This window comes from Pelodiscus sinensis, chromosome 1, assembly GCF_052426305.1.
Source record: "Pelodiscus sinensis isolate ZL-2025 chromosome 1, ASM5242630v1, whole genome shotgun sequence".
In the NCBI taxonomy this organism is placed as follows: Eukaryota; Metazoa; Chordata; order Testudines; family Trionychidae; genus Pelodiscus; species Pelodiscus sinensis.
The window spans coordinates 228,200,999-228,262,166 of record NC_143052.1 but is presented as its reverse complement, the minus strand read 5'-3'; the positions used below and the strand labels follow the sequence as shown (position 1 = coordinate 228,262,166).

The 61,168-nt window shown below is 43.4% G+C and overlaps 1 protein-coding gene across 3 annotated transcripts; it reads right to left on the bottom strand.

The window, feature by feature from the left end:
- Window positions 1-8,496: 8,496 nt before the first annotated feature.
- Window positions 8,497-40,985, bottom strand: LOC112543526 (P2Y purinoceptor 8-like). 3 transcript variants are annotated; one of them, XM_075915771.2, is made up of 3 exons: window positions 40,862-40,985; window positions 31,430-31,520; window positions 8,497-13,939 (listed from the first exon to the last, which is right to left on the bottom strand). In XM_075915771.2, exon 3 carries the CDS (start codon window positions 13,834-13,836, stop codon window positions 12,835-12,837), a length of 1,002 nt encoding a protein of 333 aa, XP_075771886.2. In that variant the 5' UTR covers window positions 13,837-13,939; window positions 31,430-31,520; window positions 40,862-40,985; the 3' UTR covers window positions 8,497-12,834. The 3 variants fall into 3 exon arrangements, with proteins under 3 accessions (XP_075771886.2, XP_025033612.3, XP_075771890.2); XM_025177827.3 differs by lacking the exon at window positions 31,430-31,520 and having other exon boundaries at window positions 40,862-40,968; XM_075915775.2 differs by lacking the exon at window positions 40,862-40,985 and having other exon boundaries at window positions 31,430-35,232.
- Window positions 40,986-61,168: the final 20,183 nt, after the last annotated feature.

Here is a 61,168-nt window from a genome sequence, read left to right as displayed (position 1 = left end):
ATGAGGAACTCTCTCCTGAAAGCAGTGACTCTGAAAAGATTCAGTGGTTGTGATGACTAATAAACTGAACACGAGCTTCTAGTGCAGTAGGGTCATCAGTTGGTTGATCACAATTAACTAGTCAATCCTGAAGAATTTCCCAGTCGATTGTGATTGGTAAGTTCCTTGCCTGTCTCAGCTCCATGACACCCAAAGGCAACCAGCATAGTCTCATGGCCCTGTGTGTGCGCAAGGAGCAACGGGGTGACTGGAGTCTTGGCATGCTGCTGCTGACTTCAAGCACCATCCCCTGCAGCTCCCATTGTACAGGAACGGGGAAGTGTGGCCAATGGGAGCTGAAAGGGCAGTTCCAGCAGAGGGAGGCACCATGCAGGGCCATGCACCCCACCCACAGGGCCCGATGGGTTCATTGACCCCTTCCAAAAACAGAGTAGGGCTTGAGCAAGCAAGAAGTCTGCTTCAACCTCACTACATGGCTGATTTGGAGTGACCATGTGAAATGCCACTTGGTAAGAGGTCACACATCAACCCCAAGTCTCCTCCCAGAGCCAGCATTCTTTCCCCCTCCTACACCTTGAACTCCCTCCTGTACCTCAACCCTCTGCCTCAACCCTGACACCCCCACCCTCAGGGTATGTCTAGACTACAGGCTTCTGTCAACAAAGAGTGTCTAAACTACATCCAGTTCTGTCAACAAAGCAAGCCGCTTAGTTGACATGACAATGTAGACGCAAAAGACTGTGTAGATGCAATAACGCCTTTTGTCGACAGGACTCTGTCGACAAAAGGCATTATTCCTCATAGAATGAGGTTTACAGCTGTCGACAAAACTCCTGAGTTCTGTCAAAGTTATGTCGACAGAACTCAGTGGCAGTGTAGACACAGGTATAGTTTTGTCGACAAAACCCTGTAGTCTAGACACACCCTTTGTGTCTGGTAGAGTATGTCTACACTACCCCCCTAGTTAGAACTAGGGGGGTAATGTAGTCATTCAGAGTTGCAAATGAAGCCCGGGATTTGAATTTCCCGGGCTTCATTTGCATGATGCCGGCCGGCGCCATTTTTAAATGCCGGCTAGTTCGGACCCCGTGCTGCACGGCTACACGCGGCACAGACTAGCTGGTTCGGATTAGGCTTCCTATTCCGAACTAGCTGTCCGCCTCCTAATCCGAAGTAAGGTGCTCTTCAGCATGAGGAAGGATTTCAGAAGCCATCCTTCTGACTCCACTTTCAAAAGTTGTATTATGTTCTTCGGGCAAATTTTTAGTAAATTAATCTGTTATATATTTTAATCAAAGAGGACTAAAACTAATATAGGATGGAAATCAGTGATGGGGATTCCCTCCTCCGTGTATAATTCATTGACCTCTTCTTTCACACATTGCCCCTTGAATAGTCCCAAACACCTCTTAGGGCTTTTTCACCTTTCTTTGCAGCACTGGTCGTGGGTCACTTGCAGGTTTAAGCTAGTGAAAATGGGGAATTCTCTGTAATTGAGTTTTTAAACAATGATTTGAGGGCTTCAGTGACTCAGCCAGAGATTAGGGGCCTGTCTATTAAAGGAGTGGGTGGTGAGGTTCTGTGGGCTGCACTGTGCAGGAAGTCAGATTAGATCAGTGGTTCTCAATCTTTGGTCCATGAGTGGACAATCAGCATGCAGCTGCATCCCATGGTGACATCCTCAGGACCTTAGAAGTAGTATTGCATCTCACAGTGGTAAATAGGTTGTGAACCACTGAACTAGATGATCACAATGGTCCTACCAGCCTTGAAGTCTCTGAGTCCATGTAGTCTGATGGATGAGAAGGAGCCCTCCCACTCCTCTCCTCACCAAGTTTTTTTTCAGAGGTAACCACCAGGCCCATTTTCCTTTTGCAGCTCTTTGGAAGATGAAGACTTGCCTGACCTCGATTGCATCTGAAGCAGTTCTTATTCTGGCCCGACCTGCACACTGACCACTCAGAGCCTTTGGATCTGCAAGATGAATGGGGGTATTTTCACACTGTACTGTGCTCTAAATTAGGGCATCTCAGACTCAGGCTGTATCAAGAAGTTCATGTGCAGCAACAGGGAAACCAATATCCAAATCCCTCCCCCCAGAAGAAAGATGGTTTGGAAAAGAACAAGACCAAGAGGAGACTAGAGGACACACAGGAAAATTAAGCTGTTAATGGAAAATGAGAGTGATGATCCCATTCACATTTTAAAGTAAAGGAAATGTAGGCGACTCTACTTCTGCCTTAGACTCTCCTCATAGGAGAGTCATACACTTTAACCAGTTCACTTTAAATTCACCTTCAATTGATTCAGTGTTAACTTTCCTGAGGGTTCTTATGTAGACAGGTCTCCAGATGATAAAGAGAGGGAAGGACAAAGACCACTTGACTTCCCCCATCTCAGAAAAAAATTCAACATAGGTGGAGGAGCCTGGATTTTTGGTGTGGGGGAGCGGAGAGGGGAGGCATTGTCTATGCGAAAAAAGGAGTGGGGGACCTGTGAGCAGGCCTCTGGGATGGCTAGTTGAGTGATACAGGTTAAAAGGATTCTTACTTCATCTAAATTAGTTTTCCTGTCCTTAATGCCTTTCTGAAGAAAAAGGCCTGATCCAAAGCCCTCTGAAATGAACGGAAATCTGTGCAGTGACTTGAATAGACTTTGAAAAGGCTCTGAATTAGAATACCTGGTGAAGATGCGTTTATAGAATCATAGGGTGGGAAGAAATCCCACGAGGTCATTGAGTCCAACCCCCTGCTAAAAGCATGTATGAATAATGGTGATAACACTTAGCACATAAGCTGCACAACACTAACGGATCAGAGTTTTCATTGTGTAAACCTCAGTATTCTCATAACTGCTTTTGAAATTCCTTTTGAGAGCTGATGTCTATTTGCTGAGTAATTGCTAGCCTGAGTTACTAGTGCTAAGTAGATTTCAGTTTGATAACTGACTTGTAGTAGCAAGTTTAATAGCAGTTCTCTTTCCATATTTGGAAATGTGCAACTTATGGGGCTGATTCTCATGTATATGACACCTCTTACAGCAGACTGGAAGTGTGAGAAAGTTGTCTTGTGGACACAAATGCAATAAAATGAATCTCAAACTGGGTAGCAGTTTTATTCATAATAATATACAGTTCTCATCTTTTGTGCAGGGTGTATTTCAGCTCCATCCTGGAGAATATTCACTCTGTAGAATTAGCAGCATATCCCAACTGATAGACATACTGAGCCTGACTGATGCAGGAAATTGCAAACTTCACTTCTGTGATCTGGGGATTGTTGCGTTGTAAGGGGGATTCACTCCCACAGGACAACGGGCATCCTTGCCCTCATATCCTCAGAGATTTATGCCAGGGGATGCTGGCTTTTAAGTTTCCCACTGGTTATAGATTAGCCAGGGCTTTTTGTCCAACCAGAAAAAACAACATACTTTTTTTTTTCAGACTGAGCTGCCTCCTGTCTCTGAAATCTGAATTGGTCTCTTTGTACATTTTTATTATAAGTCTTTAATGACATGATCTGGTACTATTTGATCTCATTCAGGACATAGAATGAATTTGCTCTGGGCATAAAACAAGGCTGTGTAGTAACAGAGACAGTTGTCTATAGACACCCTTCCTCATTTGGTGCTAAAGTTGGAAGATGTGTGTTATTGTAGGACTGGGACAGGTGAATCTAGGCCTTCACCAGAGTAATGTGTCCCCTTAACAACTACAGGGGAAGAACCACAAAGCCATAGTTGAGTATTGAAACAATGAAGGAGAGAACATAAATGGGAGTTAGGTCAAAGGTTAAAAATGAGATATCCAGAAGGGGACACCGAGCAGAAAACTCTGGATAGCAATCCTGCTCCTCAAAGACATCCAGGCTGTCAGTGGGCACTGCCCAGATGAACTCTGTCTGAAGCATAATTGGATGCAGTATGAGAAATAGACTTCTGCAGGTGACATGGGCCTGCCGCTTGGCGTTGGGGTGGGACATGAGGACAAGGAAGTAAATGGCGTGAAGAATGAGCACATACAGCTGTTCTCTGGTCACGCTTGGGTGTCATGCAGTTGCCCAGGAGGCATGTCAGGGTGGCCAGGGAGACTTACGAATAGGGCCCCAATGATGGGGATGAGTGTGAGGACTAAGTTGGGGGCACCCTCCCACAGGACAATCTCAAGAAAAGTGAGTGAAACAGGAGGCATGGTTCCTTTCACCTCCTGGAACACATGATACGAAACACATCAGATGGGCATCCCCAGGAGCTGGCTGAGCATTGCAGGGTCCAACCAATCACAGTCCAGGAGATCTCCAGAATTGTGGCATCAGCCAATACCATCCTCTAGTGCACTGAGAGGGACTTTGCCACCAGCACACAAGGCTGTGAGTTATATATGAGGAATCTGTGAGGAGGGTCTCTCCATTGGGGTCACTGTATACCTGGTCACTGAAACTAGATTCAGGGTTCTGTGGAGGCCTCTCAAACTGGTAAAAGATGAACAACATAGAGGAGTCTCACAAGAGACCCCTTTGTTGAAGATAAAAGAGCTACTAGTTGTCCTAGAGCTGGCTGAGGAAGACAGGTGCGAGGAATAGCCACTGGAGGGAAGCTAGAAATGATAAAGAGAAAGGTGGGGTAGATGAAATGGAGGCTGACTTTTCATCTTCACTAGCCTACATATGTGGGGACAGTGTATAATCAAAAAACGTGGGGTGGGAGGAGGCGAATTAAAGAAAGAAAGTGGGAGTCAGAGCAGGTAGTTTTGGGAATACCAACTGCTCTAGGAGTGAGTGTCAGATATAGGTGTGAGGAGCTGTAGTGGGGGAGAGAAAAACAAAATTGTAGGTGTCTGGGACAAGGGTTGGTGGTGGAGGCAAGGAGTAAACAGTAATGGAAAAGGGACTAGCCAGGGACTAAGCAGTGAAGGTGGGAGACCTGGGCTGGACAGGGAATAGTACCAAAAAGTGTTTGGGGAAATAAGGAGGTGGAGGTATCAAACAGCAAAGGGAGGGGAACTCTAGGGAGGGCAGAAAAGGCAACTAACAAAACTGAGGGGGGCAGCAAACTGCAAGGAGAGGAGGACCATGCCAGATGGGTGGGGAACAGCAAACACAAGCAGAAGGGTGATCATGTGTGGGGAGTGGGCCAGAAGGAGGAAGCCCACCCGCCCAATGCAAACAGAATGGTGGGGAAGAGTCTGAGGGATCAAGTGCTCTTGTGATAAGGTGTCTCTGCAGCAGTAACCTAAGGACTGGTGGGTGGAGGCATTCCAGAGCAGATGGTCAGTTGCAGGAATGGATGGAGGGGAAGGCTCCACATGGCTGCCCCTGCTCCCCCTCCCAGCTCCCAAAAACACCCACAGAGTGTCACGTGGATGAAGGAATGGTCCAGGGAGTTGCAGGAAAGAAAGGGAGTTTCATAGGTAGGACCCTACTGAATTCACAACGATGAAAAATGTGTCATAGATCATGAAATCTGGTCTCCTCTGTGAAATCTGGTCTTCTGTATACTTTTATCCTATGTTATAAAAGTTCCTATAGTACAAGGTAAAAGTATACAAAAGTACATGGTGTCTCTCAAATGGGGGGGGGGGGTCTGGATCTGAAAGGGGTCTGCAAAGCAACGGTAGGGGGGCTACAGTATTACTACCCTTATTTCTATCTTGTTGCAGGTGGCAGTGCTGCCTTCACAGCTGGGTATCCAGCCAGCAGTCACTGTCCTCCAGCAACCCAGCTTTGAAGGCATTGCAGAAGTAAGGTGACATTACCACAACCCCTACAATAGCTGTGTGATCCCCTTTAGAGTAGGGACCCTTAGTCTGAGAAACACCAAATCTGAAGGGCTTTACATGTTTATATTTTATTTTAAAATACATATTCATGTTTATAATTATGTTTGAAATTTAAGATTTAAATATTTGAAACCATAAAATTCAAATTTTTAAAAATTTGATTACCATGACATTTATGACAATGGACTGAAATTGTTAGGGCCCTATTTATAGGTAAGACAGTTGAGTACTGTTCTGGAGAATTGGATTCTATCCCTACTTTGGCCACAGAGTTCCTATGAGATTTCAGAGAATTCACTGACACCAAGTTTTTCGCAGATGATTACTAATCAGACACCTCATTTACTTGAGATTTGCTGAATGTCAGATTGCTCACATTTGCAATGTGAAGTCAGTGTGAAGTACTCTCTACTGTCAAGAACAGCTGGTTAACATTTTTCCAAAGAAAGTTTTCTATTGCAAAATGATGATTTGAGGAAAAATGAAATATTTCGTGGGAATGTGTTCATTATGTCAATAGGCTCAGTGTCTTGTAACTCAAACTGGCTGCCTTGTCTCCGGAAGGCACCTGAGTTCAGCAAATATTACTGGGCTTGGATTCAGTTTCACACTTTCAAGTCTTACTCACTCCTGGTTTATCTGACCATACCCAAAGAACTGTACATAGCACTAACTATTTTTAACCTGTGATTCTTCTTGTTGTAGTGTCTGAGCACTTCTGATGAGCCACAGACAGGTGTGACTTGAGGATATAGCTTTGGTGTCATAAATTTCTTTTGAAAAGATTTTTCCTCTTCCCTCTTTCAATAAACGACCTACTTGTTTCTTGCTATTCATTTAGTGAAAAAGTGAGTCAGGAAGGAAGTACCCCACCCAGTCTCAGTCTATCAAGCACCATCTCTTAAAGGTGTCGCTGTCACTTGTTAGATTGCAAGTGGCCATGTAAAAAATACATGTGCAGTATCTTAATACAAATTGTAGCACAAAGATACAATGAAGCTTTTCATTTTTTTTCAAAGAACTATCAAACACATTTACTGATTAATCTTCGCAACATCCTTCATAGGTACTAAAAAAATAATTATCCTTATTTTACTGATGGGGAAAGAGAGACAGAGAGACTTAGTTGATTCACCTAATAGCACCGAGGCACTTGGATTAGAACCCTCTCTCCCAGGTGCAGTCTCTAAGCGCTAGGTGACAGTTCTTTTTTTTATAATTATTCCCTGAGATCATAAAGTAACAACTGGACTTGAGGGCCAAATTATCAAATGGGCCTCAACCTGTGGATGGAATCTGCTTTCAGCCTCGCTGGTGTAAAACTAGAATCATATCTTTGTGTGGAATTATTCCATATTTACTGCAATGTAAATGAGAGCAAAACCTAGGTGTTGGGCTACATATTTTTATGGATCCAGAAGTTTGTGTGCAGAAGTGTGCATTCAGATTTCTAAATTTGCACTTCCTAGTCAGATAGTTAAGTGTCTACTCAATGAGAGCCTAGTTCATAGGCGGGTTGATGGCCTGGGAGTGTAATTGTGCAGGAAACAGGGTAGGAATGAGCACAAGGGCTGAGGGGGAACAGAAAGGCTTTTGCAGAAGACACTGGGTCAGGAAAAAGACATGACTAATATATCGAACTTTAAGTAAACAGCTTCGTTTTTGAAGAAATAAAATCAAAGCCCAGGAGGAAAAGGACTGAAATCCTGTGAATGGAAAGTATTCTTTGGTGGACAGACCAGTGCCTTTGCCGATAGGTTTACACTGCTGCATAAGTCCCTTTTTTATGCAATTTATATGGACTACCAGCAAGCCTGATGGAATGGGCTGTGGAGCAGAATGCAGCTGAGGGGATAGACTACAATCTATAGAGAAGTGGGGGGAGCGTGAGGCATGTAACCTATCTCAGAGCAGAGAGGCTGCATAGGAAGAGCTCAGGAACCCTTGCATGACAGGTGCCTACCTCAGCTGCAGAGCTTCTAAGGGTGAGAAGTCTCACTTGCACATCTGCTTCCTTTGAGTTGTAGCGGTACTCTAGCTGTGGGCCACTGTTGAGGACTCCCCTGGGACCAAGCTGTGTCTGACAAGAGAGCCTCCCTTCCCCCGGAACCCGAGCTGCTGCTGTTGCTACTGCATAACCCCAAGAGAGCGGGAACTTAGGATATGTCTACACGGCAATTAAACACCCACAGCTGTGGGTCCAACTGCTATGTAGGCCTGTAGTCATCAACCAGTAGATAGCGATCAACTGGTCGAGCGCGGGGGCACAGCCAGTCGATGACGAGGAGGTGTTCCTAGCCCCTCCTTACTCTCCCTCCCCCCCCCCCCACCGCCAATGAGGAGCCCGCACTGGCGCTACAACCTCCTGCCTCCCACAAAAACAGAGCTAGCTCCATCTTCCTGTGGTGGGGAGGGGAGGAGTCCCATGGCTCTGTGCCAGATCCAGCTTCTCAAAGCACATGCGCTGTTGTGGGGAGGGGAGGAGCAGTGCGTGCTTCCTGAGGAGCTGGATCTGGTGTGGAGCCTTGGGACTTCTCCCCACACACCACAGGAAGAAGGAAGGCAGCACGGGGAAGGAAGGGAAGACAAGAAAGCACATGCTCCTTCCCTGCCCACAACAGCGCGTGCACTTTCTTGTCTTCCCTTCCTTCCCCATGCTCCAGGAAGGCAGGAGGGTGGGGGTGGGGGGGCGGGAAGAAGGGGACAGTTAAGATGGCGGCTGGAGCAGCTGAATTTCTTAAAAGATCTGGAGCAGCTGGATTTCTTAAAGGAGCCGTACATGCGCCTCATCCAGCACTGCCCACAGATCCTGCCCCAGAGATTCTCATCCCTTGAGACCCCCAGGTACTATCCAAGCTATCCCTGCCCCCTTCCCCCGGCCAGACCTTCTGCCAGCACCCTGATCCTGCTTCCTGGCCAGAGACCCACCAGCACACTGCTCCTGGCCAGACACATCCACCCAGCTTGCTTCTGTACCCTGATTTCCACCCAGATTCTGCACCTCCATCCCTGTCCCGCTCACTGGCAGCCCTGACCCACACACTGGATTCCTCATTTTAGCTCCACCTCAGAGCGTAGAGGGGCCCACAAAATCCACTAACCCAGGAACCCCAGAAGAATTCATCTGGCCTGAGCCATGAATCTCTATCCTACCCTCCCCTGCCCATGGGGCTGGAGTGCCAAAGGAATGAGGTGTCTTAGCTAAGACCACATCAGTGAGGCTTGGTGGGTTCTGAAGGGGTTGATTTTTTGATCTCACTTGTGTGGTCCCCGACTGATTTTTCTGTGGGTCAGTGACCCCTGACCCAAAACAGGTTCCTGCCTCTCCCATAAATAAAGACAGTGCTGAAACGTTTTGTGTTGGACATAATATTTTATTTAAAAATGAAGTCTGGTCAACAAGCCCCCACTTGCAGCCAAGCCCTCATCTGGCTGCAGCATCATAATACTCCTGCACCTCCGATGGACCCCCACCCTGGCCCATCGTACACCAGAACACCCTGCCCTGAGCCCCTCACATCCCCAAACTCCTACCCCCCTTATCTCCAGTTTTCTGCCGCAATACTCTTGCACCATCCACACACCACAAACTGGTGTCCTGAGCCCATCATATACCCAACCCCCCCTGCCTTGAGTCCCTCATGCACCCCAACCCAAACTCCTGTACTCCCACCTCCCAAGCCTGTGGCTTGCTCAGAACCGCAACCCTCCACCTGACCTCAACATTCTCCAGCCTGGAGCCCCCTCCCTGAGCCAGAATCCCCTTCTCCACCTCCTCCTGCACCCACATTCCCTCCCAGAGCTTGCACTTCTCACCCCTTCCCACACCCAAATCCCTCATTCCCACCCCAGAGCCCACACCTGCTATCTCAACCTAGTAAGAGTGAGTAAGGGCTGGGGACAGCAAATGATGGAGAGGAGGGGAATAGAGAGGGTGGGGCCTCAAGGAAAGGGGTGAGATGTTGGAGAAGGGATGGGGTAGATCTTGGCTTGCCCTGACATTTAAAAAGTGATCTTGAGTGTAAAAAGGTTGGAGACCACTGGTGTAGACATACCCTTACAGCCAATCCATGACAGTAGCTGGGGTATGGGTTTGGGTTTAGGCTGTACTACACCCATCTCTGAAAGGGGAAAGGCTTGTAGCAGTAAGATGCAGGTGGTAGATTCTCTGCTTTGCCTGGGCTTGCCACAAAAGTCAGGTGTGATACACTGCATGGGGGCCTTGTCTATAAATGGCCTGTCAAGACAGTGTCAATCAAAAAGGAGAACCTTATGCTTCTAGAGCAATGGTTCTCAGCTCGTTTCAGTCCACGGACCACCAGGCCAATCAAAAAATTTTCGTGGACCACCTCCTTTTTGAGACATGATAAAAAAGAGCAGACAATGAACATTTTGGTTTGAAATTTATTTCTTACTAACAGATTTTTTGATTCTTTTTTCTCTGACAAGCTTTTCAATGTTTGGAGTGGTACTTGATAATGCACAATGAATATCACTTTCCACTGCAAGCCGATTCCTCTGTTTGGACTTAACGTGCAACAAACACGAAAATCCAGTCTCACACATATAAGCTGATGCAAATGGCAAAAGAAATCTGCCTGCTTGTGCTGACAGATTTGGGTAACTCTCAGTCATGCTGGCCCAAAATTTCTCTATGGTAGACTGCTGGTACATGTCTTGAGCTACAAAATCATTTTTCAGATCCAAGAATTCCTCCTGCAGATCCTCTGGAACACTATTAACATCTGTTGTAAATGCATTCCTGATGAAAGATAATTCATCCCTTGTCCTGTCCACCTCCAGAAAGTATTGTTGGAATTCGTCTTGTAGCTTCTGTAAATGATCAAGAATGTGCGTCCGAATGGCTTCCTTTTCCCCAAGCACGGCAGCCACATATGGAAATTGAACCAAATTATTGCCTTCGACTCTTACGATCCAGAGTTCCAATTTGTCAAGAAAAGCCTTGATAATGCTTTGGTGAGAGAACAGATTTGCACCTTTTCCTTGCAGCTGAAGGTTCAGTTTGTTCAAGATTCCAAAAATATCAACAAGATACACAAGTTATAAATTTGACGGCATCAGCACATTTTGGAATTCCTCTTTCACTTGAGCCTGGAGAAATAAATCCAAAATAAATTGAAAAACTCTGTTAAGTATGTTCCCTGCTGACAACCATCGTACAGAAGTGTAGAACAACAACACATCAAAGTTGGAACCCATGTCCAGGCAAAATCTTTTGAAAAGTCTGGTGTTCAGAGCCGATGATTTGATGTGATTCACCACTTTCATCCACTCTTTGAAAACGGTGTTCAGTTGACCAGGCAATGTTTTTGATGCCAAAGCTTCCCTATGAATGAAGCAATGAACTCCAGTTACCATTGGAGTGTGTTGTTTCACCAGCATTTGGAAGCCCGACCTTGAGCCCAGCATGGCAGGTGCACCATCAGCGGTGACACCCACAAGATTTACCCAATCCAGACCATGTACTTCAAATAAATTGTTAACAATTTCCATCACAACCTGAGCCTTTGTGGTGGTATCAAGAGTCTTACAAAAAAGAAACTCGTCTTTGAAGTCTCCCTCAACCATGTATAGGGCGAACACCAATAGCTGAGAGCACAATGTGGTGTCGGTCTATTCATCCAGTTGTATGGTAAGCAATTGAGTCTTCTTTATTTTATCCACAACTTGTTCACTGATGTTCTGCGATATCTCATTTATCTGTCTCGATACTGTTTAGTTAAAGACAGATATATCATTCAGCTTCCTTGCTGCTTCCTCGCCAAGAACAAGCCGCATCATCTTTTTTGCACAGGGGAGCACAAGTTGCTCTACAATGGTATGAGGCTTCTTAGCCTGTGCAACCTTGTATGCAACAATGTAGGAAGCGCGCGCTGCATTGCTTCTCTAATTGTAGAATGCACTTGTTGAGTCGAGACGCTGCTATTTCAGACCTGATAACCGCCACTCAAAATAATCATCATCCTTTTGCAACAAGTTGGGGTGACACTTTTCGAGATGGAATTTCAGCTTAGGTGGCTTCATTGAGTCATTCCCCAAGACTTTGAAACAAATAACACATTGTGGCAAATCCATACCTTCTTTTTCTTGACAAGTGAAGCCTAATGTGATGTAGTCCTCCAAATACTTGAGCTTGACATTTCTTCCTGTTGTTGCCACTATAAACAAACCATACCACACCTGTAAAACTGCACATGTAGCACAGGACGAATGACACAGCAACCGCTCAGCACGACGGCAGCAGCTACACTGATGCTCAGAGCCTCAGATGGAAGTTCCTGGCAACACAACGTGGTTGCATCCTAGGTGACGCTATGGATGATGTGCCATGTGCTTGTGAACATGGTGTAAAACAGCCTAACAGTGGCACCTGCTCACACCGTGTGACTTTGGACAATGTTCCTGTGGACCACCGAAAAGTCACCATGGACCACCAATAGTCCATGGACCACCAGTTGAGAACCACAGTTCTAGAGTGAATATGCTATTAAATACCAATAATGAGGACATCAAATGTGCATGAATAGATTAAACCCTGTATTTCTGCTTTCCCCTGTTACAAATGCTAATCACCAGTTTTTGCTTACTTCTGTGTCAAGGGATGTGTATCATTTTAGCTCAGATACTCCTCTTCTCCTCAGAAATGCGGTGTGTTCATTTTATTTCTGTCAATTATTTAAATTAGAAGTGCTGAACTGGGAAACAGGTTTTAGAAATTGTTCCAGAGACATATTCGAAGGGAATGCATGTACCTGGCAGTGAAATATTTTTTGTATTCCTAATTTATAGTAATTGATGTTCCATAATGCACTGCTTTTAGCAAGCTAAAAGGTGTGTCTTTTCCCATGCATGCTGAGTCTTCCTGAGTGCTCAGTTTGTGTCCAAAATAAGCTTCAATAAATTGTGGTAATATATTGCCTGGTGTATTTTTCTTTATCTTTTGATATTGTATGTTCTTAAATAAAACAACTTCTAAACTTTCTGGACGATGGTTTGAAGCATTGACTAACAAAATCTGTTCCAGGTCAAATACATTTTTAATGATTTAGTGCATGTTCTCTGGCTGTTAATGGCAAATCTTGCTCTGAAAAGACAGTGGGACTTTCACTGAATATATCAGGTATGCATCTGCAGAGCTTCTTCTGTATCTTTCGTCGAAACTCTTTGGAACCAAAAAAATAAACAAGTGGATCGAAGCAGCAATTAAGGCTATTCAAAGCCAGAGACAGCTTATATTCCACATAAACAGTCTTATTTTGGGTAGTATAGACAAAATGGATGATTGATATCACAATATTGGGCACATAACACAGTACAAAGACTGTAAGCAACACAACTATCAAATAAATTGTCTGATTCTTAATTTCTTTTAATTGATCAGGAGGGGCATTAAGAAGAGCTCGAATGACTGAGGTGTAGCAGAATGCCATAACTAGCAAAGGTAGGAGAAAGCATAGGAGAACTTGAGAGCCAAAATAAGCAATGAAATCATTTCTTGAAGGAAACATATTTTTGGGTAATACATCAAAGCAAGTAGTTATCTGCAACTCCTGTACCTGGAAGGTTAGCTCTGTCTTCATGAGTGGGAAGTGCAGCAGTAAAACAAATATCCAAATGATGATGCATGTCAAGAGAGCTGTTCTAATGGGTCTAATGGCCCTGTGCTGGAGCGGGTGAACAATTCCTAGGTAGCGTTCTATGCTGATGCTTGTCATGGTTAAAACAGAACAGTGCATGTTTGCATAGAATAGCACAGTCACAATGCGGCACAGAACCTGTCCAAAGGGCCAGTCGTTTCCCCGTAAGTGGTAGACAACTTGAAAAGGGAGGAGCATGCTGTACAGCAAGTCCGTGATTGTCAGATTAATGGAAAACATGATGATGGGAGTCCAAGGTCTTGAGTAACGGCAAAGGAACCACAAGGAGATAGAATTCAGGGGAATACTGATGACGAAGATGAACAAATAAAGGGCAGGCAAAGTGGTCTGCAGCATTTGGTTCTTAAGCATTTCTATTGTGCTGTTTTCAAGTCTTCCCATGATAGTGAGATAGATTCAGTAATCTCTTCTGGGTTGGACAAATGTGAAAGCTTCATACACCTTTTCTCAGGAAAGAAGAATCTCAAGGTGGTAGAGATTAGACCTGGTTAAAAAAATGCATGTTTTGGTGAATATTTTTTAAGAGCAATTTAACCTAAAAACATGATACAGCTCTTAGTTTAGTCATTCCCACCACTTTATATTGTATCCCCTCTGCCCTTTGGACCAAAGAATATATTTTCTAAAGTACTTCGTGAGTTTTGTTTCTAGTTGCAATAGCAATATACAAAATCCAATCACCTGAGCATACATCACTAAGAATAGCTTCTGTATTTTAAACAGACTTACATCTTTCCCCTCGAAAGATGTTTTAGCATGCTCATTCTTAATTCATTTATTATCTTCTCTACCACCTCCCTTACTCAATACCCTCCTCTTCCTTATGCACCACCTGAATATTTTTAAGAGAGAGGTGTGGCACTGGCAAAGGAGGTACCAACACAAGCCAAGACACAGGGCCTCAATGAACATTGACAAATTAATAGCTAGAAAGCAGTCTGGCTCTCTTTGGGTTAGTATTGTTAAAATAGATATTAGTATTATAAGAATGAATTTACTGTTTGGAGTTATGAAACGCTTCTAGGGTGCTGCAAGTATTAATCCTACTTAAAATATCTGTAACCTGTAGTATAAAACCTCTGGCACCATGTAACTCACAAAACAGGAAAAGAAGCATTAAATAAGGTAAAGTGTTTGTCTCATGGCCCATTGAAAGCAAAAAAGGCACTGTGTAGCATCAAAGCACAGAGGCATGGTTGATTTCATTCATTACTCCTTCTAGGAAGGGGAGATATGGACATGAACTCATCCTAGCAACTTAGATTCTTGGGTGAAGGGGATAAAAATCCCTGACAAGGAGAAACGGTTTCTCTGTATGCTGTCTGGACCCTGCAGGGCAACAATACCTAGCCATAAGCAAGAAATCCTTGTGCTTCTTGGCATGGGTCATCCCTAAAGGACATACACAGCTGTTTACAGAAGTTTATATTCAATTTTTAAAATCTAGGTCTGTAAGAGTATGTCTACACAGCAAAGTTATTTCGAAATAACAGCCCTTCTTTCAAAATAACTTTCCTAGCATCTACACAGCCAACCCGCTATTTGGAAATAAATTCAAAATAGCGGAGTGCTTATTTCGAATTTGGCAAACCTCATTCTATGAATAATGCCAAATTAGAAATAGCTATTTTGAAATAAATTATGTGTAGACACTCATTTCAAAACTAGCCAATTAGCCAGTCATAAAACAGGATTTTCAGGTCTCTCCTCCATGTCCTATTCCTTTTCTATCTCAGTCTTCTCTCCTGAGCCTCCGGTCTCTCGCTCCGTCTCTCTCTTTCTTTCACCTCCTCCTACTGCCTCCCTCCCCTTCTCTCTCAGCTCCCCCTCCTGCCTCTCATTCTCTCTTCTCCTCCTCCTCCTGCATGGGGAGTGCAGAGCCCAAATGGCTGTTTGCGCCACTTACTCCCGCACAGCAGCCTGGCTGAGCAGCTGCCTATAAGCTCCAGCTGTCCCCCTGCACCATTTCCCTTCACCCCAGCACTGATCCTGCAGCCTCTCAGTAGTCCTTCCCCTCCCCCTCCCCCTCATTCCTCTGCTCTCCCCCTGGCCACGGTCTGTTCACGGCCGAGGGAGGGGGTGGGGGCTTGGATCCACCGTCATGCCGCACATCACTGCCCCATGCCCTTTGCCTCCCACCGTTGCGCTTGGCTGACTTCTGTGCTGCTCAGCTGGGCCTCTGCACGGGAGCAAGCGGCGCATGTGGCCGTTTGGGCCCCGCTCTCCCCATGCAGCATGGGGGTGCTGCATGTGGAGCATGGACCCCAAACAGCCGCTTGCACCACTTGCTTCCACTCGGCAGCCCGGCTGAGTGGTGCAGAAGTCAGCCAAGCGCCACGGTGGGAGGCAACAGCGCCACCCAGAGGGAACAGCCAGCATTTCAGTGTTACAGAGTCACAGACATTGGGCTACTATATATATGATAGGGGGCCTCCAGCCTTCTTAGCATGCCCTGGTAGCCACTCTGGCCTCAACCAAGAACACTCCTTTCCCTCCCTGGAGCCCTTGAAGGGGTAGTCTCTGGCCACAGTGCCTGTGCCAGCTCCAAGCCTGCTGGCCCAGAGCCAGCACTCACTGCCCCAACCCAGTAGCCCCAAAACATGAGCCAGCAAGACACTGGCAGCCAGCCCTCCACCGCTCCCCAGGAGCAGTCTGCCAGCTCCCAGGAGCCTGACAGGGCACGGAGAAGGTGGGCACCTTCCTGGTCAAGGGTGGAAATCATGGATCTTATTCAGGTTTGGGGGGGATGCACCCAACGTCCATGATCTCCACACTAGACAAAGGAATGCAGTCGTCTGTGGTAGGATAGCTGCCAGCCTGGCCACCAAAGGCCACATGCGGACCCAGGAGCAGGTTTGCATGAAAATCAAGTTGGTCTGGTGAGACCCCCAATCCTGAGCCCTGAGCTTCCCCTTCCCCTTCTTCCCCTTGCTTCCCCCTTCCAGCTCCCTCCTCCCAGGTTTTCTCTTCCCCTCTCCCGCCTCCTTTCCCCAGTCTCACCAGAGTTTCATCCCTCCCCCCCCCCCAATTCTGTTAAATAAAGAGAGTTTGTGTTCATGAAAATACGTGTATTTTATTTGACATCAGGAAGAGGGGTTCGGGAGGTGTATGTGGAAGGACGTGAGGGAGGAATGAGGCACAAGCCCCCAGTGGGGCAGATCAGGGAGGTTCTTAGTGTTCCTCAGGGTGGAAACTCTCCCGCAGGGCCTCATGGATTCTGATAGCCCCCCGATGAACCTCCCAGATGGCAGCCTGCAAAAAGTGCAGCCAGGCTCATAGCAACGCATCTAAGAGAAGCACCAGAGTGCCCAGGCGAGCTCTGGCTCCATGTTCCAGAGTGCTGTGGTGTCCTGAGTGAGGGCAACCAGAGCACACAGAGACAAAATGCTTTGCTGTCCCTCATCAAGGTAGACAAGCAAGCAGGGAAACCTGAGAACTGGCTGTCCGGGGGGGGGGGGGGGGTCCCTTTAAGCACAGACCTCAGATAGCCTCAGGCAGCAGCCCCACACAGTAAGTCCTGACCTGGTGCCCTGCTGGAACTGGTTCCGGCCAGCCTTAAATGCGATTCAGAGTCTATTCAGTATGGACATGCTATTTCAAAATAGTAAAAAGCTATTTCGAAATGCATTTTGTGTGTAGACACGTTATTTTGAAATAAGCTATTTTGAAATAACACTGAAGTGTAGACATACCCTAAGTCATTTCTGTTTGACCTTCTACATAACTCTCATTTCTTTTCTTAGTTAGTAACTCCATAATTAGGATAGACTGCAAGTGTTGTCTTTGGTTTGAGATTTGAGTACAATTGAAAGAAAACTATTGGTCCTTTGGAACTGGAAGTACTCTGAATATGGTGTAAATTAACCCTGCATCACCCAGCTTGCCTGAGTGGCAAGACAGACTGGAATGACCAAGGGGACTTTCAGTGACTCTGTGGTAACACTGTTATGCTTTATAAGGCCACACTTATTACTAGGTTGATGTCTGCCTTGCTTTGTGACAGTCTGCTTTGAGGTTGACACCCATTGTTGTGACCCACTCCAGACATTGTGAAAGGAGGTTTCTTATCTTAAGAACATAAGAACAGCCATGCTGGGTCAGACCAAAGGTCCATCCAGGTCAGTACCCTGTCTGCCGACAGTGGCCAATACCAGGTTCCCCAGAGGGAGTTAACCAAACAGGTGATGATCAAGTGAACAGGTAATGATCAAGTGATCACCTTATGATATTTATATGATTTTAGGTTATCTTTCATATCATGGGTGTTTGGCTGGGGATGCTTTATGTATTTTGGGGACTTAACTTCAACAGACTTGTGCTCAAAGTTAAATATTTGTTTAAGTGCCAGTTTGAACATTCATTCCTGTAGTGGGGTCTAAATTTGTGGTGATTCAAACCCAAAGGGGCTGAGTGCTTGTAACTCCCATGTTGCTGTTGTCATTGACACTGTACAATGTAGAATCTAGAGTTGTGTCAATAATGCATATGTCTTGGTTTGCTAGCAATTCAGAAAAAATGAAAAACTATTGTTTTGGATTAAGCCAAAATGATTTTAAATTTTATTCAGTGAATCAAAAAATTAAAAGAAGTTGTTTTTTTCACAAATTGAACTATTTTATTTTATTTTATTTGTGAACATTTAAAAACCTTTTTCATTGGTTTAAAAATAAAGGAAATTTTGAACTGCAGTTAATTTCAAACTAGAAAGGCAAAACATTTTGATTTCTTTATCATTTTTTTTTTTTAGAGGGAGAAGATTATTTTCAACCAAAACAATTTTGTGAAATCAACATGAATTCAGGGAATATTTTAATATCACCAGATATACATTTTTCACTATGGCTACGTCTACACTGGCCCCTTTTCCGAAAGGGGCATGTTAATTTTACAGGTCGTAATAGGGAAATCCGCGGGTGATTTAAATATCCCCCGCGGCATTTAAATAAAAATGTCCACCGCTTTTTTCCGGCTTTTAGAAAAGCCGGAAAAGAGCGTCTACACTGGCCCCGATCCTCCAGAAAAAAAGCCCTTTTCCGGAGGATCTTATTCCTACTTTGAATAAGATCCTCCGGAAAAGGGCTTTTTTTCCGGAGGATCGGGGCCAGTGTAGATGCTCTTTTCCGGCTTTTCTAAAAGCCGGAAAAAAGCGGCGGACATTTTTATTTAAATGCCGCGGGGGATATTTAAATCCCCCGCGGATTTCCCTATTATGACCTGTAAAATTAACATGCCCCTTTCGGAAAAGGGGCCAGTGTAGACGTAGCCCCAATATTCCAGGTGAAATATTTTGCCCAGTTCTTGTAGAAACATGACCAATGGTGTGATCCTAAGAAGTGGCATTTATCCTTGACTTATACGGAAATAAATGGATATGACATCATTGGTATTACAGAAACCTGGTGGGATGGGACGCATGATTGGAATGTTGGTGTGGAAGGGTACGGCTTGCTTAGGAAGGACAGACAGGGAAAAAAGGGAGGAGGGGTTGCCTTGTATATTAAAAATGTACACACTTGGACTGAAGTGGAGATGAACGTAGGAGATAGCTGTGTAGAGAGTCTCTGGGTTAAGCTAAAAGGGGTAAAAAATGAGGGTGATGTCATGCTAGGAGTCTACTACAGGCCAGCTAGCCAGGTGGAAGAGGTGGATGAGGCCTTTTTTAAACAATTAACAAAACTATCCAAAGCCCAAGATTTGGTGGTGATGGGGGACTTCAACTATCCAGACATATGTTGGGAAACTAACACAGCGAGGCACAGGCTATCCAATAAGTTTCTGGACTGCATTGGAGACAATTTTCTGTTTCAAAAGGTTGAAAAAGCTACCAGAGGAGAAGCTGTTCTGGATTTGATTTTAACAAATAGGGAGGAACTAGTTGAGAACTTGAAAGTGGAAGACAGTATGGAGGACATGAACATGAAATAATAGAGTTCATGATCTTAAGGAAAGGTAGAAGGGAGACCAGCACAATTGAGGTAATGGATTTCAGGAAGGCAGATTTTGATAAGCTCAGAGAACTTGTAGGTAAGGTCCCATGGGAAGCAAGACTGAAGGGAAAAACAACTGAGGAGAGTTGGAAGTATTTCAAAGGGACATTGTTTAGGGCCCAAAAGCAAACAATTCCGCTGTGTAGGAAAGATAGAAAATACGGCAAAAGACCAGCTTGGCTTAACAAGGAGATCTTGCATGATCTCAAAATAAAAAAGGAGTCCTATAAAAATGGAAACTAGGACAAATAACAAAGGATGAATATAGGCAAGCAACACGGGAATGCAGGGGCAAGATTAGAAAGGCAAAGGCACAAAATGAGATCAAACTAGCTACAGGCATAAAGGGAAACAAGTAGACCTTTTATAAATACATTAGAAGCAAGAGGAAGACCAAGGACAGGGTAGGTCCACTGCTCAGTGAGGAGGGAGAAGCAGTAACAGGAAACTTGGAAATGGCGGAGATGCTCAATGACTTCTTTGTTTCGGTCTTCACTGAGAAGTCTGGAGGTGTGCCTAACGTAGTGAATACAAGCAGAGAGAGGGTAAGTTTAGAAGATAGGATACACAAAGAACAAGTTAAAAATCACTTAGGAAAGTTAGATGTCAGCAAGTCACCGGGTCCTGATGAAATGCATCCCAGGATACTCAAGGAGCTGATAGAGGAGGTATCTGAGCCTTTAGCTATGATTTTTGAAAAATCATGGCAGACAGGGGAGATTCCAGAAGACTGGAAAAGGGCAAATATTGTGCCCATCTATAAAAAGGGGAATAAGAACAACCCAGGAAACTACAGACCGGTCAGTTTAACGTCTGTCCCAGGGAAGATAATGGAGCAGATAATTAAGGAAATCATATGCAAACACTTGGAAGGTAATAAAGTGATAGGGAATAGCCAGCATGTGTTTGTAAAGAACAAGTCATGCCAAACTAATCTGATAGCTTTCTTTGATAGGATAACGAGCCTTGTGGATAAGGGAGAAGCGGTGGATGTCATATACCTAGACTTTAGTAAGGCATTTGATACGGTCTCGCATGATATTCTTATTGATAAACTAGGCAAATATAACTTAGATAGGGCCACGATAAGGTGGGTGCATAATTGGCTGGATAACCGTAGTCAGAGAGTTGTTGTTAACGGTGCTAAATCCTGATGGAAAGGGATAACAAGTGGAGTTCCGCAAGGGTCTGTTTTGGGACCCGTACTGTTCAATATCTTCATCAGTGATGTAGATATTGGGATAGAGAGTACGCTTATTAAGTTTGCAGATGATACCAAACTGGGTGGGGTTGCAACTTCTTTGGAGGATAGGGACATAATTCAAAATGACCTTAGCAAGTTAGAGAAATGGTCAGAGGTAAACAGGATGAAGTTTAATAAAGAGAAATGCAAAGTGCTCCACTTAGGAAGGAACAATCAGTTCCATACATACAAGATGGGAAGCGACTGTCTAGGAAGGAGCATGGCGGAAAGGGATCTAGGGGTCATAGTGGACCACAAGTTGAATATGAGTCAACAGTGTGATGCTGCTGCAAAAAAAGCAAATATGATTCTAGGTTGTATCAACAGGTGTGTTGTAAGCAAAACTCGTGAAGTCATTCTGCCGCTCTACTCTGCACTAGTTAGGCCTCAGCTAGAGTACTGTGTCCAGTTCTGGGTGCCACATTTCAAGAAAGATGTGGAGAAATTGGAAAGGGTACAGAGAAGAGTGACAAGAATGATTAAAGGTCTAGAGAACATGACCTATGAAGCCAGGCTTCATGAACTGGGCTTGTTTAGTTTGGAAAAAAGAAGATTAAGGGGGGACATGATAGTGGTTTTCAAATATCTAAAAGGGTGTCACAAGGAGGAAGGAGAAAATTTGTTCCTCTTGGTTTCTGAGGACAGGACAAGGAGTAATGGGCTTAAAGTGCAGCAAGGGAGGTTTAGATTGGACATTAGGAAAAAATTCCTAAGTGTCAGGGTGGTCAAATATTGGAATAAATTGCCAAGGGAGGTGGTGGAATCTCCCTCTCTGGAGATATTTAAGAACAGGTTAGACAGACATCTGTCAGGGATGGTGTAGACGGAGCTTGGTCCTGCCTTGAGGGGGGGGGGGGGGGCCTGGACTCGATGACCTCTCGAGGTCCCTTCCAGTCCTATGATTCTATGATTCTATGAAAGTGTGCAACACTTGCAGGGTCAGGCACTTTTGTAGCTCCTCTGCCTAGTGATAATGGATTCTAGAGTCCTGAAGGTCAATTTCCTGTAGGAAAGTGTCATAGAGGCTGGGTATATTTTGTGTGCAGATGGTTTATTAAACACTAGCTACATCTATCCTGGAATGGAGCTGAGCAAACAGCCTGCAGGTAATCCCATCTTTAAGAATCTCAGGCCAAAACCAAATTCCTTCTTTCCAGAGAGCAACTGCTCTTCAAGAATTGATCCTGATTACAGAGGTTAAGAGAGAAAGAAAATGTCCCTGCCATTTGCCACAAATCCCTCATGAAGAAACTACATTGTTAAAGTAGCACAGTATAACATTCCTTTGAAATAACCATGTTCCAGTTTTATATAAAATAATTTGTGAAGTTGCAAAACAGCACCACCTAGTGACTTCTGCGATAACGATACAAAACTGGATCTTAAAATATCTTTTTAGTAAATGTAATTTTGAGAAATTCACAGCTTTTAAAAGCTGTTGCAATTGTCATGTGACCCCTGTGCAATTATCTTCAAATGTGGTAGTCCAGGTTTCAGTGGTCAAATGACAATATGACTGATTCTGAAGTCGGAAACAGGAACAGTTCTTGTTTGTAGAACTCTTGCTACAGTTTGAACCTCTCTAGTCTGGTGCTCTCTGGTCTGGCAACATCTGTGGTCCAGCATGATTTCAGTTAGCTGGATGTCCACTTATCATGGGTGTTTCCTTTGGTCCCATGAAGTTTGTTTCCAGCCACCAATCCTGGATCTGGGTTTTCTGTACTGTTTGTCCCTAAATGTCTTCTAAGAGTCCAGTAAGCAGCGGGAGTGTTGGTAATGCTGCTAGACAATATTGACCTCCCATGGACTGACAAATGCTCTGGTTCAGTACTAGTCAGATACCAAGGATGCCAGACTAGAAATGCTCAACCTGTATTATTTTGGAATCTGGAAACAGATTGAAAGTTATAGTGCTTAAATATATCCTTAGTAAATGTAGAGTGAGCAATGAATGCTGAAAAATTTGGGGAAAAAACTCTGCAAGTGTGTATTATTCTTTAGTGAAGTTATCGAACAGTTTACATCAGATGAGAACTTTCTTTTTGGATCTTTTTGGGTCCTGTTCTTCTTTCAGATGACATGAATTGAATTCGAATAGAACAGAGTACAGGTTGGACCTCCCTGGTCTGGCACTCTTGGGACCTAAGCGGACACAGATCAGGGAGTCTGTCAGACCAGGTGAAGTCAGTGCTCTCCTCCAGGCTTCCCTGTTGCCATCTCATCTTCCTTGGACTCCCAAAGCTAGGGCACCCCACCCTGACAATGCTGGCCAGCTGGGATTCCCCACCCTGCTGCCACCAGGTTTCCACAGGGTTCTCCTTAGAATCATAGAGCTGGAAGAGACCTTAGAAGGCCATCAAGTCCAGCCCCCTGCTCTAGGCAGGACCAATCCCAACTAAATCAACCCACCCAGGGCTTTGTCAAGCCGGGACTTAAACACCTCTAGGGATGGAGACTCCACTACTTCCCTAGGTAACCCATTCCAGTGGCTGCTCTGCCACCACAAGCTTTACTGCCTTCAGGGGTTCCCCAGGGTTCTCCAGTTGGGGCCACCTGGCTGCCCCCTGGCCTCACCGCTGCTGGGGGTTCCCTTGCCAGGGTTGGTTCTCCCTGGCCACTGCCTAGCCCCTCTGCCACCAATGGTTCCCACTCCCTGAATTGATGCCGCTGAAATCAGTCAATCAGTGTTTGAGTGAACCACTCTGTCATTACCAGGAGGTAGTTTTGGAATGGTATTTTGAACAGTAGTAACCTTGGCACTCAGGGTGTTCATATGTTTGCATGTAGGTGGAGAGGCTTCTCAATTCCCTCATATTCTTAAGTATTTTATACCTACCCTGGAATATTTTTCTAAATAAAAATTTCTGTATAAAATTTATTTAATATTTTGCCTTGTTATGTTTATCCCATTGGTGAAATGCCTCCTGAATTAACCCCAGTTTTGTAGAGCACTATATCTTTGTCAATGCTATACATTGGTTCTGCAGCCTTTAATTCTGTCCTCTTTCCTAATGGGAATTATTGTCATTGAATCAGGCCAAACCACTGTGGGCCATGAGCCCTCAGGAGACACCAAGGGCTTGTTTTCATTGCAGCACTTATCTCAAGGCACCTACACTCAGGGTTACCTCATGTCAGTTTGCCAAGCTTGAATGAGAGCATGATGAAACAGACTTTGAGCTACACAGTGCACATGTTAGAGCAAAATATTGGGTCTGAATTACTGTTACCTGTAGCAGCTTGTATTTTAAAAAGACTAGGGGATGAGGGCAATAAAATGGTGACCAGGTAAAACCAGTCAGCTGCATGGGTAGCTGAAGATAATATTGCCAGTCTCCAACATTCAGAAACATCTGAGTTAGAGGTAAAAAACTATGAGGTTATCATAAGAAATAATAAGCTTCCCTCCCCCCCATAGTACATTTTGTGTTTTTACTTGCCTTATGGGTTTTCAGCCTTTAGGATTCTTATTTTTTACTGTTTCTCCACAACTCTGGGGGTTAGAAACTTTAAAACATGACAGCTGCAATTTTCTAAAAAATTATTTGACTCTAGGAGCTAGCTCTTCAAGAAAAATGCCAAATGTCATTAAAATTGCCATAAATGAATCATAAACTTAAGAAACACTTTTTTGGATGTGATTCTGTTGAGATTATATCCATAGAGAAAAGCACTGGAATATGAAAACAATTCTATTTACTATGGAAGAGAAACTTGACTTGGAAGAATCAGACATTATAAACATAACAACTAATAAGATGGCAGATCCTCAAACAGTTACACATGTGGCAGAGTGAGTGCACTAAGGTAGTGCACATATGAGGTATGCAACTTTAAGAGAATGTCACTCTATACCTATAGCACATAATTGTGGGCCACCAAGTAACTTGTTTAGAATTAGCAAAAATCTATTCTGTAATTGTAGCTAAATTAGTCCCCATCATATTGTATGTATAGTTGGAATTATTTTTCCAAATGTGCATTACTGTACATTTATCAACATTAAATTCCATTTGCCATGTTGTTGCCAAATCACTTAGTTTGGTGAGATCTTTTTGAAGCTCTTTACAGTCTGCTTTGGTCTTAACTATCTTGAACAGTTCGATATCACCTGCAAATTTTGCCACCTCACAGTTTACCCCTTTCTCCAGATCATTTATAAATAAGTTGAATAGGATTGGTCCCACTACGGACACTTGGGGGACCCCACTAGTTACCTCTCTCCACTGTGAAAACTTACAATTTATTCCTACCCTTTGTTTCCTGTCTTTTAGCCAGTTATCAATCCATGAAAGGACCTTTCCTCTTATCCAATAACAAGTTACTTTCTTAAGAGCCTTTAATGAGGGACCTTGTCAAAGGCGTTCTAGAAATCTCAGTACACTATATCCACTCAATCCTCCTTGTCCACATTTGTTGACCCCTTCAAACAACTCTAGTAGATTAGTAAGACATGATTTCCCTTTACAGAAACCATGCTGACTTTCCCCCAACAAATTATGTTCATGTCTGACAATTTTATTCTTTACTATAGTTTCAACTTATCTGCTTGGTACTGACTTTAGACTTACCAGTCTGTAATTGCCAGGATCACCTTTAGAACCCTTTTTAAATATTGGTGTCACGTTAGCTATCTTCCAGTAATTAGGTATGGAAACTGATTTAAAGAATAGGTTACAAACCACAGTTAATAGTTACACAGTTTCATAGTTGAATTCTTTCAGAATTCTTGGATGAATGCCATCTGGTCCCAGTGATCTGTTACTGTTAAATTTATCAATTTGTTCCAAAAACCTCCTCTAATGCCACCTAAATCTGGGGCAATTCCTCAGATTTATCACCTAAAAAGAATGGCTTAGGTTCAGGAATTTCCCTAATATCCTCAGCCATGAATATGGAAGCAAATAATTCATTTAGCTTCTCTGCAATGAGTTTATTGTCTTTGAGTGCTCCTTTAGCATCTTGATTATCCAAGGGCCCCATTGGTTGTTTAGCAGGTTTCCAGCTTCAGATATACTTAAAAACATTTTGCTATTACTTTTTGAGTTTTTTTGCTAGCTGTTCTTCAAATTCCTTTTTGGCTTTTCTTATTATATTTTTTACAGTTAATTTTACAAAGTTTATGGTCCTTTCTATTTTGCTCACTAGGATCTGATTTCTACTTTTTAAAAGATGTATTTTTATCTGTCATGGCTTCTTTTACTTGGTTAAGCCACAGTGGTACTTTTTTAGTTCTTTTACTGTGTTTTTTAATTTTGGGGTATACATTTAAGTTGGGCCTTTATTATGGTGTCTTTGAAAAGTTTCCATGCAGCTTGCAGGGATTTTACTTTTGTCACTTGTACCTTTTAATTTCTGTTTATCTAACCTCCCCATTTAGTTCTCCTTTCTAAAATTAAATGCCAAAGCGTTAGACGGCTGAGCTGTTTTTCTCTCCACAGGGGTGTTAAATTTTATTACATTATGGTTATTATTTCTAACCAGTTCAGTTATATTTACCTCTTGTATCAGATCCTGTGCTTCACTTAGGACTAAATCAAGAATTGCCTCTCCCCTTGTGGGTTGCACAAGCAGCTGCTCCAAGAAACTGTTATTTAAGGTATCAAGAAATTTTATCTCTACATCCTGTCCTGAGGTGACATGAAGCCAGTCATTATGGGTATGTCTAGACTACATGGCTCCGTCGACAGAGTCATGTAAACTAGTTTACCCAGCATAGTCAATGAAGTGGGGATTTAAATAATCCCTGCTTCATTAACATAAACATGGCCACTGTGCTGTGCTGATGATCAGCTGATCCAGCACAGCTCAGCAGTCAAGATGTGGATCTGTCGGCTGGGGAAGCCTTTGCCGACCAATCCCTTATGACTTGTGAAACGAGGTTTACAGGATCGGTCGGCAAAGGCTTCCCCAGCCGACAGATCCGCGTCTAGTCTGCCGTGCTGTACTGGATCAGCTGATTGTCGGCACAGCGCGGTGGCCATGTTTATTTTAATGAAGTGGGGATTATTCAAATCCCCGCTTCATTGACTATGCCAGGTAAACTAGTTTACAGGGCTCTGTCGATGGAGCCATGTAGTCTAGACATACCTTATGGGGATAGTTGAAATCCCCCACTATTATTGAGTCTTTTATTTTGATAGCCTCTCTAAACTCCCTTAGTATTTCATAGTCAGTATCACTATCCTGATCAATAGTGATAGAAATGTAGCCATGTTAGTCTGGTCTAGCTGAAACAAAAAAACAGGACTATGTAGCACTTTAAAAACTAACAAGACGGTTTATTAGGTGATGAGCTTTCATGGGCCAGACCCACTTCCTCAGATCAAATAGTGGAAGAAAATTGGCATGACCATATATATACCAAAGGATACAATCAAAAAAAATGAACACATATAAAAAAGACAAATAAAATTTCAGAACAGAAGGGGCATGAGTGGGGGAGGTAAATGTCTGTGAGCTAATGATATTAGAGGTGATAATTGGGGAAGCTATATTTGTATTGGGTAAGGTAATTAGAGTCTTTGTTAAGACCTAGGTGTAACGTGTCAAATTTAAGCATGAATGACAGTTCAGAGGATTCTCTTTCAAGTCTGAAAGTGAACAATCCATTAAGATCAACATACTGTACTGACTACCGTGAGAGACTCTGCCTCACACTATCCAAGAAATTAAGGAACCACCTGATAAGTATCTTCTACAAGAAACAGAAAAACATCAAGAATGACATCTCTAACTTAGAGATTCTCATCTCAACACAAACATCCACACTGACTAACACTTTACAAGACTTTTGTTCCACCAGACAAGAAATCTACTATACACACTTCTATTCCCTACAACAAAGAAAAGACAATAAACTTTCTAAACTGCTCCACACCACAGGCTACAACAACAACTACCTCAACCCACCGGATAATATTGTTAACCTCTCCAGTTACAAACTCAACCCAGCAGAAGAGTCTGTCTTATCCTGGGGTCTCTCTTTCTGCCCCACCTCCCTCACAAACTGGATACAACTGGTGACCTTGAGGCTTTTGTTCGCCACCTCCACCTCCGAGAATATTTCCAAACCACCAACGAACATCAATCTGACCTACCAGATCCGCCCTATCAACACCAAAGGAAACATAATTCTATATGGACTCCCCCTGACAGTCGGAATTACAATTTGGATTTTTATATACAAAGCTTCCGCAACAATGCACAGACTGACATTATTCACAAACGACAACAAGCGACACACAATCTCAGCCGCGCTGAACACTATGCTATCCAGAGTCTCAAAAACAACGGGGACATTATAATCAGACCAGCTGACAAAGGGGGTGCTGTGATCATTATGTATAAGGCCGACTATAACCAGGAGGCAACCAGACAACTCTCCAACACCACATTTTACAAACCTCTCTCCTCTGATCCCACATCGAAATGCCAAAAGAAACTATACTGTCTCCTTAAAGGCCTCCCTACAGCTACTCGGGAACAAATCCACACAGAAACACCTCTGAACCCAGACCAGGATTGTTCTATCTGCTTCCCAAAATTCATAAACCTGGACAACCCAGATGTCCCATCATCTCAGGTATCGGCACGCTCACTACTGGTTTATCCAGCTATGTAGACTCTCTTCTCAAACCCTACGCAACCAACACCCCCAGTTATCTCCGAGATACTACTGACTTCCTAAGGAAACTACAAAACATTGATAACCTCCCCAATAACACCATCTTTGCTGCCATGGATGTAGAAGCTCTATACACCAACATCCCACATGAAGACAGATTACAAACAATTAGAAACACTATCCCAGAGGATACCACTGCCAATTTGACAGCAGACCTATGTAACTTTGTTCTCACCCACAATTATTTCCAGTTTGAGAACAACTTATACCTCCAGATCAGCGGCACAGCCATGGGTACCCGCATGGCCCCACAGTACGCTAACGTCTTTATGGCTGACTTAGAACGTTTCCTCAGCTCCTGTCCCCTCTTATTCCTTCTCTACTTACGCTACTTCAATGACATCTTTATGATCTGGACGCATGTCCAGGAAACACCGGAGACATTCCACAGAGATTTTAACAACCTTCACCCCACCATCAATCTCAGCTTGGACCATTCTACATGAGAGATACACTTCCTCTACATGAGTCCAAAGTTGTCACAAGCTGTGCAGAACTTGTCCACACTGACTTGCATCTCTGCTTCAGAGCCAGCATACAAGGCGCAATAATCGGCATATAAGAAGTCTTTCAGAACAGTCTCTTTCACTTTGGTGATAGCCTGAAGTCTCCTCAGGTTGAAAAGATTCCCGTCCACTCGGTACTTAAGGCTGATTCCGGCAACGCTGTCCTGGAAGGCATCATTCAGCATAGCAGTAAACATGATGCTGAACAGTGTAGGTGCGAGTACACAGCCCTGTTTGACGCCATTGGTGACTGGGAATGCCTTAGAAGATTCTCCACCGTCTAGCACTCTGGCCATCATGCCATCATGAAACTGGCGCACCATCTGAATGAATTTGGGGGGGCAGCCAAACTTTGACATGATCCTCCACAGACCTTGTTGGCTGACAGTGTCGAAGGCTTTCGTGAGGTCAACAAAGGTTGTGTAAAGTTCATGATTCTGCTCCTGACACTTCTCCTGAAGTTGGTGCGTGGCAAAGATCATGTCAATAGTCCCGCGGCCCTTACGAAAGCCACATTGTGACTCCGGCAGGAAGCCACACTCCAGATGAGTGACCAAATGATTTAACATCACTCTTGCAAGGATTTTACCTGCGATGGAAAGCAGCGAAATTCCCCGATGATTGTCACATACCTGACGATTGCTTTTCCTCTTATAGAGGTGTACAATGGATGCATCCTTAAGTTCCTGAGGAATGGATCCTTGCTCCCAAAAAACTACCCACCCGGAGAAATAAAAAAACAAATTGAAAGAGCCAGACGAATACCTAGAAACCATCTACTTCAAGACAGACCCAAGAAAACCAACAATAGAACACCACTTGTCATCACCTACAGCCCCCAACTTAAACCTGTCCAACACATTATCAATAAACTACAACCTATACTGGAACAGGATACTAAACTCCAAGAGGCTCTGGGAGACAGACCCATAGTCTCCTATAGACAACCACCTAACCTCAAGATGATTCTTACCAACAACTACAGGACATACCCACACTAATACCAACCCTGGAACTTTCCCTTGCAACAAACCCCGTTGCCAACTTTGTCCACATATTCACTCTGCTGATACCATTATTGGACCTAACCAATTGAGTTATAAGATCAAGAACACATATTCCTGCTCATCCAGAAATATAATTTATGCTATCATGTGCCGAAAGTGTCCGTCTCCTATGTACATTGGACAAACGTCTCTGACACGTCACCAAAGAATCAATGCCCACAAAACAGATATTAGACAGGATCACAAAGAAAAAACAGTTTCTTGCCATTTCAACCAGAAAGGGCATTGTCTCAACAACTTGATTACCTGCATCCTGCTTCAAAGACATTTTAACACCAGACTTGAAAGAGAATCCTCTGAACTGTCATTCATGCTTAAATTTGACACTTTACACCTAGGTCTTAACAAAGACACTAATTACCTTACCCATTACAAAGATAGCTTCCCCAATTATCACCTCTAATATCATTAGCTCACAGACATTTACCTCCCCCTTTCATCCTCCTTCTGTTCTGAAATTTGATTTGTCCTTTTCATATGTGTTCACTATTTTTGATTGTATCTTTTTGGTATATATGGTCATGCCAATTTTCTTCCACTATTTGATCTGAGGAAGTGGGTCTGGCCCACAAAAGCTTATCACCTAATAAACCATCTTGTTAGTCTTTAAAGTGCTACATAGTCCTGTTTATCCTGATCAAGTTGTCGATAATTCATCCCTACTGCTAAATTCTTATTATTTGAGCATGGATTTACTATCCATAGAGGTTGTATGGAACATTTTGACTCATTTAAGATTTTTACTTCATTTGATTTTACATTTTTTTCACTTATAGTACCACTCCCCCACCCGCACTCCCCCATCATGAATAGGAGATTGGGCAGAATCTACCTTGGACTCATGGAATTAATGGAGTGGTATCTGCTGAAACGCCCCAGGAATCTGTTTTCAGTTATCCTCTGCACAGTCTGAGAAATGAATCTTATTTAATGCCTATATGTTCTATGCCTTTTCTGTTTGAACTGCATCAGCAGTTGGACTGTAGTGAACCTGCTGGGTGCAACCCTCTGGCCAAAACTGGGCTTTTAATAGAAAGATAATCATAGTCCTACCCATGGATTTATTAAAATGGATCTGTAACAGGGTTTCTCCAAGTGGTCCATGGACCCACTCTGAGAAAGTTGCTATCCAGGTACTGTGGTTTGTTTACTTACCGGCTCCACATCCAAGGAGCCTTGGAGCTCCCATTGGCTCCGGTTTCCAATTTGCAGCCAAAGGGGCGATGCAGGAAGCAACAGCCTGAGCCACACTGTTTCCCATGGCTCCCTTTGGTTGCAAACAGTCTAAAGAGCCAGTAAGTTATCAAACCAGAGTGGCATGGTAGCAGCTTTCTTAAGTGGGTCTGTGGACCACTTGGAGAAACACTGCTCAACAACAAAGCAGTAGAAAATGCACTGTAATGAACAGGTCCCCGTGTGCAAACTGTAGCTCAGTGAGTGTGAGGAATCACAGGACAAAGAGTACGGTCTACGCCTCCTTTTACCATGTTCTTTGCTAGCAAGAAGAGCGAGTGGTTGTTCTGCTTTGTAGCTTCTGATTCTGTCATCAAGGAGTTAGGAAATTCCTTTAATCGCCTGTGTAAGAAAGTGAAAAGGGGGAACAAACTCATTGCAAAATATTCGTTATTACAACACCTTCCCCCCATCTTTCTGGCATTACAGCAGGGGGACTCCCTGTTCCCACAACACAGATTCATTCCCTCATTTCCACTGCACTCTCAGTGAACTCTAAGGTCTAGTACTGCCTCCTAAAAGGAAGGGGAAACCCTCTTGGTACCCCTTCCTTCATTGCTGTTCATGCTCACCTCCTGTCTGAAAGGATTCCTTTACTACGCTGACAGCATGAGTGGTTTGAAAGTATGAAAGTGGAGCCAACCATCAGGGGAAAAAAATAAAAAGAGCCAGTGTTGGTCTTTTTATTAAAATAAAAGTCCCCAAATGTTCAAAGCTTCCCACCATGTGAATGCAGAGCTTAGCGATTAGTGATAACACACTTCTCAACCCTGATAAGAGAGAAGGGGATGCACATAGGCTAATGGAAGCATCTTGAAGGTATGTCAAGGGTGTTTTCTGGCCTATGCTTCAGTTCTTCATGCTTTACAGAAGATGACTCAAAAGGAGAGTGATTTTCATCTCCTGTTACTTCTGGGTTTCCAGCTAGTGCTAATGGCTAAAAGCTCTGTGCGACAGACTCAGACCCATGAGCTACTGCAATCCGATCCTATTGCAGTCTGGGAGGTAGGTGGGCATAAGCTCCCCATATCTAAAGGATACCCTCTTCCAGCCTACGGGAAGGATCTACAGAGCCCTGGGTGCCAAATGATTACATAGGACAAATCTCAGAAAAAACAGGGGCGGCTATGAAGATCAAAGGGCTAGAACAAGGGAACTGGAAAGGGACACTGAGCAGAGAGCCCTGGCCAGCATCCACTGCCCCTGGAAGGCATTGAGAGATCCAGCCCAGTGTAAGTCTACCTGGATGTGTGAGCAGATGCTGAAGCAGAAATAGGCCCCCATAGTCACAGGCCCCTCCTTCAGCCAACCTCAGCTCCCTGGTTTTATAAATGGTCAGTTTAGCCATAGCTAGGAGGAGGCTGACGAGGAGGTTCTGCGACTTCATGGGGCCACAGATGGAGTGTGCAAAGATCAATAGGTGAGTAGCCAGAACTTCACCCAGAGGCACTGGAGGAGCCAAAACAGGGGCTGTAACCTGGTGCACTCAATATAAATGTGCACCAGGGTCTCCCTCACGTCACAGAAAGGGCAAGTGTCGGGAACAGGGGTGAATTGCGCCAAGTACATACCCATGCTCACAGTGCCACACAGTCTGATGGAAGGTAGCTATGATGGCCTTTGGGTGAACAGTTTTCTGTTCCCTAAGTAACCAGAGCAATCAGGAAAAGCTAAATAAGAGCTTGCCAGAAGCAGCAGGCTAACTAGAACAACCACAGCCCTTTGAGGACCTTTTGGGGCTAATTTAAAAGGCTTCCCTTCAGAGATAGGTGACTGGCCATGGACTGGGAGTAAAGAGGTGCACTGGTGAAGAGTGGAAGGACGTAACTACTAGTAGAAAGGTGCTGGGAAGAGTTGGTTGGGGAAGTGGCTTAGGGAAAAGCTGAAGCGGTGGTGGTGGTGAACCCGCCCTGCTGCTGATGATGATATTAGGGTACCTGAGACAGAACTTGGAGCAGAGGGTGGTTTCCCCCCCAGCCCTTCCTGCACCAGTATGGAGGCCACCCCTGAAAGGGAAGTTTGGGACTAAAGAGAGGTACACCTCAAATCTGTTTGACTGGCCTATGATGATGATAGCTCAGTAGGCTGTGACCTTTGCCTCCCGTAAAAGGCAAGAGGCTGTGTGGAGAGCCACAGTGCACCTCTGAGACAAACACTATCTGCCTAGAAGTGCAGGACCCCAGAGGCAATGCCAGAGCTCTGCCACGTCAGTTTTGTGTTGTCTCTGTAAAATGTCTGATTATTTTCCTCAGGTACTGACCTACCTACCCATGCCTTTGTGACTCAATGAATGAATGCACTGTGCTCTGCCTAGGACCCAGTGTACAAAGTAGTTGCCAAACTGCTTGTCAGTACTAGCTACTTTTCTAGTATAGAGATGTCACTCACTCCAGTGTGAAGTGGCTGTCACACATCGCTACAGCACAATGGTAGCTTTTCCAGGTAATGTGTAACTGATGTAGATAACAAGTTAAGATACAAAGTGATGGAAAATCACGTCCATTCACTTCCATACTGTGGAATGAGTCAAACCCCTGCTCTTCAACCCACAGCTGAAGCTTTGTCTCCACTGACAGAGGTGTGGTTTCAATTCTCAACATAAAATCCAAGTGGAGTTAGGGGAATTTATGTACAATTTAGTAATTCGGGGTGATCCTGGTTACTCTGGAAATGAATCTGTGCCTGACTACAAATTCCATTTTAAATATGAAGCTTGGTTGTCTTCACTGCAGTCTTTTGTCTCCATATTCATCAAACAGCCATAGGAGGTACCAGAAGAAATTCTTGCACCTTTCACAGAGATAATAGTATAGGTCTGTGTGACATCAAGCACTGATAGCTTTTACTTGTCCCTTTGCACTATAGGTTGACTTCTGAGATAAAAACTACAGTGCCTTGTATCTACTGGGATTTTATATCAAAACAGGTAGGCATTAGCTTCCTACGTACAAACACATCTCTTTTTGCACTGATGACATAACCTAGAATTTCCCCCCTTAAAGTTACCTGCAAAGACATTTTAATCTCAGAATAAACTACACAAAGTTTATCAGCACAATGTAGTGTCTGGAATGGTTTATAAATCTTATCCAGTGCACTGAGCAAAAGTGTGCAGGATATGTCAGGCCTAACCACAGATGGAAATGTAATACTATAAAGTTACATTTGTGTTGATCTAACTGTTCTTTTACAGGGACAAACTTCACAAAGAACTGCTTTTCTCAGAACCTGGAGTGCATTCCATATGGACAGCAATATCCCAGGTTGGATGAGAGTCTGTGAATTAAACAAATAGGTAATTCCATTAATATCTGCCATTACAACCATCCATTTTTAAATTCATTTCAGCTGCAGTTCCTCTTCTTTCTCTTACAAAAGTCTCTGTTTCTGTGGTTTTGATGATGCAAAGTGTCAGTACATCTGCCAAGTTCAGCAATGGAGAAGGCATTTCTGAAAATCCCAGGAGAAAAATATGTATTCCAAAGTGACTTCACTGAAGTGAAACAATTTTTATTTGAAAAACAGAACAGCATGACTCAGAAGATTCTGATTGCCCGCTCTGGAGCTTCATACTCAGTCCTGCTGTTTGTCCTGGGACATGTACTACAGGTTAATATGCTTCATCCCCTGACTTCAGACACCCATCTGTAATAAAACAACTGAGTTTGGGGTTAAAGTATACTCTAGACTCCAAGGGTACGTCTACACTACAGCGCTAGTTCGAACTAACTTAGTTCGAATTAGTTAATTCGAACTAAGCTAGTTCGAACTAACGCGTCTAGAACTAAAAACTAGTTCGAACTAGCGTTTTGCTAGTTCGAACTAGCAAGTCCACATTGAGTGGACTCTGAACAGGGCTTAAGGATGGCCGGAAGCAGTGCCGGCAGGGCATAAAAGGAGGACTTAGAGCATGGAGATGCTGTCTCAGGCTAGCCGAGGGCTGCGCTTAAAGGGTCCCGACCCCCACCCCGGACACACAGTTCTAAGGGGTGCCCCGCTTGCAAAGAAGTTCTGGCTTGGAGTGCCCTGAGTGCCCACACTGGGCACATCACACCACTCGGCCATCAGCCCAGCTGCACTTGCCGCAGGCTGCCATCTGGGGAGAGGGAGTAATTGGGGGGCTGCAGGAGAACTTCCACCCCCAGAAGCCCGCAGAGCCAGCCCAGTCCTCCCCATCGGGGGCTCGTACCCCATTCCTCCCTCACCTCCTTCCACTTACCCTTCCTTAGCCCCCCTTCTTATTGATGTACAAAATAAAGATAACGTTTCTTCCAACATTGACTCTGTCTTTATTGAAAAAAAACTGGGGGAGACTGGGAAAAGGAGGTGGGAGAGGGGAAGAGAAAGGCTGGGAGAGGGGAGGGCAACTAACATGATCAGGGGTTGGGAACAGGTCCCAGATGAAGAGAGGCTACAGAGCCTGGGACTGTTCAGCTTAGAAAAGAGGAGATGGAGCGGGGACAGGATAGAGGTCTCTAAAAGCAGGGGTTGGGTGGAGAGGGTGCATTCATAAAAGTTCTTCCTGAGTTCCCCTAAAGAAGGACTAGAGGACACCAAAGGAAAGGAATGGGTAGCAGGCTTGAAACTAGTCAGAGAAAGTTGTTGTTCTTGACAAAGCAAATAGTTAACCTGTGGAACTCCTTGCTGCAGGAGGCTGTGAAGGCTAGAACTAGAACAGAGTTTAAAGGGAAGTGAGATAAAGTCATGGAGGTTGGGTCCATGGAGTCCTATTAGCCAGAGGGTAGGAGTGGTGTCCCTGCCCAAAGTTTGTGGAAGGCTGGAGAGGGATGGCACGAGACAAATGGCTTGGTCATTGTCTTCGGTCCATCCCCTCCAGGGTTCCTAGGGTTGGCCGCTGTTGGCAGACAGGCTACTGGGCTAGATGGACCTTTGGTCTGACCCAGTACGGCCATTGTAAGCTCAGGGCTCAGTGTCGGGGGTCTCAGTGGACCCCCTTGATTTTCATGCACACCTGGTCCTGGGTGGCCAGGCTGGCAGCTCTCCTGCCCTAGACGGCCACTTTCCTGTGCCTAGTGCGGAGATCGTGGACGAGGTCCACGATGTCCGCACTAGCCCAGGAAGGTGCCCGCCTCTTGTGGTCCAGGGCAAACTCCCGGGAGCCGCCAGCCTGGTCCCAGCAAGAGGGGGTGGGCTGGGGGGCATCGGGTGGGTGGCTCTGTGCCGTGCCAGGTGCAGGGTCTGCTAGCTGGGTGCTGGCAGGCTTGCACCTGGCACGGGCACTGTAGCCAGCCCGTGCCCCTTTAAGGGGTCCGGGGCCGGGAGGGGGGCATAGAGTTTCCCTGGTGTTGGCCAGAGTGGCCACCAGGGAAACCTGGGGAGGGCTAGCCTCCCACTAGTTCGAACTAAAGGGCTACACAGCCCTTAGTTCGAACTAGCTAGTTCGAACTAGGCGTTAGTCCTCGTAAAATGAGGTTTACCTAGTTCAAACTAAGCGCTCCGCTAGTTCGATTCAAATTCGAACTAGCGGAGCGCTAGTGTAGCACCTATTAAAGTTAGTTCGAACTAACGTCCGTTAGTTCGAACTAACTTTGTAGTGTAGACATACCCCAAGTGAGTTGTGTAACAAACCATTTTGGAGTCAGCATACACATAATTCTTGTTCTGCTCAATGTCACATACCGACTCGACACTCAAACATACTTTTCTCCCTTGTTTAGCAAATAGGGTGTTTGAGGAACTGAGCAAGAACCAAAGAACTATGCCCAATCCACTGTATCATGCAGAGAAAGCTACTGCAAAAATTTCAGGATTCCCTGAAAGATTGAGGGCTAGATTTTTCCACTGCCATGTATAGTCATTTACAACTGAGGCCTTGTCTACACTAAATCCCCTCCCCCTTCAATCTAATCTATGTGCAGTTGACGTACTTACCACAGTGTATTCGGTGCACTAAAGGCAGAGGGGGCTGCTCTCCCATTGACTCCAGCTCATCTTCTCATACAGGTGGAATATTGGAATCAACGGGGAGAGTGCTTGGAGATTGATTTGTCGCGTCTAAGTAGATGCAATAAATCAAGTGCTGGTGGATCGATCACTGCAGCATCAATCCACTGTACAGTGAAGATAAGACCTGAGTGAATTAATTGCAAAGTGGGTATGAATTGCTCCTGAATCAGATTGGTAGCATTTTATACTCACTTCGCACTGGGGAAGTTGATTGCTACCAGGGTTCATGTGTATTCAAGAAAACAACCTCCAGAATAATTGAGGATTAAGAATGTGATAAAGCTATGCATTATTTTTCATTTAATACCAGCAAAGGTGGGTGAGGTAATATCTTCTACTGGTAATCAACTTCTGTTGGTGAGAGATAAACTTTGGAGCCACACAGTGCTCTTCTTCTGGTCTCGGAAAGTCACTCCCAGCATCACAGCAAAAGGCAAGGTGGAATAGATTGATAGATATGGGAGGGCTTATGCCCACCTAACTCCCAGACTGCAATAGGATCAGATTGCAGCAGCTGATGGGTCCGAGTCTGTCGCACAGAGCTTTTGGCCATTAGCACTAGCTGGAAACCCAGAAGTAACAGGAGATGAAAATCATTCTCCTTTTGAGTCATCTTCTGTAAAGCATGAAGAACTGAAGCATAGGCCAGAAAACACCCTTGACACATTCACATGGTGGGAAGCTTTGAACATTTGGGGACTTTTATTTTAATAAAAAGACCAACACTGGCTCTTTTTATTTTTTCCCCTGATGTTGGCTCCACTTCCACACTTTCAAACCACTCATGCTGTCAACATAGTAAAGGAATCCTTTCAGACAGGAGGTGAGCATGAACAGCAATGAAGAAAGGGGTACCATTCATGGTTAGTGGGTGACAGATTGTTGTAATACACCAGCAAGTGATGGACTGAGCTGAGACATTGGATCTATGGCTTATTACAATAATGTGACCCACTAACCCCCTCTTTTTATACTATGACTGCAGAAGTGTTAAAGGCTCACACTGCTTTGACTGGTCCTTTACGATGTGTGCTAAGTATGCTAAATTATCTGTTCTACCTTGCATTTTGTTGTGACCCTGGGCTTCCTTTCCTAGACCTGAAGAAGAGCTCTGTGTGCCTCAAAAGCTTGTCTCTCTGTTACCAACAGAAGCTGGTACCTGCCCTGCATCTCTTATATCCTGTGACTGACAGGGCCACAGTAACACTGCATACATCATACAGAGCTTATCAGCTATGTTTAAGAGAATACATGATTCTATAAGGTAGGAAACCATTATACCTGAATTTCTTCTGCAGACTGGATACTGTGTAAATCTGTTTTCCCAATATGGGGAATTATATCATAATTTAGAGTAAATCACAGTAGGCCAAAAAAAAAAAAAAAGTATTTTCCTCCGTGCCTTTAAAATTATTGACTTCAGAGTTGTACAATATGCTCTAAATGGATTAAAAGTAACACAGGACCAAAAAGACATGACTTTCTAAGGGAACAGGGAGAAATGAACCAGTGCAGGTCATAAATGAGTTGTCTGAGCCTTCTCTGAATACATTCTGATAGGAATTTTTCCAGCAGCGTCCATGGGAACAGGATTGGGCCCTAAGGGTACGTCTAGACTACAGGCTTCTGTCGACAGAAGTTTTGTCGACAGATACTGTCGACAAAACTTCTGTCGACAAAGAGCGTCTAGACTACATTGAGTTCTGTCAACAAAGCAAGCTGCTTTGTCGACATGGTAGTGTGGACGCAAAGGACAGTTTACATGCAATAACACCTTCTGTCGACAGAAACTCTGTTGACAGAAGGCATTATGCCTCGTAAAATGAGGTTTACCAGCGTCGACAAAACTGCTGAGTTCTGTCGATGTTATGTTGACAGAACTCAGCGGTAGTGTGGACGCAGGTATAGTTTTGTCGACAAAACCCTTTAGTCTAGACACACCCTAAGACTATATGGTCTTAGGTTCTAAACTTTGTGTCACTGGGTTTTCTGAGCTAGGCCAACAAGCTGGACTGCTCAAAGCTCCCTGACAAAGCTCCAAAGAAGCAGGAAAGCCAAAAGAAACTGCAAAGTTTGAGTTAATAGCAGCCTTATTCTGGCAAATATAATAAGTGGAGCTAGAGGAGCCAAATTCACATCTCTCTGCAACCTAGGCCCATTGTAGTCAAGAAAGGATTAATGAAGCAGGAAGGGAGTATAATGTATAATATGGAGTTCATGCTAGTCTTTCCCCTGTCTCTTATGCCAGAACTGGACATAATTTTTAATAATTTTTTTTGCAAAAATCATAGACCTTTTTAAATTGAACATTATCAGAAATTCTCATCAGTTTTACCAAAGGGTGTGCTTTGAAAAAACATCAAATCCAAAAGACTCTCTAAAGTGTTTGTTTTGATCTTTTTGAGAAGAAAGATTTTGATTTTGTAATGAATTTTCATTTGAAAGTGTCCTTTAAGTGTATTTAAAATATTTTAAAATCTTTAAACAAATCCAAAATGAAATGTCTTGAGTTGAACAAGCTTTTCTGGATTTTTCAAAATTACCAGATAATTGAAAAAAAGCCTGGTTATTTATACAGCTTTACCCTTCACATTCTGTTCCCAACTGTTTCCTCCTGTCTACCTCTTCCAAAATAAAAATATTTTTAAATACCTTAGTGTGTAAACAGTTAAAGCAAAAGTATATGTCTGTGGGTACATAGAGCAAATCCACAAAAACATAAAATATAAATCTAAGTAGCTGTTTGACCTTCTGTTTTAGGTCCCTGGTTCTCACCCTATTGTTTGTTGCTATCACCTGTAATGTGTCTAAAGTTTAGGTCCAAAGCCCATTACAGGAGGATTAGGAGTAATTTTTTTTAAAGTGCTTACATGACATAAACAGGTAAGGTTTTTTTTAATTCTACCTCAAGTCTTTTTGAACAATGCTTATCTAAATGTATACATATGTAAAGAACTTGAGTGATTTGGGGCATTAAAAATAATTATAAATAAATTAATCCTGAGCAGTCAAAGCATAGAAGTGCATAAAGAATAATATTGCGGCAGAAACACATGCATTTTTCACAAATAAATGAAAATGTGTATTTTGTAATTAACTGGGTGACTGAAATCATGTTTCCACAATGATTTATTCTGATAGAACTAGAAAAGGGACCAAAGGTGGTATTTTATTTAATATAAATCCCAACTTTCATATATGCACATAACTCCAAACAAATGGGAATGATTTGCAGACATATACATCAGAATAGACCCTCTGATCTATACAATGAACTAAAAAACCTTAGACATGCAAAAGAATTGTAACCTATTGTAATGTCACTTGAAATGCTATGAATGCATATGCACATGTTACAAATACTCAAAGTAAAACCAAATGTGTGCATTTACAGGAATTTTATTGGAATAGCAAAAACAACTCCCTTAAATTCAGTGGACCAAATGCAAAGGTCCAATAACTTATTAAGTGTTTACTCAAACAAACTTCCATTGACTTTGAGAGTAGTTTGCCTGATCCAGGACTGAGTAAAAACTGGGCACAAACGTAGGGTTATGGCTTTGTATAATTTAAGTAAAGCACATAACAAAGCAATCATCTGATCTGTTCAATATATCACTGCAACTCAGATGTTCTGAGGATTCCTTGTTTGACTTTAGTAGGAATCAGTATTTTTTCTTCAAGTGACTTATTTCCAAAATATGTATATATCTTACCTGATTCCTCATCCACATCCGATAATCTGAAGCTGTGTCGTCTAACTGACCACATTTTTCTGCAAGTGGTTGAATGGTAAACGTACACGCTATATTGCAACACCTACTTCCTTCTTCATATTCTGTTACTTTTTGACACACAGATCACAACCACTCAATATGTCCTAAAGGAAAAACACTGCTTCCTCCACAGACATAAAAAGAAACATATTTTTCTTAAGTACATTTATTCATTACCTTATTATAGTGCATTAGTATGCCGTTTCTAGCCTTGGCAAATATTCTTGGTGTATGACAAATGCTTGATTCATTGTGAAAGATATGTTTCCCCCTGGTTTTGTAATACCAAGGTTCTTCCATTCTTTTTTTAATCATGTGTGAAACCTGTAGAATATGAAGAGATTTTAGTGTATTGGATGTAGTCGAATCAGGAAAGGAACCACACATTTCTGCTTTTAAAATATCTTTCTGAGTTCAGTCATGTTTCTGTCATTCTCTCTAAACTTGACCTTTTTGAAAAAGTCAGTGAAAAAAAATCTGCAGAGGTGATACTATTTGTTCCTTCAAATTCTCCCCCTCCCCCCAGACTAATTTTTATTACAGAATATACAATGCATTAGCAACTAATCACAGCTAGGTTGGTGGAGCACTAAGTATGCTACTTGTTATGTATAAACCTGGCTGAACAATGACATTTCCATTTTTCAAAATATATCAAGATTTTTATTTTTTTCATTCAAATCAGAATAAAAACAAAACAAGATTTTTTTTACTTTTTTGTTTCAATAAGAATATTTTGCTTTGATAAAACTGAAAGTCTTTATTCTAATTGGTAATTTTAATTTTAGAATATAATTTATTTTAAAAATATTACCAGAAGGTCATTTCAAAATGAAAAATCAAAATCTGCTTGCTGCTCCAATAACCTCAAAGTGGGACATTTGGGTTAGATTTTCTAAAAAAACCAAATCTTTGCCAGAACTGACATGTTCCCTTGGAAAGTTCTGATTTCAGTGAAACAGCATTTTCTCATTGAAAAATACTTGAGTAGAATTTTTTTTTAATAGCTCAAATTATAACACTAGTTTGCTTCACTATTTTCTCTAACATGTACTCCCTTTGTGTGACACACAGATCTGGAGACAATTCTTCCAGCAGCTACTGCTGAGGCAATGGAGCTATCATATGAACAGCCATACTAGGTCAAACCAAATATTCATCTAGCTCAGGGTCCTGTTTTCCAACAGTGGCCACGGCCATGTGCCCCAGAGATTGAACAGAACAGGGAATCATCAAGTGATCCCTCTCCTGTCACCCATTCCCAGCTTCTGACAAAAGAGGCTAGGGACACCATTCTTGACCATCCTGACTAATAGTCTCTAACCTGTCCCTAGAGCAGGACAGTGCCTATAAATTATAGTCTTGCTCTAACAGTGCCATTGTTTTGTGAGCTAAGGAGTTACTTTCATGTCCATGGCTAAAAAAATGTCCCATTCCCCAAAGTCTGTGCAGCATTCAGTGTACAAGTTGTCTGCTGCTCTCTGGTTGCTTGCCTTCTGTCCTGATATCTAGCATATATAGCATAGGAGGTCTGGGTTTTAATCCCAGTTCAGTCACTGTCCTGCTGAGAGACATTAGCTATGTCATTTCATCTTCTGTGCCATCTTCTCCTATCTATAAAATGAGGATAATGATTCTGATCTCCATGGCTGTGTCTAGACTGCAGGGTTTTTTTAGAAAAAACTTCACCTGCGTCTAGACTACAGCCACGTTCTTTCGAAATTAAATCAAAAGAACGTGGCTTTTCTTTCGACGGCGGTACTCCTCATTTCACAAGGAAGAACACCTTTTTTCAAAAGAACACTTTCGAAAAAAGGCATTCTTGAATGCAAACAGGGCTTTTTCAAAAGAGAGCATCCAGACTGCCTGGGTGCTCTCTTTTGAAAAAGCGACTTCCTTTTTCGAAAGTATTGCTTGCAGTCTAGACACTCTTTTTCGAAAGAGGCTTTTTCAAAAGTATCTTTCGAAAAAGCCTCTTTCGAAAGAGGCTTGCAGTCTAGACGTAGCCCATGTTAGAGCATTCTGAAATCTACTGATAAAAAAGTGCTATAATGAAAGCTAGGTATCACTATTATTTTAGGGGAAATCTCTTTAGTGTGTGTGTATAGGACTTTTCAATCCTCTGTAAAAAAAGGATCAACATAAATGAAATGTGTTAATTTGGTCTAAAACCCATTTTACATTGGTGTCTTTGTTTTTTTCCTATATGCTCTTTAACTTTCCATGAACCAGCCTAAGTAACTTACAGATGGCTTCAACCATTAGTGTTCAAGTCTGCCATATATTTTGAGGTGTAATCAGCCAACATGGCAAACAAATCACCTCCCTAACACCACTACCCCAAAAAAGCCCTGCTCTCTAGAATTTCAAACTGAGCATGCAAGAAAGAATGCATGTGGTAATTCAGATCTCCAAACTGTAATCTTTCTAGATTCACTCACTCCTCTTACTGCCGACACATAATGCTGTTATATATAAGGTGCAGATATGACTGTCAAAGAATAGTAATTGCAATAGTCATAAGAATATTAATAGAAGCTATAGATCATGAAAATGCTATAGGTTAACTCCTACATGGTGGGAGTTAATATAGAGAAGAGAAGATTGGTTTTACTACGAGCACTGTGCCATAATGTATTATATTCCTACTGGTACTCTGGCTCTCTTTCTGGGCACTTGTATACCCTTCATTATGATAATTTCTGAGCCCATCACAATTACTAACTAATTTTATCTTCACGAATCCCCTGTTAAGTAGGAAAGTGTTTTTCTCTATTGACTAGATGAATTGATGTACCGGGAAGATTATGTGATTTGCCCGAGGTCACACAGGAAGTTTGCATGAACGAGAGTTTATCTGTCTGTGTGTATTTTCATATGCCATGTATAATTCTGATTACTCAACAATTCCCATTATGAGACCCTGTTTTTTCGAGGGTATAGCTTTGCCAAATTTTAACTATTTACTGAAGTTTTCCATGTCGGCTATCTGTCACATGCTGATTACTTTGTTTAAATTGGTAATGTGTGTGCTTGTGTGTTAATCTCAGTCAAAACCATTGGGTCATTTCAGAGAATGAAGCTAAGGAAAAATACATTGTTTCCCCCATGTGAAAGATTCATGGGCAATTTATTCTTTGAGAAGTCCAGCACACCCAAGTGTGGCATATGGATGGGACATTTGGCCATGGAGTGGCCTCTGTGTCAGGGATGTGCCTTTTGCCTTCTGTCATGTAGTATACAAACCCCACACAACAGAGGAAGAGGTTAAGCCAGTATTCTGGGCCGCTAACTCTCCACCACACCATAAGGGTATGACATGGCTCCGTCAACGGAGCCATGTAAACTAGTTTACCCAACATAGTCAATGAAGCGGGGATTTAAATAATCCCCACTTCATTAAAATAAAAATGGCCACTGCGCTGTGCAGACAATCAGTTGATCCAGCACAGCGCGGCAGTCTAGACGCGGATCGGTCAACAAGGGAAGCCTTTGTCGACTGCTCCTGTAAACCTCGTTTCTCGAGACATAAGGGAGCGGTCGACAAAGGCTTCCCTTGTCAACCAATCTGCGTCTAGACTGCCGTGCTGTGCCAGATCAGCTGACTGTCGGCACAGCACGGTGGCCATTTTTATTTTAATGAAGTGGGGATTATTTAAATCCCTGCTTCATTGACTATGTTGGGTAAACTAGTTTACATGGCTCCGTCGACGGAGCCATGTAGTCTAGACATACCCTAAGTGTCGGACATGCATAAGCTGAAGGAGAAGCAGTGGCGAGGAACCGCTTTTGAATCGGGGGCCACTGATCCAAAGAAAATTTAGTTGGGAGCTGCACACAAGTGGAAAGCAAAAAACAAAAACAAAAAACTCCACAAAAGCCTCACTGATGTGGCCCCTGACTGAGAAGGAGAAAAACACTTCCCCCAATATCCTTGTACACCAGAGCTTAGGGGACCAAGGCTAGTAGATGTTGTGTGCGCCACCCCACTCACCATCCTCCCAAGCCTCAGGGGCCAGATCCAGGCAAGCCAAGGACTGTATTTGGTCCCTGGGCTTTAGGTTCCTCACCTACAGGGAGAGTAAAACGCCTGGTTCTGTAACAGGAAATGGAATCCCTGAGCTCTGGGGATTTCCAGACTTCCTAAAGCAGAGATGGGAGCCTGAAAACTCTGGGAGCCACAGCTAAGTCAGAAGGCCTCAGAATTTGGGCTACCAGGTTTCAAAACAAAACATTGCCATTATTTCTAAACATATTTCTTTCAGATTTTCTCTTCCTTGGACTTTTTTGATAATTCTACTTTTTGTTTTGAAACATTTTGTTTTAGATTTTGTAAAAAAATTGAGGATTTTGACTAGCTCTAAGAATAACTTGTGAAGATTATAGTATGGAGTGGCACTAGAGTCATGTTGACATAGGTTAATAGTTGTAGAAGAAGTGGGTTTATGGAGGGATTTCTAGGAAGTAACATGGAAAGCAGCTAATATTTATCAACTTCTTTGTTTGATTAAGATAGAGGATTTGGCTATATTAGGAAAAATGGTAAAAGACTAAGTCGATTGACCTAGTTAGAACAAAGTAATCTGCTAATGTAGATGCACTTAAACTGTTTACACTTTGCTTAACTCAATTTGATTTAAATTGGTAATTTAAGTTGGCAAGCTACACTGTTTTAAATTGGTTAAAGTCTATGTTTAACTTGCCTTAAATGCATCTGCATTAGGGGCTTGTATTGCAAGATGTTTAATAATCCATATAGTTAAACTAGTGCACTTTAAAAAAAAGTAGACTATGTCAGAGAAACCCCAGAAAAACATCAAAAGAGAGATGGTTTGTCTGACTTCCCCTCCACCCCATTTTCATTATTCATCTTTGCAGGAAGTCCTGTTTTGTTCCAGCAGTTGCAAACTTTAATTTCACAGAAGAGCTGCACAAGTTGTTTCTTAGCTTACCTATACCACACATCTTTGCCTAGTGACCAAGTGTTAAAATAACAGATTAACTAAGCAACGCTGATAACAATTCCCTCCTGTAAAAGCAGCTGAGAGAGGGCTTTTGTATTCAAGCAAAGATCAAGTACTTTCGGCTGTCATGTAAAAACAAGATTTAGTGATTTTCAAGGAGAGGTTGGATCATTATAGATTGATAGCCGAAGGCCAGAAGGAACATTTATGGTCTTGCCTGGCCTCCCCTAAAACCAAGTCCATAGAATTTCATGCAGTAATTGAGCCCATAATCTCTGGTTGAGCTAGAGTATGTGTAACTGCCACCAAGTGCATTTGAACCTGGGACCTCTGAAGCTTAGTGTAAGAACCTCTACTCCTTGATCTAAAAGCCAACTGCCGCTTAGCCCACGCTGTAGAGGTCTTTTGTTCTTTGCTGCTGCTGTGGTCTAGGTGCTACTGCATGGGACATTGAACCACACTAGGGCTATGTCTACATTGGTGGGTTCTTGCACAAGAAAGCTCTGATGGACATTTTAGCTATAGGGCTTTGTTGTGCAAGAAATCTGTGCCGCGTGTTCACACTGCCCTCTTGAACAAGAGAGCTTACACTTGTTAGAAAAGAGCGTAGCTCTTGCACAAGAATCCCTCTCTCACCACACTTTACTGTAAATCTTCTTGCGCAAGAGCAGGCAGGCAGTGTGGACACTTTGTGGAAGAATGGCCCTTTTTGCGCAAGAACCTGCCAGTGTAGACATAGCTTAGGTGTGTGGGTTACATCCATCTTTTAGAAAGACACTAGCAATGGCTCGTCTCCCTCTGTTGACTTCAGTATGAAGTCTCTGTAGAGCTGGCTAGGAAAGGTTGCATGCATCAATCAGCTTACAATAGAATGGATGAGTCAGGTGAAAAAGGCACTTTCCTTTGCCCTTCACATTTGTTAGTGTGAACAGCAGTAAATACTGCAACATTTCTGGTTAAGAAGAGCCCAATTAATGTTCCTAACAAGCAGAGCCAATTACAATAGTACTAGCTCAAATGAAAGATTTATGTAGCTAGCAACACATGAATCCCAACTCATTAGTTATTATTTTCATTAATGTAGCATCTAAGAGCCCTAGTAATGAATGAGGACCCTGTGGTGCTTGACAGTGTACAAACACTGAACAAAAAAAAGACAACCCCCCCCCAAGAATTTATAATTTGACTACAAAACAAGAGATGGGGTGGACAATGAAACAATGAGACTATATTGGTTAAATGGTGGTCTCAGCACACGAGCAGTTGTCAAGCTTTTGTGTAGGCAAGTCCCATAATGAGCACCCCATGGGTGTGTGTGATGGGGTGGGGAGCAGCCCAGACCCAGGTGGCTGAGAAGGCTCCACCCATCCAGGCCTGCTGAGCATTTTCCCAGCAGAGCCCAAGTATAAGAGCAGAGAGAGCTCTGCACTTGGAAAGGCAATAGGAGGGTGGAAGGGCACAGGCAGCAACCCCAGTGTTTCTGCAGTAGCTGAGGCCAGAGACAGAGCCCGCAATGGACCCCAGGAGTAACAGGCCTGGGAGACCGGAGCACCTGCAACCTCAGCACCAGCCCCGGCAAGTACTGACACGGAGGTGAATAAGCCCCAGGGGAGCCAGGCGCAGCAGGAAGCAGCCCAGGGCACATGACTGGGAAAGCGGCTCGGTGTGTAGCGGCCAGATTCCCTACCTAAAGGGCCCCAGGCTGGGACCCAGTGGAGAGGGAGGCCCAGGTCCCCCAACTGCCCCTTTCCCTGCCCTGAACAATCAACCCCTGACCTGGGAAAGGCTTCTCTGGGCGGCTAGGCCTCAAAAGCTATACTTACCCTGCTAGAGGGGCATAGACTTTGAGACTAGGCTACTAGAGCCATATTTACCCTGCAGAGGGGCATTGACTTAGTGGCAAAACTGAGAGGGGGAACGAGCCCCTCGAAAGTGTGGGAATGCCTCCCTCTCAGCAAGCTCAGTGCTCCGATTGAGGCAGCAATGGGCAACCAAGACTAGTGAGTGGGCCATATGAGTGGCCCTCCTGTGTCTCAGTGAGTCTTATGACTAGTGGTGGGCAACCTGTGGCCTGAAGTCCACTAGGATTCCACCTGTGGCCTACACATTCCTTTTCATGTAGTGGGGCACTGGACCCCTGCACTTCCTACTCCTCTTCACCCCCCACAGCACTTTTGGAGCACCATGTATCTGCTGAGGCACACACTGTATGTGCACCTTTCCCTCCCTACCTCCTTCCCTCCCAGGGTATGTCTACACTACCACCCTAGTTTGAAGTAGGGTGGTTAATGTAGGCAACCGAAGTTGCAAATGGATTTGAATTTCCCGGGCTTCATTTGCATCTTGCCGGGCGCCGCCATTTTTAAATCCCTGCTAGTGCAGATTCCGTGCCCGCGGCTACATGCGGCACAGACTAGGTAGTTTGGATTAGGCTTCCTATTCTGAACTACCTACTACCGAGGTGTACCGGTAGTTCGGAATAGGAAGCCTAATCCGAACTACCTAGTCCATGCCGCGTGTAGCCACGGGTACGGAGTCCGCACTAGTGGGGATTTAAAAATGGCGGTGCCTGGCAAGATGCAAATGAAGCCCGGGAAATTCAAATCCCGGGCTTCATTTGCAACTTCGGTTGCCTACATTAACCACCCTCGTTCGAACTAGGGTGGTAGTGTAGACATATCCCCAGAGCTTGAACAATGCACACTGGGAAGGAGGGAGAGGAGTAGGCTCCATGCCACTGTGAATGAGAGGCACGTGTGAGCGTGGGGCAACAAGGGGGGGCATGCAGGTTGCTCACCACTGCACTGGGGTCTCACTGTGTCACTTCATGTGCATGTGATCTGTTTTGATCTGTTTCTCTAAGATTTTTTTGTATACAGCTCCATTCTGATGCTTTCTTGGAAGTGCAGTACTTGGAAGAGGTTTTCATGAAAATTAACTTCTCGCTTTTTTCCCCCACATTCCTCACACTGAAGAATTTTGGTCTGTAAAAAAAATGGTGCTCAGATTTGATTATTTAAAATATCTTTATTGGTGGACCCTAAAGATGGACTAGTATTTGTACTGTCCTTATTGTGGGCATGTATAAGCGAAAGCCAGTACTGATGAAAACATTCTGTGAATCATCATTGTACTCTTCTTTTCTAGTTTTGGATCATTTTCACTGACAGGCGAAACTGGGGAACCTCAATTTAGACCTTCGGTTGAAACTTCAAATATGTCTTCTGTTTTAATTTGACCATATTTACATTTTGTGAAAACAGAGGGATAAACTATAAAAAAGCTATAAAAAAGCTAAGGATATCTCATACATTTGTGTGATTATTTGAATGGCAAGCATTTTTAGTACCTATGTATGCATCTGGCATTGTTGGGTTGTGTTTTTTTTTTTGTTTATTTTTAAGAAAACCATTTGTTCTAACTCATTAAAGGCTCTTCCACTAAGTAACAGAAAGAAATGAGTTTACTGAAGCAGAAGAAAGAGGCCCTGACTGTAGTGACTATTAAAACCATTCTTTAATTCCATAAAAGGAAAATCAATGGAACAAGGGTATTGCCACGAGATATTAAGAAGAGATAATCCACTGATCTGAGATGGGGGGGGGGGGGGGAATCAGTTTTGGCCCTGATGTCAGTATATAAGGAAAATAATCTGTACTTAGAATACATACTGGAAACCATTTTGGAAACCATGTATGTGGAGTCACACTCAAACTTTGCACTGTTGGCAAAACAAATGGATTTTGTACAACCTGTAAGTGTAGTAGTCAAAGGGCTTCAAAATATTCCCTTAGTATGTGTATTGCCTCTTATTGGGAGAATGGATGAGCAAAGAGATCTGCTGTGTGGATCTAAAAAGCAAACTTTTTGTCAAGTGTTAGCTGTAGTCCAGCCAGGTTATTTTTAAGAGTATGCAAAATGTAAATTCCGATTCACATATTTTCTCCACAGTGTTTTGCAGAAACAAGATGAGAAGGATATACTAGTTCTGAAAAGAAGCCACAACATTCTAAGAGAAGTGGATACCAAGAGACGTGGATGGAAGGTGCAATCAACACAAAGGAAATAGGAACTGATTGTGGCCTATCACTATCAGACCGCATTGGGTGTGTTTGTGTGAAAATGCACGCTGTCAACTAAGGCTCCAGGGTGTACTGTACTTGAAGCAAAATACCGCCAACACTCCTGGACACGTGGCTGCTAAGCCACTATTGAAGACAATATCGTCACCCAGAAAAACAGCTCCGCTGGTAATTGTGGGCAGGAGCAATTGGGGCCATAACCTCATCTTTAGCTGCTCCCTTTGAAGAGACTTTAAATTGCAGAAGCACTAGCTTGGCTGGGGCTTTGCATTCTGAGCATAAGAACTCTTAGGGGCATGTCTACAGTGTTGTTTCGAAATAACAAGGCGAGCGTCCACACTACCAAGCCTGTTTCCAAATAAGGAGCTGGTTATTTTGAAATAAAAACTCCTGCTGATGAAAAAGAATAAGCTTCTTTCAAAATAGTTATTTTGGGACTTATTATTTCAAAATAACTTGATAGTGTAGACATAGCCTACGGGTATGTTTACCTGGCAATTGGACACCTGTGTCAGCTGCAATGTGGACATTCAGGCTCAAGCTGTAGTCTATATTTTGGGATCATCATACCACACAGGAGGCTACAGCTTGAGCTGCAGCCCAGCTTGTAACATCTACACTGCAGTTAAAAACTCTTTAGTCAGAGTCCCGTTTGTCAGAGTCAGCTGGCATGAGCCAGTGCTGGGTATCTAACCTCAGTGTAGACATACCTAGTTGGGGCTCTGCTCCTGAGCCAGGATGCAAGGATGGGGGAAGAGCCTTCTTGTGTCCTGCCCTGTACCTCCATGTAGAATTAAGACACAGCCTGGCTGAGAATGTTTTCTAGTGTGGGAATCTCCTACAGAGATGTATTTCAATAATTTGTATAGAGCTCTGCACCTGATGTTACAGACTTATACACGGAATTTTAAAATGTTGCCTCTAATGTTGAACGCCTCAGACACCTGGGGCTTGATTTTTTTTCAGAGGAAGTGAGAAACCATAATTCCAGTCAAAGTTGACAGAAGCTGTGCTACTCAGCACCATGCCCCTGTACAGCTGCAGTTAGGGGTCTTAGTTTTAGAGTGCCCCAAAATAGCTGAGACTGTTTGTTGTATACTATAAAATATATATTGATAGCACATATGGATTCACAATAAATATACAGCACTTAGTCAACACTAAGAATAATTTCTTGCTCTTGCACAGTACTTTTGAACAGTAGATTCTTTACGAAGGCGATAAGCATCATTTCCCCAATTTTACATATGGGAGAAAACTGAGGCATCTAACTTTATAAAGTACTCGCTAAAAAAATAAAGCAATAAAAAGTGAACAGCATAAAGCAAATATCTCACAAAGGTACTCTTCCCATTACAAAGTTAGCTGAGCACCTTACAATTTTTAATCTTTACCATGCCCTCACGAGACAGAGGTACCACTAGCCCCATTTTTCAGACAGGGAATTGATGCACAGAGGGTATGTCTACACTACCCCGCTAGTTCGATCTAGCGGGGTAATGTAGGCATACCGCACTTGCAAATGAAGCCCGGGATTTGAATTTCCCGGGCTTCATTTGCATAAGTGGGGAGCCGCCATTTTTAAATCCCCGCTTGTTCGAACCCCGTGTAGCGCGGCTACACGGGGCTCGAACTAGGTAGTTCGAACTAGGTAGTTCGGACTAGGTTCCTATTCCGAACTACCGGTACACCTCGTGGAACGAGGTGTACCGGTAGTTCGGAATAGGAACCTAGTCCGAACTACCTAGTTCGAGCCCCGTGTAGCCGCGCTACACGGGGTTCGAACAAGCGGGGATTTAAAAATGGCGGCTCCCTGCTTATGCAAATGAAGCCCGGGAAATTCAAATCCCGGGCTTCATTTGCAAGTGCGGTATGCCTACATTACCCTCCTAGTTCGAACTAGGAGGGTAGTGTAGACATACCCAGAGAGAGAGAGAGATGTCTTGATCAAGGTCATATATGTAGTTTTTGGCAAAGCAGGGATGCAAACCTGGTTCTCAGAGTAGCAGACTAACCACTGGATGTGGCTAATCTGTCGACTGTCTAGAGTGCAGTGGTGTGGTTTTTTGCCTTTTAATTGTGTGACCGGTGTATGTTGCCTTCAGTTAAAGCAAAAGTCTAGTCCCATGGCAGTGAGCATGTTAGTATTATGCCATACATCACAATATTTATCATTATTGATCATTATCAGTGATGCAAATCTTTGATGCACAGGCACTCTCCTAGCCACACTGTGCAAATGAGAGGATGGCTTCTGGAGCAGGTGGCTGCAACATCATTTTAGGAACAAGATGTCCTATGCTATCCCCCATCCATTACTGGCAGAGGGTCCTTGGAGGTTGCCTGTTGCATAAGTCCATATGTGTGACTGATAACTTGCTCAGTTTAGGGGTTACCTGAAGGAGGCTATTGGTGGTGGTAGTTTTTGTTCTTCTTGGCAAACAACATGTAGCACCCACTATTCAGAGATTCTTGCCTCGCACCTCCCTACAAGAAAGATACCAGTGAAACAAGGGCTGCTGATTCAGAAAAAGCTGCAGTTGTGTTAGGCTGCACTTATCTATCTTCAAATCTTGGTAGTGATATGTTAGGCTACATGGTGTGGCCAGTGTGAGTATGAAGTGGAAAATGTGTTGTTAGCCTGTGAGCTATACTGCCTACTGGGAGGGGAAGAGGGAGAGAAAAAGGATAGATACTCTTTCGATATATGATGATGTCATGTGGCTAATTGGGAATGTTGTGCAACATCATCCACTCCCCTGAGCTGAATCAGAGTCCCAGCATCGCCTAGTGCCCCTGGCAAGATACCACTGACGTTTTGAGGAAAAGAGAAGGAAGTTGTGAAGACTGCTGCATGTTGTCTTCCTGCTTCCTCTGCTTATTGCTTCCTGGTCCCTGCTTTCTGCACTCAGTGTTCTAGGTCTTGTGGGCATGGGCATGGGGAACTGGGTGTGTGCAGTAAACTCGGGTCTTGCTGCTGCCCATCTGCCTTTTGGATTGTGGCGATGTTTTGTTCTGACTGGTGCTGACTTAACTGGTTCATAGAATCACAGAACACTAGAACTGGAAGGGACCTCGAGAGGTCATCAAGTCCAGTCTCCTGCCCTCATGGCAGGACCCAGTACCATCTAAGCATTCCTGACAGGTGTCTGTCTTGCCTGTTCTTGAATATCTCCAGTGATGGAGATTCCATAACCTCCCTAGGCAACTTATTCCAGTGTTTAACCACCCTGACAGTTAGGAACTTTTTCCTAATGTCCAACCTAAACCTCCCCTGCTGCAGTTTAAGCATATTGCTTCTTGTCATCCTGGAACCTAAAGGAATTCAGTGCTGGGAATTGGACACTGAACTTACCCTAACACTCCATTCCAGGGGCAGTCACATGGGAAGTTCCACCTCCAGGCTTGAATCTGATCAGTAAAATATGCCATGCTTCAACCTAATTACAGTCGGTTAGAGGGTGAACCTTGAACATGGGTGAAAAAGGGTTAAAGGCCAGTTTGGCATATTCACTCCACCTGGGTAGTAAGTAGATTGTCACTTGTCAATCAAGGAGGGAGGGATCAAGGAAGGATGAGGTGATTACTCAGCAGACATCTGGGCTGCAGTGTGTCCTTCCATCAGGGGGAGAAGTAACAGGAAGAAAACAGGCTGGCTGTCATAGGTGTGGTGGAAGAACACGTGAGAGCAGAGATGGGGACAGACAGTGGAACTCAGGAAACCAGTGAATACAAGGCCCAGAAGACAGGTTGATTCACTAGGACTTTGGATAACACTTGGACTTCTTCCTGCTACCCTAGAAGGGATCTGAAGTAGCCCTCCATTTGAGAAGCCGCTGAGTAGTGCACAAAGACAGATGGCTTAAAGGGGGAGCTGGAGATGAAAAGTCCTGCACCATCACACCCTGACACGAGGGGGTGTGTTCAAAATGCACAATCCAAATGCAAAGATGACTTGCATGCACACTACTTAAGAATTGGATTTGATGAGCACCTCAAGAATAGTGGAAGTGATCTGCAGGCAGTTTAGGAAGATACATCATTTGTATCAGCCATGTTTCAGATGAAGAAGTGGGTTGTACCCACAAAAGCTCATGATATCATCTACATGTTTTGTTAGTCTTTAAGGTGCTACTAACCTATTCGTTGTTTTTTAAAGTTTTTCTAGTTACAAACTAACTTGGCTACTCCTCTGAAGCTAAAGAATGAGGTGAGTCTCTGAAATCCCATTATTCACTTATGCCCCCTTGCACCAGCTTCAGCTTAATGACAGAGCTAAGGATGAATACAGAGCTTTGGTGGTTCAACAGCTAGGGATGGTATATATAGATAAAGCGAGAATAAAAGTAGTTCATTTCATTTCATATGTTTTTGTGTGTATTGCTTTTTTCTCACTTTACCCACAATAACATTAAAAGTCACAAAACATGAAAAGAAATTTCCAGCTATCAACTAACGTTACCAAAATAAAGTTGTCTGGGTCATGTATACTATGTTCATTGCCTGTTTATTTAAGTAACTTTTGGCTACACGGCACACCGCAAGGCACGTTTAATGATAAAATAATTCACACAAACTGGAGGTGTTAAAGAAACACACAGCACATGTTGTTTTAGCTCATCTGAACTTTGAATTCTGCACGTACACCCTCTCTGAGCTCAGATAAATTCAATTTTCTTTCTATTTAGGTTCTTCTGCTGCACTCATCACTGTGATATCTAAGTGCCTCTTTAAATATATCTTTTAGGGAGAAAGAGATTATTTTCTTTACCCATTATTATTTTATCAATGAATATGTCTAGTGCCTTGACAAACAATACAGTGTAGCTGATTTAGATTGATGAAAAGATATGCATATGTTCATATAGTCCAGTTATTGCTTTGCAGAACTGAAACAATAGATACAAAGGGCCCTATTGTAACATCTGTTTTAGGCTGAGCTCCTCACTGATCTTTGTGTGATGGAGTGAGTGTATTCATCAGGCATGATGGCAATGACACACATGAATGCACCGACTTAGCATATTCTTGTAACCGCTGGTGGTCACTAAAAAAAATGGGAATGTACAATTTAGTGGTGGCTCCTCTCAGTGTATTAGATGTTATAAGCCACTGACAGAGCCAAAAAGTTCAAAGGTTTAGTATATAGCAATTTAATGCATTAACTAATGATTTAGAAGAAACTTACCATCTCTTTCTTTACCATAAGCAAATTATGTTGCAAATGTCTGCTCTCTACAAAACACCAGAGATCAGATTTTGCAGGCTGTCAGGGCAGCTTTGAATTGGTCTCTCAATCAAAGCATTCTCAAACCCTATGTAATGCCTGTGTAATGCCAACAGGCAATGAATCATTGTAGTAGTCCCTGCCCTTTTCCCCTTCTGGCCTCCAAGTATATCTAGAGGAAAACAAGGGTGGCCTGGGCAGTCCAATGCCATTGGAATCCTCAGCTACCAGAATGACTCCTGAGAGCCACTGCTCCCTGGCATCATTGAGTCAAGCCTCATGCTGGGGAGTCTGGCCTGTGATGATCTACTGACGCTCAGGGGCACTATGATGATCGCCTAAAGCCATCTTTTCTCCCTTACCCATGGGGTTTGTGCTCAGCAAAGCTTGCACCCCAGACAATGTGGCCCCAGATGTTTTGGAATAATGTCTGTCTTTCCAGAGAACTATTAGACCACCAAGGGGTGAGTCAAAGAACTCAACTATAACAATATGGGAAGGTTAGAGCACCTCTGTGAACATAAGAATGGCCATACTGGGTCAGACCAAAGATCCATATAGCCCAGTATCCTGTCTTCCAACAGCAGCCAATGCAAGATGCCCCAGAGAGAGTGAACAGAACAGGTAATCATCACATGATCTCTCTCCTGTCATCCATTTCCAGCCCCTGACAAACAGAGGCTAGGGACACCATTCCTACCCATCCTGGCTAATAAGTACCTTATCTCATACCACACAACTGTTCTGCAAAGCAGGCAGAAGTACCTCTAGCTATGACTGAGCTATTCACCTTAAGACTTTAATGAATTGTCACAATAAAGTAAGTATGAAAAATAAATCTTCTTCATGAACAAGCACCTTTTCAGAAAGCCTACTGAGTATGAGAACTCAGGGAGAATTCATCAAAAGCTAATGGGGATATTAAAAGCCAACATTTCAAAGTGTTACAGCTCATCTCCATGTATTGGCACAACACTCGTGGAACAACAGAAATCACAGACTGAATGCACCTACTAAGCAGGGCTAGTCAGAAGCTAGAATGTTTGGAAATATGTTGAGGTTTTAGAATGAGACCTCTAGAAATGGGTTTTTGGGGGGGGCGGGGAGAGAAGGGGAGAAAAACCATGAGGTAGAAAGAGTGAGTGACCTGCCCTAGAATAGGCAATAGTCTGGTACTTAGGGTGCTCACATACGCTTAGGAGACATAATTTAAGACTCTGTTCTGAATCAGGCAATGCCCTAATCACTGGAGTATTGTCCATTCTGGCATCTTTCTCTCTTCTCTCTCACCAGACCAGAAGTTCCATCCTAGAACTGAGAAACTCTGCTCATGAAAAAGCATTTTGCATTCTCCTTCCAGTTAAGCTTTGTTCCCCACATTTTGATTATTAGTTCATCCAATCTAGTTTAACTGGTTGAAGCAATGTGTCTTCCATTACTTCCCTTGGAAGAGACTGATATAGTCTACACTAGCCCCCTAGTTTGATCTAGGGAGGCTAATGAGGGTGACCGAAATTGCAAATGAAGTACAGGAATTAAATATCCCGCGCTTCATTAGCATATTCCCAGCCGGTCGCCATTTTAGAAATTGCTTAGCCCGACGTAACTGCCCGTGTCTACACACGGCAGTGAAACGGGATTCTGAATTAAAGCCCTAAATTGAATTAGCTGGTAAACCTCATTCCAGGGAAGTTACTTTGGGCTAGTCAATTTCTAAAATGGCGACTGGCCAGGAACATGCTAATGAAGCACGGGATATTTAAATCCCGCGCTTCATTTGCAATTTCGGTCGCCCTCATTAGCCTCCCTAGATCGAACTGGGGGCTAGTGTAGACGTACCCTAAGAGATCTTGCTGAAGTAAATGTTTTTTCATGATACTCAGCCCAGGTTCTCCCTTCCTGAATTATGTCCCTCATAGTTATGTCCTCTTGCACCAACATAAATAATTATTCTCATTCCTTGGCATAAAGAATGTATTAAATGACCAGGGTATTGCCATGGCTGAGAGAAACAGGTAAGCAGAGTTTTAAAAGAAAAACATTGCAAATATGCAACATCAGACAATTGAAACCCTGATTAGGAAATATCACATCTCCCAGAGATGGTATAGGTCTTTAGGAAGGATACCATTAAGGACCAGGGCTTAGGTGTAGAGTCCTGTAAATCCACAGATATTTCCTTTATCTGTGTCCTTGGATGTGGATGTTAATGTAGATATCTGCAGATCTTTTTTGTGGATGTGGATACAAATTTTGTGTCCACCAGGGCTCTATTATGTGGACCTTGATGTGGTAACAGGGAAAATGTGCCCTAGGATTGGCTCAGAGGGGATCTCTGACTTCAGAAGAGGTTGAATTTTTCCCCAGTGCAAGTCAATTATAACATTTATTTTCCCATTTCTTTGTCTCTTCAATCACATGCCTACAGCAATGTGTTGTGCTCTGTGCAGCCTGGTTCTCACAGAACAATGTTGTCTCTCTTCCTGGCTCATATCAGATCTAATAAAGTCACTGGTGCTGTGGTTTTCAGAAGGTTCCTCTCTTCTGCAGAAATAGTTATCGTTATGCACAGCCATTGGTTTCCTTTATATTTCTTTGAATGTGATTCTGCAACGAAAAATCTAGATTTCACTCTGCTGCCTGGATTTGATTTGTCTTCTCCCCGGGATATGGATGATATATTTTATTTGTTTTGAAATAAACCAAACACCTATGCCTATTGCTACTTTGCAGTTCCCCACACAAATGAGGCTGGAAGGAAAATGGCTTTATCTGCAGAGAGCCACCCTGCAACCAATCTGCATGTATTTCCCATCTCACTCTGTACAAATACCAATATAGTCACTGTACAAATACTTAACGTAATTTAGCGAATAAACCCCACACCCAAGTATACCCCCCTGTATACCCGATGAATGACTATAGCCCGCAGGAGAGACTCAGGGTATGTCTACACTAGCTCATTAGTTTGAGCTAGGTAAGCAAATGAGGGCAACCAGAGTTGCAAATGAAGCCCGGGATTTAAATATCCCAGGCTTCATTTGCATGTTCCTGGGCACCACCATTTTTAAATCCCCCTTAGTCCAAACTCCGTGCCCACGGCTACACACGGCAGAGTAGGTAGTTTGAATTAGAGATCCTGTGGAACGAAGAGTAATGGTAGTTCGAATTAGGATCTCTCATTTGAACTACCTATTCCAAGAAGATTAAGGGGGGACATGATAGCGGTTTTCAAATATCTAAAAGGGTGTCACAAGGAGGAAGGAGAAAATTTGTTCCTCTTGGTTTCTGAGGACAGGACAAGGAGTAATGGGCTTAAAGTGCAGCAGGGGAGGTTTAGATTGGACATTAGGAAAAAATTCCTAACTGTCAGGGTGGTCAAATATTGGAATAAATTGCCAAGGGAGGTGGTGGAATCTCCCTCTCTGGAGATATTTAAGAACAGGTTAGATAGACTTCTGTCAGGGATGGTGTAGACGGAGCTTGGTCCTGCCTTGAGGGCGGGGGGCTGGACTCGATGACCTCTTGAGGTCCCTTCCAGTCCTATTATTCTATGATTCTATGATTCTATGCTGCGTGTAGCGGCAGGCATGGAGTTCGGACTAAGGGGGATTAAAAAATGGAGATGCCCGGGAACATGCAAATGAAGCTCAGGATATTTAAATCCCATGCTTCATTTGCAACTCTGATTGCCTTCATTTGCATACCTAGCTCAAACTAACGAGCTAGTGTAGACATACCCTCCATGAATAATGATACTACAAAGCCCCTTTAATCACCTGTCAATGAACCGCAGCTGATGATGGTGATGTGAAGCTCCTGTAATCAGCTGTTAGTGAGCCGCAACTGATAACGCCCAGCAGTAAGGGATATATAACTCCTTTGAACAACACCACTTATTCAGTCACTGATTTTAACTTGTATTTTAGCATTTTAAACTTTTAAAACTTTAAACCTTTACCCTTTTTAAGCTTTTCAAACTTTTTAAAGCTTTTAGATCAGAGTGTATGAGAATGCGAAGATTTGGCTTTGCAAGATTAGACACTTGGCAAGCCTATCTGGCAGGCATGTGGCAGCCCTGGCCATGCCAGAAGTGCATGCCCAGCAGTGCAGCAGGCAGCTTGCTGGGTACTAGCCTGTGCAGGTGCAGCATGTTGGTGGGCTGTGTCTGCATGGGCATGTCTTGGGTGTGCCTGTGGCCTATTGACTGTTCTGCCCTTGGGCCTGGAATTGCTATTGGTGGGCCTGACTGTTCTGATATTCAGGGCTTTTTCTTATATAGGATTCTATTATCCTCCCGCCCCCTTCCCAATTTTTCACACAAGTTATCTGGACTGCTTTAGCAGTAAGGAATTTTTAGTACCTAAGTTATAAATCCCTGAGAGTGGGGATTTATGAAGAAGTTCTGGCAGATTTTAAATATGTTCAATGAGGTCTTCTATGTAAAGTTACTGGGCATCTTTTATATGAGGTTGATCGATGAGACACTTTTTTCATATTCTTGATTAAGGATTAGCCCTGGAAAGAGGGAAAGAAGTTTGAAGATGCAGAAAAGGATCTGAAGATGATTCTGGTTTCTAGAAGAGAATAAGTTGAGGTTGAAGAGAGAACAGGACAAGGTATAAAAGTGGAATCAGACAAATACGTTAAAAAATGAAGTTTAGTTTTAGTCTTCTCTGAAGACCCTTGGAATTTTCTCATAAATGCTACTCGATATGCATAAACCTGGCAGAATGGGGCCCATGATTTACAGCAGCATCTGTAATCAAGCTGTCACAAATAACTAATATATACTGTGCCATGTACTGCTTGAAATGCTTCACCAGTACTGACAATACAAATTTATGTATGTACCTGAGCAAAGCTGTTACACCTAACTATAAATATGGACCCAGAAAGAGGAATACTGGAATCTCCCTTGTTGAAATCAAAGTCAATTCAATGTCCCATTGAGCTGGAACATTTATTTTGCAGTGGCAATCTCTTTGGTGCTCTGGGCTGATACGATGATCCAAGGGTCTGCTGCTACTCTGGCATTATTCTACTCTTTCTAGTTAATCATAGAATAATAGGACTGGAAGGGACCTCGAGAGGTCATCGAGTCCAGCCCCCCACCCTCAAGGCAGGACCAAGCTCCGTCTACACCATCCCTGACAGATGTCTGTCTAACCTGTTCTTAAATATCTCCAGAGAGGGAGATTCCACCACCTCCCTTGGCAATTTATTCCAATATTTGACCACCCTGACAGTTAGGAATTTTTTCCTAATGTCCAATCTAAACCTCCCTTGCTGCACTTTAAGCCCATTACTCTTTGTCCTGTCCTCAGAAACCAAGAGGAACAAATTTTCTCCTTCCTCCTTGTGACACCCTTTTAGATATTTGAAAACTGCTATCATGTCCCCCCTTAATCTTCTTTTTTCCAAACTAAACAAGCCCAGTTCATGAAGCCTGGCTTCATAGGTCATGTTCTCTAAACCTTTAATCATTCTTGTCGCTCTTCTCTGTACCCTTTCCAATTTCTCCACATCTTTCTTGAAATGTGGCGCCCAGAACTGGACACAGTACTCCAGCTGAGGCCTAACTAGTGCAGAGTAGAGCGGCAGAATGACTTCACGAGTTTTGCTTACAACACACCTGTTGATACAACCTAGAATCATATTTGCTTTTTTTTCAACAGCATCACACTGTTGACTCATATTCAACTTGTGGTCCATTATGACCCCTAGATCCCTTTCCACCATGCTCCTTCCTAGACAGTCGCTTCCCATCTTGTATGTATGGAACTGATTGTTCCTTCCTAAGGGGAGCACTTTGCATTTCTCTTTATTAAACCTCATCCTGTTTACCTCTGACCATTTCTCTAACTTGCTAAGGTCATTTTGAATTATGTCCCTATCCTCCAAAGAAGTTGCAACCCCACCCAGTTTGGTGTCATCTGCAAACTTAATAAGCGTACTCTCTATCCCAATATCT

Coding starts and splice junctions, on each gene's coding strand:
- LOC112543526 (XM_075915771.2), bottom strand. CDS start 13,836: ATGGGAAGACTTGAAAACAGCACAATAGAAATGCTTAAGAACCAAATG.